Raw genomic sequence first — 72,089 nt, 5'->3', positions numbered from 1 at the left:
TTCCAATTTGGAGCTTACCTGATGGTTTGTGACAAACCTGAGCCACTCCTCAGTGGTATTGGGAGAGACTGGGTACCTTGTACTTATTAGCACCGTACCTCCACCTAGTGGGATCAGGGAATGCTACTACGGGTGGGCCCACTAACTGTTCTTCTTAAAAGAAGGAAAGGGCAACTAATACAAGCAGCCTAACTCCTAACACAGTGGCAATAAGGGGGCCTCACTAATTAACTTTGCTGATGCAAATTGTTTAAATAACTAAAATAAATAAATTCCATTAACTTAGTCCAGCACAATACAGTCTCTGTAATCTTTCAGCACTTCTTTAGTATGAATGATGACAATAATCACTTCCCAGTCTCTTAGGATACTTTACAGTAGCTCTTCAAGCAAGTCAAGCACTCATGGATACACCCTACGACTATCAGTCCATTTCGATACTCCGATGGGAATCCCCTGCAGGTGGTTGTTTCACCAGTCAAGACTCCTCTCACAATCTCTTTCTCTCTCTCCAGGCACAGTAGAAGTAGAACTGCTTCTGGTGGGGCCTTCCAGCTCTCTGGGCCTGCATGCAACTCCCTGATCTCTTTCCAACTTACGGCTTTCTCTGCCAGGCTTTCCAGCGTCCTATTACTTCTGGCCACTCCTAGGCTGCTTTGCAACATCCTGCAGCCCTGAGATCAATGTGCAGCTGTTTGTTAGGCAATGGCTTACAGCATACTGACACAGGCTCAGTGCCTGCTCCCCTACAGGGGACTGCTGCAGGAAGGTGATAAGTGCAGGGATTCTGCACTACCTCCCTACACCTCTAAAAGTCCAAATTGATTAGAAATGGTCCAACAGGATCAGCTCCTACTGACTTCTAAGTCTGACTTTTACATGGAAATTTTTTGTATTAGATGTTTTCATGGTTTTTACACTTAGGGGCAGATCTATCAAAGGTCGAGGTGAATTTTTGAATGAAAAAAAATCGAATTTCAAGCTATTTTTTGTGTACTTTGACTTAGGATATAGTCCAAATTTGATTAGAATTTGAAAAAAAATCAAAAATTCCAATATTGAAATTTATCATGCACTGTCTCTTTAAAAATTAGACGTTGACCATTCGCAATCTAAAACCTGCTGAATTGCCGAATAGTCTATGGGGGATCTCTTAGAACCTATTTGGAGTCAATTGGTGGACTTTGAAAAAAATCTAGTTTTTTGGGGGGAAAAACAACAAATAGAATTAGATTCGTACAATTCGAATTCGGCCGATTACAGACTTATTCGATCAAAAACAGACCTATTCAACCAAAAAAAAAACTTCAACTTAATTCTGGTTGGTCTTTTTGAATTTTGAAGTTCTTTCAATTCGAAATTCGACCCTTGATAAATATGCCCGTAACGCAGATATATCAAGGGTCAAAGTGAAAATTAAAATTAAGAAAAATTAGAATTTAAAGAAAAACACAAAGTTAATAAATAGGCCCCATAAGATTTGAGTTTAGTTTTGAAGAGAACAAATGAAAACAAAGTTCAAGGATTGATTCCAAAGGTGAGCAAGATAAAATGCCTTAAGAATGGAGTATTTATTTCTCACTTTCTGATATTCTCTTAAATCACAGTGTGAATTCTTTTGGGGACCTCTGGCAGTATTTCCGTGGATTTTGAAGTCCTTAATCACTATCCCTAAAGGCTTCTTCTCGTGTATACACCGAAAAACATAAGGAGCATAACACTATCTTACAAATCACCATTCTTGATTAGTGTGTTGTGTTTTAAATACTTTACAAAATTACCTTAAAATATTTTAGAATATGAATACATACAACTTATTATTATTAAACATTTTATTATGATATAGGTATGGGATCCGTTATCTGGAAACCCAGTCATTATCCATTAACCCATAGAAAGCTCTGAATTACGGAAAGGTCTTCTTCCATAAACTCCATTTTATCCAAATAATCCAATTTTGCTCTGTAATGATAAAACAGTCACTTGTACTTAATCCCAACTAAAATATAATTAATCCTTATTGGAAGCAAAACCAGCCTATTGAGTTTATTTAATATTTACATGATTTTCTAGTAGATCCAAGATCCAAATTATGGAACGATACCTTACCAAGTCCCGAGCATTCTGGATAACAGGTCCCATACCTGTACTATATACAAAGTATGAATTATAATCAGTTTTAGAGCAGTTTATACAACAGTCTATAAGGCAGATTTATCAAAGGTCAAAGTGAAAATTTGAATTAAAAAAATTCAATTTTCAAGCTAATTTTTGTGTACTTTGACTAAAGAATAGTCCAAATTCCAATATTGAAATTTATCATGCACTGTCTCTTTGAAAATTCAACTTAGCCTATGGGGGAGCTGCTAGAACCTATTTGGAGTCAATTGGAGGACTTTGAAAAATCTAAGTTTTTTTTAAAAAAAACTTAGAATCTAATTTGATCGAATACTTTGAATACGTTAGGACTTTTGCAGGTAATCCTGCTTCAAATGTGGAAAAGTCGCCAGCGTTTTTTGAACTTTTAATGCATTTTTGGCTCACAGGATATGATGTAAGTGGCACAAGATTGAGGAAGATCTATCTACTTCTCCTGGTCTGAGGTGGCAAAGTCAAATTTGGAAAAATCTGCACTTTACTGAATTTGTGGAGTAACGACCATTTGCCAAATCGAAAAGTCGCCTGGCGATAGATTGTGAATGAACACTAGCGACGGCCTATTTCCGTAGCCAATCAACGCCTAGACCTGTTAGTGTATTGATGTCGATGCGGATGTGATTTCTGATGAAAAGTCGCCAGCATTAGCCACTTCACCCTTTATTAAATCTGCCCTTAAGGGCTTCATTTTTGCAGCGCCACAAAAAATGTCACTCATCACTACTCAAGGTAACAGTGCCCTCCTAATAAAGTGCATGCAAGGATGTGCATTACTATGGGTGTGCATCGGTGATGAGTAGTGGGTGAATATGAGCATGCGTGTGGATTGACATGCACCATGGGGTGCACTATTCGGACGCCCATTGACTTTTACGCCGGCGTCAAAATTGACGCAAATTGACGCAGGCGTAAAAATTATTTTTTCGCCGTTTCGAAAATCTCACGGGAAATTCGCTAATTTTTCTGCAAAGTGAAACAGGAGAAATTCGCCCATCACTAAACAGCAATAATAAGAGAGAACGTGAGAGTGTCACTATATTATAACGTCTCTTGTACCAGCTGAGAAGAAACCATTTTTAATCATGTTATTCTGTTTAAAATAACTGCTACAGGAATGTTGACCTTTGTGCTGATCTGCTTAAATTCCAGAGACGGTTATTTTTACAGGGAACGTTTTGTCACGAGCCTTAGTCTCATCTCAAACATGTTTAGATAAGAGAGCGCAGATCATTTGATCCCTTTTATTCTTCCTCATCCTTTAAGACATCTGTCAGAAGCTAAATTGGGATTCCCCCCCCTCTTATGGAGGCTTCAGACAGAAATCATATTTAACAAGGGCTGAGGGAAAATCTACTGACACACTTTTTAATGATTCCCCATTGTGTTATTTGTTCTCTCTGATTATATTTTGGAGACTCTGAATCAGCCTAATGATACCAACACATTTTGTAAGTTGCCTGGAGATCCAAGTACATATTTTAGGGAAACATTTGATATAGCTCCAGAGCACGTAAACGAAAATAAATGGATTTTGGATTAAAAAATGAAATAATTTAAGAACGTGTCATTTGATTTCTTATCATTAATGAACATAAAATGGACATTTCCTTTAACCCAGCCCCCTGAAACAGTACAATTAGGGTAAAGGCATATGTGCTGGTGTGTGACTTTCCCCAGAGATAACCATGTTTGGGGAGATGCTTTATTTGTGGAAATCACTGCAAGGGCACTGGCAATTAATTTCTCTTGCACCTTTAGGCCTAAGATTATGGTCAATTCTAAGGGCAACATACAGGTATGGGATTCATTCTCCAGAAAGCTCCAAATTCTGGAAAGGCCATGGCCCATAGACTCAATTTTATACAAAAAAAACAAATTTTTAAAAAGTATTTCCTTTTTCGGTGTAATAATAAAACAGTAGTTTGTACTTGATCCCAAATAAGATATAATTAATCCTTATTGGAAGCAGACCCAACATATTAGGCTTATTTAATATTAACATGGTTTTTAGTAGACTAAGGGGCAGATTTACCAAGGGTCAAAGTGAATTCAAGGGAAAAAATTCGAAATTCAAAGTAATTTTTTGGATACTTCGACCATCGAATAGGATACTACGACTTCAAATTTATTTCGACTTCGATTCGAAGTAAAAATAGTTCGACTATTCGACCATTCGATAATAGAAGTGCTGTCTCTTTAAAAAAACTTCGACTTCAATACTTCACCAACTTAAACCTGCTGAATTGCTGTTTAGCCTTTGGGGGACCTCCTGTGTGTTTTGCTAAGTTTTTAAGTCACTACGATCGTACTACGATCGGAATACGATCGTACGATGTATAAAATCCTCCTACATAGAATTTGAATGTCGGAGGATTCTGAATTTCGAAGTTTTTTCTACTTCGAAATTCGACCCTTGATAAATCTGCCCCTTAATGTTGAAAGATCCACATTATGGAAAGATCCATTGTCCGGAAAAATCCAGGTCCCGAGCATTCTGGATAACAGGTCCCATACTTGTATGATGAAGAAGCTGGGCCAACCGGCACTCAAAAGAATCCACAGGACCAAAGAAAATTAGTTAAAAAATATATATTTTACAATATATAAAAAATGTTAAATAATGTATATATGCATCTCCATCCACCCTACGTGTTTCACACCCACTTGGAACACTTAGTCATGGGCTCATAGTGGGTGCAAAATGCGTAGGGTGGATGAAGATGCAAATATAAATTTTTTAACATTTTTAATATGTTGTAAAATATATATTTTTTAACTAATTTTCTTTGGTCCTGTGGATCAATTTGAGTGCCGGTTGGCTCCACTTCTTCTTCATACCTTTGCTGTACCAATCCCTAAAGCTGGGGGTTTGGGGCTGGTGCACCAGGACCACACTTACTATTTGGTGAGTCATTTACAATTTATTCTGGGGCACCTTGTTTCACAAAGTTCATCTAGTTTTAGTAAACCATAACAAGTACAGCTGGTAACCAAGGGATGCACTGTAGGGATATCACTTGCTAATAAGTATTACTAGGCTCCTGGGGAAACAGTGTCTCTTTCAATGAAGAAAGGGTACTGTCTTGGGTTAACCCTATGTCATATTACTGTAGCACTGCGGATATTATAACTCCTGCTGATCTCCAGGTGGAGCACTGGACTCTCACATGAATAGTGGAATTAATACATGGGCAGGTCTTCTAATAGAACTGTGATCAACAAAAAAAAAATGTTTTGACTTCAATCTTTCCATAGTGGAGATGCTCCTAGGAAGGCTTTGCTTAACAGGATATTTGTTTTCTTTGTTCTGATAATTCTGCTGTTGGGAGTTAATTTAATCGTTTATATTTTGTATGTTGAAATGGGCATCCCGTGTTTAAAAAATTTGCCTCAAAATAGAAGAATGTATCTTTTGTGGATCCTTCAAACATGTGTTATCTACTATGGAGGATAAGATAATTTTCCAAGGTAAAGGTACTTTAGAGAAGACTTATTCTCAGGTTATTAAGAAAACATAACATTAAATTGCCTTCATGGAGTAAAGGTGGCCAATGTATCTGCATGTATATGTTGGCCCACTGATCCCAACCAATATCCATTTAATCTGCACCATGTCAGCCAGTTCATGTTACACCAGAAGGTAATAAAGTGAAGAAGTTTTGCAGTTTCTCTGTAGTTTCTCCTCACTTCCTGCTGTTCTGATCATTATTCCATTTTGTATACAGTAAATGTGAGTGATGTGAGACCTCTTTTAGTTGGAGAGTGAAGGTCCACCACGGAGACCTGTGTGCCCCATATGCAGATTATGTCTTGTATTAGATGCCCATTTTATTTTCTCTTATACAAAGTTTATTGTTTTCATTATACCGTAGCATTTTCATTCCTAGTGGCGCCTGCTCAGGGGTATCCCATGGAACTGATAAGATGATGCCACTGTGCCTATATATATGTTTTACCATATTTCCCAGTATCTCCCCTATTTTTTCCCAATTTTGGTGCTCACCCCGGAAATTTTTAGGTATTCTTCCAATTTTTTTAAAGTTTCCCATTAAGTGCTGGGTGTGCATTAGCACTAAGCATTCAGTGATGTAATACTGAGAGAGTGTGCACATATGTAGGTGTGTTGGGAGTTTCCTTAAATGACAAGGATTTAGGGTAGATAACAAGTTGTCTAATTCTGGGCAGTGTCATTCTGTGGCTACTAAAGCAAATAAAGTTCTGTCTTGCATAAAAAAGGGCATTAACTCAAGGGATGAAAACATAATTCTGCCTCTTTATAGGTCCCTGGTGAGGCCTCATCTGGAGTATGGGGGCAGTTTTGGACTCCAGTCCTTAAGAGGGATATAAATGAGCTGGAGAGAGTGCAGAGACTAAGTGCAACTAAACTGGTTAGAGTTAGGGAAGAGTTAAATTAAGAGGGGAGACTGACAAGGTTGGGGTTGTTTTCTCTGGAAAAAAGGCGCTTGTGAGGGGACATGATTAGACTTTACAAGTACATTTGATCCTAGGAGAGCAATTGCGTGTGATGTCACTTCCAGGGATATGCGAGCATGTAATGTGACTTCCGGTTTGTAATAAAAATGTTGCTGGTGTGCTATGCATGTTGCATGGAACCTCTGAATGCCACTTCTCTTAGGTTGATGGTTCTGCAACTGATCTTTGTGTTCTGGAGCTTGAATTTCGCTTTTGGCATCATCAGGAAGGGATATACTGTATGTTATAGAGCAAAAGACTTTGGTGGACAGGCACATATTGTCCATCACTGACCACCACTGGATGGTAGTGGAGGACAAAAGCCCTACAAGACATTAACTTAAGAGGTGCAATATGGCTTCCCTACATAAATGGGCCAACTTTGTATGATCTTGTAATGAATAAATTGGATGTGTCCAAACTCCTCGCCTACTTTTTAGAAATCAGTGGAACAATATAAATTAACTTGTCCATATAACCGCTCACCCCATTACTGGTTGGGTCCAGGAGCAAATGCCCTGGACCTTTCGCTTAAACAATTGCTTACACAGGCATTCGTTCACTGGTTACTCACCGCCGGGGATCCCTGCGCCGGGTGCAACGCGCCAAACCTGCAGCTTAGGGAGACTCAACAGACAAAGTATTTCCAATGTTGCGTGAACTTCCGCAGACCAGTAGACAATGGTGGTTAAAAAAAAAGCTTTATTTCCCAACACTCCTCAACTCTGTATGATATATAGTGATGGGCGAATCTTTGCCGTTTCGCTTCACAGAAAAATTTGTAAAAATGCATTAGTCAATGGGCGTCCAACTAATTTTGATGTGCGACAGTTTTTATGGGAGTGGCAGTTTTTTTTGTCACAGTGAATTTTTTGTCTGTGAATTTTGCTGGAGTTTTGCAAAAAACATTGGCGGGCGGCAAAACGCGTTAACTCGCTGAGAATCCATGCCTGGCGAAAAAATTTGTCCCTTACTAATGATATCCATCTAATTGGTCCATGGGCTGATCAGGCAAAAACATTTCTTTTGTCCCTTTCATTCAGACCCAAAGTCCAAATCATCCCAACAGCAAGTAGTAGGACATTTTAAACCTGCCCAACTGGTGAACCAACTAGTGCATAGATCTATGTGCAACTTCATATTAAAATCTAAATAAATCCCGAGGCTGGTAAATGCTGCCACTGAATTATTTTTTTACCTTTTAGGTTGAGGAAGAAGGGTAAAAGCATTTTTTATCTAGTAAGGAAACTCGACATAATAAAAGCCTACGAATCAGATGGTCGTATATTTTCTCTTCTGACAGCCACACGAATACAAGCTGTTTATTTTATTTGTCTGTAGATAAAGGGATTGACATTAAAGGCTACAAAAAGCCTTTAACGTGATAATCTTTCACAAGTGATAAAACGGAGCAATAACTACCTTCATCGCTTCAAGGAAACAAACACAAATACAAGATAAACTGCTCCATGAGTTGTAGATAATATGAAATAATTCCCACAGACAGGTGACTCTATGGTGGTATCCTCCCCCGCCAGGAATGCCAATAAACGCACCTTCCTGGTCACATTTTAGAAGACAAAGTAGAAGACCGTCTTGGTCCAACTATTTGTGATTTGTTGCAACTTTCATTGTAAAGATGACAGTGTATTCAATTACCAGATGCCACATTCTGCCATGGACCATTAACAAGAGGGTGTTCTTAGAACAAATTCTCAGCAAATACCAGCTGCTTTATTTCAGCTCGCAGACATAATCACATGCAGATCATATCACTTGCACAACTGGCTGTCAGATGCATCATAAACTGAAGGCTTCAGATACTAATTACATCTGGTTTTGCTTCTAAGGAAATGCACCTCTGTGACACCCTGCCTTAAAGGAACGCTCCGTGCCTCCACCCTGCCAGCCAATTAATGCTGGAAAACTTACAGATAGGAAACTTTATAGTTGAAATTCTCAAAACCACTTTCTTAAATATTTTTTTTTTCTTTTGGAGCTGAGTTTGTACTGAAGGGGCAATGCTTGTTATTTGGTGCAACCCAGTTGCATCTATGGACACAACCTGCTAAGGGAATCTTGGGAATGTTAGTAGCCCCAGGCTGATATTAATTCCAGGGTTCCCTTGCATCAGTGAGTGTATATTCAGGCTAAATGGGTGCATTGCATTGGTGCTAGCTGCAAGTTACAATGGAGCATGCGTGGTACAAGTATTAGTGATGGGCAAATTTATTCGGCAGGCGTGAATTCGCGGTGAATTTGCGTGATTCGCGTTAGCGAATAAATTTCGCGAAACGCCCACGAAAATTCGCCGTAAAAAAATTAAAAAAAAATTTTCGCCAGCGTCGGAAAAAACGTCCGCCGGCGTCAAAAAACGGGCACTGGCATCAAAAACGGGCATCGGCATAAAAAATGAGACGCCGGTGCCGTTTTGCGAATTTTTCGCCGTTTTGCGAATTTCGCGCAAAATTCGCGTATTTTGCAGCGAAGCGAAAGGCGCAAATTCGCCCATCACTAGAAGTATCTTTCAGAAAAGAATCAGCGTGTGCGCAATCTTTTTGAAGCTTGAGAACGTTGCCTTTGTGTTTACTTACAAATCTTGCATATAAATAGTTGTTTTTGACATAACTGCCATTTCATTGCATGTACAGGCATGGGATCTGTTATCTGCTAACCCATTAACTGGAAAGCTCATAATTACAGAAAGGCTGTTTCCCATAGACTTCATTAGTTCCCTTTAAACCCCAATAACATATTTTAGCAGTCGTTGGATTGTATATTTGCATCTGGGTAACATAAACCACTCCTCATCCCGATTAAGCAAGTTCATTCCTTTAAAATACATTTTATTTACAGTATATACCATTTCCCATTACAGGCAAACCAATCCTGTGTCTGCATTCAAGTTAACATAACAAAGATATACTGCAGGCTTTATACCATAGATTATATTTCTGAAATGTTGGTTAAAAGATTAAGACAAACGTCATAGAAAAAATAAAGCCAGATATGGTCTGTGAAGAGCGTTCTCACGAGGTTCTATTGTTTGTTATTCATTTATGATATTGCGACGCAATGCGCACACTCAAGAGAGTATGAAAAACAGGTGTGGGGGGGTGGAATGATGAGGGAGCATTTATGCAACATTAGTCACTATGACAACATGTATATTTTCTGACAGTTTATTGCTTCAAAACATTTTTAAAAGGAAACAAAAAGGTTTTGCTGTTCTCTGGTTATTTATATCTCAAATACATTGTGTTTCACAGCAGTTTAACCGGAATAAGAAACGTTAGCAGCCCTATGTCAATGGAGATCAGGTGGAATAGAATAAAAGAACAAACTGCATTGGGAACCTTTCAAATGTCAATAGCTATAACAATATCGCTTTAGTTATTACTGTCATTGGTAATAAAAGTTGCAGTAAATGACTGATAGTGGTGAGCAAATCTGTCCTGTTTCCCTTTGGCCAAAAATTGGCGAAACTGCAAAAAAAATTAGCTTATTAACATAAAATACACTAAACACTTTTTTTATGTTGCAGCAAAAAATTTCGCTGCAGAATTTTGCCACAGTTTCATGCACACACGGTTAAATGTGGAATTTTGCGGCAAGTTGACTTTGCTCATCACTTATGACTGATAAAACACATGCAGGGCCGGCCTTAGGCCAATTGGACCAATTGGGCCCAATTGGGCCCCGCACCTCTGGGGGGCCCCGCACCACAGGGCAGCACAGATAATATTTCCCTCAGCACATGATGCTGCCTGGCCTGCCCCCAACTTTGAGAGTCCAGCCCATCCCCAAATCCATAGGTCTAGCCTGCCCCCAACTCTCATAGGCCCAGCTTTCCTCCAACCTTGATAGGCCCTGCCTGCCCCCAATCCAACCAAGCCTGCTCCCAAGCTGAATCGGCCCAGCCCCAAACTAATTGGCCCAGTCCACTCTCCTATTTCCTCCCTCTCTCTCTTACCCTGTGTGCCCCTATTATGTTACCTTGTCTGCCCCTTTCCTTTCTATTTTGTGCCTGTATGCCCTTATTTTCCTAAATACTTGGTGTGTCAGTAGCCAGCAACACTTTGTCTAGGGGCCCCGCCAACATGGTCCCAATTGGGCCCCACATTTGATAGGACCAGCCCTGAACACATGTGCCACAACAAGGCCCCTGATGTTTTGTTCTACACTGCCTATAGGTGTATAAAATCCTACATCGGTGGTCCCAAAGTCGTGGCTCATGATTCTCCAACCCTTTAGATGTCAAAGTAGGTGTTTATTTTTATCTGAGCTTGGAGGAAAATGTTGGTTGTACAGCCAAACAAAGCCTCTTGTAGGCTGCCACATAGGGGGCTACAAAATAGTCAATCACAGCCCATATTCGGCACCCCACAAACTTTTTCATGCTTGTGTTGCTCCCCAAATCTTTGGTTCTAACACATAATGGCATAAACCAGTGACTTCCAGCCTAAAATGGTCATGTTGTAAGTTTCTATCGTATAATATATCAATATTAATATAAATTAAGAATAATATTAATAATTTACCTCAACCCACTTACTAGGGTTTCTGGTTCTTTTGAGCAAGCAGACAATGAATCCACACCAATGAGCGTATGGTAAAGTGATGTATTGTAAAATAAATCAATTGATTATTCTACATTAATGATTACACTTAGACTAAACAATAATTACAATATTTACAGTTACACATTACACAAGTCTACATTGTTGTTACCAAAAACGTAGGGGAATATAGTTCAGCTTCATCTCTGTCTTCCCCTATGGTCTTCATTCCTCACATGTTGTCTTGTCCCAGGCTCCTCCAGCTTTCTAGCTGCCTCCTCTCAGCTGCCCCCCCCCCTCCCTCACATTTGTCCAGCGTTCTTTTATCCTGGGTTCTCACCTGCCCCCCCAGAAACCCTCCCAACTGCCAAGATGCTGTGATAAACCCCCAACTTGCCTACATCCTGTTGAGCAAGTTTTCTCGCATACAAAATCAGTTTTATGGTCCCCACAGCAGACATAGGCCTTAGTAGTCACAGGAAAACCTTTGTTATGATAATCAGGGCTTCATGTAAGTTCCCTGAACAACAGCTTTCATATGAAATAACAAAATCAATATGGCAATTTCTTACAATGTGAGATGAGCAGAAGTTGTGTGAAGATGGAAGAATGAGCCAACAGATGACCCAAAGGGAAGCCATGATGGGCCTGATGGAGAGAAAGAGTGAGAGGAAGACACTGACCACCATGTTGTTCTTTCTTTATATGGTCATTGGTAACTATATTTTGTAGACATAAAACATCAGTAACTGTAAATATTTTACATTTTGTTTTAGCGTCATCATTTATTCAATCACTTGATCTCTCATTTAATATTCACTTATTGGCATGGATTCTTTGCTTTCTCAAAAGAATTGTAACTATAGTTAGAGGGGTGACTATTATTGTAATAATATTATTAAATCTTACAAATAGTGATGGGCGAATTTGCGCCGTTTCGCTTCGCCGAAAAATTCGCGAAATGGCGCCGGCGTCTCGTTTTTGACGCCGGCGCCCATTTTTTCGACGCCGGCGCCCGTTTTCGACGAATTTTTTCGGCGAATTTTCGCGGGCGTTTTGCGAATTTATTCGCTGGACGCGAATCGCGCAAATTCGCCGCGAATTCGCGCCTGGCGAATAAATTCGCCCATCACTACTTACAAGTGTCCCCAGCATAATTAATGCAATGACCTCAACAAAGACGTTGTACATTAACCTGTGATTCTCAGCCTCAAATGGACTAGGAACTCTCTCCATATAAAACGAAACATTTCATAAAATTGTACATTGAACCCCAGTATAAAATGGTCCAGTGGCTCACAGTCTAAAATGGTCTATGGACTTGAGCCATAAAACAGTAGAATGCCCCCAGCATAATTAGTACGGGTATTGGACCTGTTATGTAGAATGCTTGGGACCTGGGGTTTTCCGGATAATGGATCTTTCCATAATATGGATCTTCATACCTTAAGTCTACTGGAAAATCATGTAAACATTGAATAAACCCAATAGGCTGTTTTTGCTTCTAATAAGAATTAATTATATCTTAGTTGGGATCAAGTACAGGCGACTGTTTTATTATTACACAGAAAAAGGAAATCATTTTAAAAAAATGGCATTATTTGATTATAATGGAGTCCATGGGAGCCTTACCGTAATTCAAAGCTTTCTGGATAACGGATCGCTTACCTGTACTTCAGTTTAACACAAAATGGCACTTACTCTGTCAGCATAAAATTGTACAGTGACCTCCCAACATGAAACAGTATATCAACCCCCTACATAAAATGTTACATTGACCCTCAGAGTAAAATAACAGTGACCCCAGCATAAAAATTGTACAGATTTATCAAGGGTCGAATTTCGAAGTTGAAAATACTTCTAAATTCGACCATCGAATTGAATTACTTCGACTTCGAATATCGAAGTTCTTTTTCATCGAGTTTGGCAATTTGCGGTTGAAGTAAAATCGTTCGATCGAACGATTAAATCCTTCAAACGAACGATTCGAAGGACTTCAGCGATTGATCGAATGATTTTTCTTCGACTTCCAAAAACTTACAACCGCTCTAGAAGGTCCTCATAGGCTAACATAGCACTTCGGCAGGTTTAATTTGGCGAAGTATAGAAGTCAAAGTTTTTTTTTTAAAGAGGCAGTACTTCGATTATCGAATGGTAGAATATTCGAAGTATTTTACTTCAAATTGAATTCGAAGTTGAAGTCATAGTAGCCTATTCAATGGTCGAAGTATCCAAATAATTACTTCGAAATTTAAATTTTTTTACTTCGAAAAATTCCCTCAAATTCACTTCAACCCTTGATAAATCTGCCCCTTAACAACAGAAAAGTTATTTTTTGATGGCCAATTGCCATGATTCAGACACTGCACATCTATTGCAATAACCTTAGTGACATTGACAGAAAGACATTTTTACTGGGTGACAGTGACCCACATGTGACAAATTTTGCTCCATGTGCCATATGCCTAAAGGGGAAGTGAATGGATGACAAAACACACTCTAGGAAAAAAGGGATCCACCAACAGAGAAGGAAGAGTAAATTACAAAAACAAGATAAAATATTAGCTAGTAGCTTCATAAAAACACTTTCCTCTAGTAACATGCTTCCATAATGCCATTATCTGTTGGGAAATAGTTTGATTCCATAGTGGGGGAGAATATAGAGAGCTAAGAAAAAGCAGATGCTGTGAAATCACTCCTACGCTACAATCAATGTACGCAAAGCCAATTTAGTTGATTGTAGATTGAAGTTGTACGTAGCGCAGTTACATTAAACATGAAATAGAGATGCACTTTTGTGAATTATAAGGCAAATAAACATCCTGATTTAGTAACCCAGCTTCCCTGATATAAACTTCCAACGTTAAATTGAAGTCAGTTCATAAAAATTATAAAATGTTTGTACAAATGAATGAGTAAATTGTACGAATATTTTATTCAGCCGTCAGATGGTGGAAGCAATAAAAACTGGGATGCACTCCAAGTAATCCAGCCTGTAACTTACAGCTGAAAAAATGTATAGAATAAAGAATTATTTTGTATAAAAGTAATAATAATAATATTATACTGGAGGGGAGGTACAGTCGGAGGAACAGTGAGTAAACAGACAGCTCAGTAGCAATGAGAGTGAAGATAAATCTGGATTCTTTCTTACTTTATGATCATTATCCCTCAAAGGCTTCAACTCGGAGGTCTTGATAGCGTGTTGTGCATCATTGTCAATTATAAAGGCAATATCTACAGAAGAAGAAATGTATTGTATTTATTTCCAATTTTAAACCAAATAAAGGATTTTAAGGGGACATAAATGACACCCATCAGGCACTATGGCCTTTTGATCACCACTTGAACTACCAGCAATCAGTGCTGTGTGTGTCATAATCCTTAAGGTCATGGAAGAGGTTGGTTTCAGTTCACATGAAAATGTTTTTTGGGTAAACCTGAGCATTACAGAAAGTGCAGAAACTAGTGATCTGCTGGTTAGGGAAAACTCAAACAGTAACCAACCCTAACCCATGAAATGTTGCCATTGTAGGACCCGCACCCAACCTGTACCAGCATGTTCTCACTTAGTATACAACTTCTCTGCACGCCCCTGCTTCCAAGACAAGAGCTGTGGAGGAGTGTACCTCCTTAGTCTGACCTGTATCTATCCCTAACTCACAATGGTTCTCCAAGTTTCAACCTAAAGCAGCCTAACTGGTGGTCAACCTGTGGATCACGTGGGTTTTTGGATCCACCATACACAGAATCAAGTCCTTAAATCCTTGAATTCCTGACCTGTCCTTGAAGACATGTCCATGGCATTTGTGAGACCATGCCATGTAAATTGAAACCCTTTTAGAATGTAGAGCTGTATAAAAAAAAGAATCTCTTTCTTCTTGTATCTCTTAACACCCAAGAGCATGTCATCTTGAATATAATTGGGGACTTTATGTTTATGTTCCACTACTGAATTACTGATTAGTTTATACACCTGGAAATATTTATACCAACATGTACAAAAATATAAAATGTACATACAAATATAAACAGAGGACAACTTCCAAGGTGTTTGTCTCCCAGTGTATTTTATAAAAAGGAAAAAATTCTACCCCACCCAAAATTATTTTAACTATAATTATTATAACTGGAAAGGAAAGAAAATTGATGCATTCTATACTGGCAGTCTTCATCATCTCCATCTCCTTCTTTGTCTTCTCCCTTTACTTCATCCTCTTTATATTCCTCATCTACCTCCCCTGTGAATTATTCATAATCATAATCATAATCTTACTCTACTTACTGTGCCTTAATTGTATAAGATGTTTTATGAGACATTTGCCTGTGCTTATTGATTTTTAGGGCCCTTTCTATGGAAAGTATAGTTTTGCTTCTTATTGATGTTTGTGACCTATTGATTTACATGGGCTGTAATGCAGAAGTCAAAATAAAGAATTTAAAAATAAACGAAATAACAATCAAGAGGGTGAAGAAGGCCACTATTTCACAGTTCAGGTATTGTTACAGATTAAGATACCAATGAATGGGTTCCATAGAACTACAAATAACATTTCTGGAAAACTTTGGAAGAGCTTTAACAGATTGGAACATAACCAAGGGAGGCAACTTCATGACCCCTTGCCTAAAGTGTTTCTCAAAGCTCTACTGATCTTTTTGTTCCTTACCCAAGAAATCTCCTATTGTACTGTCCTGACAACTCCAGTCTCAAAATTTGTATATTAGAATGGTAAGCCCAAAAGATTTTCTTATGCATGTCTAAATAGAAAACAGCTCATGTAACATTGTTTTATCTGGAGTCAAAGTGAAAAAGTGAAAAACCTAGTACAGAGCCCTGCGGTACTCCACTCCACAATGGTCCTATTAGAAAATGTTCCAATTACCAGCACACTTTTTAGTCTATCTTTTAGCCAGTTCTCTATCCAGGTACAAATACTATGTTTTAGGTCAGCATTCCTTAATTTAACCAGTAACCTTTTGTGTGGCACTGTATCAAATGCTTTAGCAAAGTCTAAGTAAATCACATCCACTGCCATCCCAGAATCGAGGTCCCTGCTTACCTTCCCATAAAAAGAAATTAAATTAATCTGGCAAGATCTATTACGCATAAAACCATGCTAGCAAAAACTCGTAGTATTATGATTTGCTATGAAGTCCAGTATCTTTTACTTTATTATCCTTCGAAAAGCTTTCCTACCACTGATGTCAGACTAACTGGCCTATAGTTTTGAGGCTGAGAACAGGATCCCTTTTTGAATAGCATCACCACATTAGCAATTCGCTAGACTCTCTGCACCATGCCAGATCTCAATGAATCCTGAAAAATGAAGTAAAGAGTTTTGGAAATCACAGATCTAAGCTTACTAACTACCCTGGGATGAATACCATATGTAGCCAGAATTTGATATGATAAAGGATTAAGAACTCAAGGTCAGTTATAAGTAACATACATATAATATTGGCAATTTTTTTACGTACAGAGAAAGCACACTATTTGCTAAGCTCAGATAATTGCTTATCATATTTGGAGACTTCCCAACCGCACTTACTTTTTTGACAGGAGTTTGTCTATTATTAGTTCATCTTTCTCACTTAAGAGCAAAAATCTGGCTTTCCAGACTCAAGCACCAATGCCTGTGATTTATAAGTAACCAGTTTAAGCATCCAAAGTTTTAAAGTGAAGTGTCAATCATCTAGTAAGAAACCTGGGAGAAAACGACAGGAATGAAAAATGCTATCAGCCTGAAGGACTTCAGATCTTTCACGTCACCATGCTTGCTAATATATACAGTATGAACAGCTACCGACCCAGTTTAATCAACAGAGTAACAAATGAGTCTAAGAATTGGTTAATGTTGGCTGTGGGTCTGATTTGTGTTTCCTTATCTATAATCAGTTATTGAATTGTCAGCACTAGCACATGGTACAGGCATTGTGATCACAGAAGGTACATTGCAGCATGTATAATCTGAACTATCATCTGCGGAGCTTGGAAATATAGCAAATCTTGGTAACACTGACTTTGTTTGTAATATAACAGTAAATCTGTTAAGCTTCTTTAGATATCAGTGTGCCACATTTGTGCTGTATCCTGGGTGCCGACATTTCTTCCTAGAGCTGATAGACACTGCCGAATGGTGATAGCTTTCCATAATGTCATTTCATTCTCTCCTACCTGCAGTTCCTTATTACACATCTCCCAGAAAGAAACAATCTGTGCTTAAATTAGATATCCAGCAGCCGAACAATCTTCAACTTCCCAAAGTCTTGTTTCTTATCATTCTAAAATAAACGATTGCAGGTACAAGAAAATATGTGGAACACACATGCTAGTTTACAAACTAAAATATAATATTTAGTATATGCTTATATTTTACATCCAATCCCAATACTCACTTTTACTATTCTCTATTTTTACCTCTATCTACCAAGAATTTATAACCATGGAACCTAAACCTAACTAAAAACATTTATGTGTTCATTTAGTGTAAAAACACATTTCTCATACATAAAAATTGCTCCAGAACTGGTAAGCACGAGTCAGCCTCCAAGGTTTGTCTCTAATCCCCAGTTCCCCAGTTTCATAATGTTCACCAGGCTTCGGGTTGAGTTCTCTAACTTATTTACAGTTTAGATATTGCTTTTCCTCTTCTCTTCCCAATTATTCTTTCTTGCAGCCTAAGGGGCAATGACACAGAAGAAGGAAATCTTACTGCATTGTGTAGGAGTGCATACAATGTTAGCTGGGATTTATGAAATCCTCTGTGCTTCTTATTTTGAAAAATAAAGCTTCCTTGATCATATTCAGAGGAATACAGAGATTCCTGAAATACTGGCATTAGGAGGATGATGTATCAGTTTCCATGTTCAGTATAAAATTTGTGACAACACTTGTGAGTTCTTTTTCCTTGATAGGCATATTTATGAAAGGGCTAAAATGGTATTTATACTCCATTCAATGCCACATTCCTCCACTTTTGCTTACTGTTGTCAGTCAACAAATTGTTTTAGCAATAAGGAAATGCCACCTAGACTTATAGGATAAGAAATCAGATTCGGCGTACGACTACAGTTGTACATAAGCATTCCCCTCCCTGTGTCCCTATTTATACCTTATGTTAGGATCAGCCCAGACTCAAACTCTTGTGTGTGCGGTTCTGGACACTTGCACGTACCTTGGGAGCCACTGGAGGCTCTTGGGGATAGCCCTGACCTCTTCACTGATGTTCCTGACTCTGCCTGTTCCCAGTATGTCTCCTCCCTGGTCTCGTCCTATCTTGTTACCCTCATGTTTTTACCATTTTCATTTATGTGCCCTTTATAAACCCAACCCTGACCCTTGCCCGTCACTTAGTTATTGCGCATTTCCCTGCAAGACTTGCTAACCTTGTTCCTGAGTTCCTTGTTCCTGAGTACCTTGTTTCAAGTTTCTGTATTCCAAGCTCCTGTTTTCCCAGGTTCTTGTTCCTGACTCTAGAGTTCCTATGTCCTGATCCCTACCTTTGTGGATTCCCCGGTTATGACCTTGGCTTGTTTCTGACTATGATTCCTGTTTTCCTTATCACTGTCTGTATTCTTGTGCACTATTCTGTGAGTTTAACCTTTATTAAACTGTATTTATCATGGCTTCAAGACTCTGTCCTGCAATCTATGGGTATACCCCAGGCTTCCCACCTTACCTATTATCTCCAGAATACCTCTCCGCAGTGTCAGAGCATTACACCTTGTGTCCAGTATTCTTGTTTACATGGAATCTTCCAGGTTGTCTGCTTTTAGATGATAATCTTGTCTGTAACATTTGGGGGGTTTCAGACTCTTCGGGAAGGGGGTGATAAGTGACTTAAGGTGGCCATAAATGCACAGATAATAATTCCGTACATTTTCGTTGCTATAACTCTCATCTAATATAATTAAGGGCACATTTTAATTTTTACTAAATGCATTTTTCAGCTTTGCAGAATGTTTTCTTGTCAATTGTCTATTTACCCAGTAGCTTTTAAGACTTTGTTATAACTCTCACTTAATTTCCTACTGAATAGCTCAACGATAAATGGAGTGTGTCATGAGCACTATTGAAAATGATGGGACCCTATATCAGCACAAGTCTCCTGCAAGGAGCCCAAGGTTATTAGTGCACTGCCTGCTTATCCTGACTGCCTGAACCCCACTCTGTCCCATTTGCCATCTGCAGTTTGACCAGCCCTTCTGCTGAGGTTGCCCACTGTAGAAAGGCCCATACTCAATTGTCCCTATTGATTTTGACCCTAGAAAGTGTCACCAAGTCCCTTCTCTATAGAAGTCCCCAATGATTATGTCTGCTTCCCCTTTAGGTATGAATACAAACAAGCACTGGTTTAAGCACTGAAATCAATTAAGGGAAATCCTGGAGTCAACATTAATCAACTATATTCAGACACTAGAACCTAAACGTTAACATCAGTCTTTATATTTCATATTCATAGAACCTTTCTAAATGATATTCTTCCCAATTTCCAATGGGAAGAATATAATTTAGAAATGTCACTTGAAAAAGGGCCTGTGATGCCTGAGACATATTGTCCCCCTCATCAATGTTACTTGTTGGAATTTCTACAGTTACTGAAGTTGCTTTAAGCAATGGGCTTTGCTTTAGTTAAGTCAAACACCAGGTCTGGGAAGATACAATAAGCTAGTTCTCCTCCTGCTCCCACCCTTTCTTAAAATCTTAAAATGCATCTATACATAGACACATAACTACTTTAAATTGGGTAAAATGTGTAATGCAGATATTGCCATCGTATACAGTATCAAGCATCAAAATCTACCTTGTTGTTCTTAGCTGAGTTTTCAGCTTGATTTCGCACACTTTTGTAACTTTTGAATGCACATAATTATAAGAGTAATAACGCTTTAGGTTTTTGTTGGGCAGCAAGTCAACAGCATTGCCTTTTCTTTCCCAAGTGGTTGAAGAGAGATATAAGAAGCAGCATAAACCAGGCAGGGGATATTGCCTTACTTTAAGTAGCACTCAGTATATATTGGATTTCTCCACTATGTGCTGTAAATAGTATCTCCTGCGGGTGTTTACTTAGACGAGAGAAAAGCTATATATTAATGCTACATGTTAGATGTGTCAAATTTGCTGAAATACAGTGCCCTTGTTATTTTATTAAGCTCCTTGGTCCAGTATTCTTGAACGGTTGGGTATTTCCAGACCCTTTGCAATCCCTATGGTTCTGAAACCATAGGGATGAATTCTATGTAGTCTTGACTCAATAAAATAAAGTTGTTTCATATTGTTTCTCTCTTCTTTTTTCAGCTCTCTATTAGTTTGTGCACACGTGCAGTATAGGAACCATCTCCTTTCTCTTTCAGTGCCACAAGATAAACAAAACTGTTTACTTTCTCTCTGCATGAAAACATCAGTCCATTGTTGCATTTTAACCCACATGCACACAACTCAAACGAACTATGAACCAAACGGTGAAGCACTAGCCGTATAATCGCATATATATGGAAAATTGTCTCATGAACCAATGACAGCGGGTATTTTGATCCCAGAGCAGACACAATTCTGGTCTTTGCTTTTACAAAAGAATGGAGCCCAAAACCAATTATTTCGTACACAGAATTATCCTGGCTCCATCAAACGAGCTTTAACGCAAAGCATCAGGGTGTTAATGCACATAAGCTTCACCTGACATGGTTTGCTTTAGATCTAATTAAATAGGAGAAATTGAGCTTAGAGACTCTTTTTGCTCTTAAATGTACAGGTGGTTAAAGTAGTGTTACAATGCCTCAGACTTTTTTAAATAGAGGAATTACAAGGAAGTGATGCTTTAGAAATCTTCACCTCTTGCCTGAAGGCAAATACAAATTCTTGGTGGATATGAAATTAGGTCTAAGGTGAAAACCTTCATGGTTATTCCAAATGACATTTGATTCTCCAATCTCCATTAAATGATTGCGATGATCTATGGCGAGACTGCTGTAACACTAAGGGGCACGTTTACCTAGGGTCGAATATCGAGGGTTAATTAACCCTCGATATTCGACCGTCGAAGTAAAATCCTTCGACTTCGAATATCGAAGTCGAAGGATTTTGCTCTATTCCTACGATCGAACGATTGAAGGAACAATCGTTCGTTTGAACGATTAAATCCTTTGAATCGTACGATTCGAAGGATTTTAATCCATCGATCGAAGGATATTCCTTCAATCAGGAAATTGTTAGGAAGCCCTGGGGACCTTCCCCATAGGCTAACATTGGCCTCGGTGGGTTTTAGGTGGCGAACTAGGAGGTCGAAGAAATTTTTAAAGAGACAGTACTTCGACTATCGAATGGTCGAACAGTCGAACGATTTTTAGTTTAGTTTGATTCGAAGTCAAAGGTCGTAGTCGAAGTAGCCCATTTGAGGGTCGAAGTAGCCATATTCGACCATTCGAAATTCGAACTATTTTTCCTCTATTCCTTCACTCAAACTAAGTAAATGGCTCCCTAAATGTGTGTATATATATATATATATATATATATATATATATATATATATATATATATATATTTGCATAACCTCCCTTTTTACTCCAAGCAGGATCTTAAAATCACTTTAAGAGTAGTTTGGAGTGAAAGCAAAGCACAAGATTCCAAATGGTGTTCAGTCACTGTAGTATATTCAGTAAAACACAACGGGTATACAGGATTTTTATGATAGTAATGTACAATACAAAGCATAGATTTATCAAGAAGAAACGTCTGAACATTATTTGTTTCCTATTTGTTTCGAGATAAGGCATCTTGTGCTAAATCCACAAAAAGTAAATAATTTTGTATAATAAATAATTCTGGTATAACATATATGCATTTTAACCTAGTACTGTATGTTTCCTGTACTGTAGGGCCGGGCCATGCTGGATGGGGGTCCAAGGCAAACCGGCCGGCAATCTTGCTCCACTCCCCCCTCCAGTGAGAGATCATGAGCACGCCACTACACATTCACACACACACACAGTGGGGGTTGAGAGCAGAGAGATACTAGAGCAGATGCATTGGGCAGTGTTCGGCAGGTCCTGGAGGAACACAGGGGCCTGGGAATTCAGGAAAAAGGTACATGCCCAGCACCCCACCTGCATTGCACCCTAGGCACTTTCCTCTTCTGCCTACCCCTACCCCAGGCCTGTACAATAGGGTCATAATAGAGAAAGCAGACCTTTAGCCTGGGGGGTGGGGGTATAAATGAACCATTGATGATCCTGATGTGTAACTTACATGGGTTTGCATGGGTGGTAGAGAGTTTAGTTATGGGGATTAGTAACTTCTAGTTAGACCACTGAGAGGGCAACCAGGTAACCTTCATGGACAATATAAAAGAAGTCCCAAGGTGCAACTTCCGGGTTTCATGTGCGCAATGTCGCCGGTGCCATGACGTCATCACGTTGTGGCGCGGAAATTAAAGGTATTTAAAGAGGGTTTGAATTCAAACTTATTGCCTGTTGTTAGGTCTAACTCGTTTCCTGGGTGCGATTTTGCCTGTCTGATTCCTGTTACTGATCCTGCCTGTCTGATTATCCTAAATTCTGTGTATCCTGACCATTGCCTGCCTGACTATTCTGATTCCGTTGTTATTGACCCTTGCCTGCCTGACTATTCTGATTCTTCTGGTTTAACCCTTGCCTGCCTGACTACCCTTCGCCTGCACCGACCCGGCCTGTCTGATCTAGCTTGAACTTTGCCCACACCGACCATGGCCTTTCTGACTATGCTTGTCTATAGTGATGGGCGAATTTGCGCCGGCGTCTCGTTTTTGATGCTTGGGGCCGTTTTTTTTTTTTACGCCGGTGAATTTTTGACGCGAATTTTCGCGGGCTTTTTGCGAATTTATTCGCTGGTGGTGAATCGCACAAATTAGAATAAATTCGCCCATCACTAATTGTCTTCTCCAAGAACTGTATCTTCTGTCTGTGCCCATTTGCTCATACAGAACCTTTGCTTGGCTCCTCTCTTATTAAGACCTGGCGGGATTCAATTAGTTAAGGGCTCCTCCCGAAGTGAAAGGTGGCTGTTAAAGACAGAAGCAAGAGCCGAGACCAGGGAGCTTAGCATTGGTTCTGGATTTAGGGTGCCGATCGTGACATAAATAAATAAATAAAAACAGGAACATAACCTGGAAAACTAATAGAAAGGTATTTCTAAGACCCACTTATACCAGGGCCCACCACGACAAGCCATTCCAACCCTGCTAAAACTTCATCTAGAAAAAATACATGTCCTTCCCTACCTTAGTATACTTACCTGTACAATGTAAATGTAAAAAAAATATATATAAATATTTATGGCACACAGAAAATACATATTTCAATGTATTTATAGAAATTAAAAAACGGAGGCACAATTAGTAGAAAGTTAAATTTGATTGATGTCTCCTTAAATTTAAATTTAAATGTGACCTGTACAAGTAGAGTAAGTCTCTCCCTGTAGAATATGGACAGGTGCGTTTTATGCGATGTCATACAAATAATGTAGTGTTAAATAAGTCTGCTTAAAGTTACTGTACCATACAAATCTCTGTCTTGGGATCTTGCTTCTAAATATTAAACCTGCGAGCGGAATTGCTTTTGGAGCATATTGTTTCTGAGTGTTTTTCTTCAGAACAGAAGTCATAAGTCACACAATGATGTTGGAGAAAATAACTATATTTCTTCGTTTTTGTCATTTATTTTCTCAGGAATATAAAAGCTTCAGTGGAATGTATTTTTGTTACTGATTATGCTGATTGACATGATTGAGGAGAAGAGCAAATAACATGAATAACAAAAGGTTAGGGTGACTTAACCTCCTTGAAAAAAATGCCAATTCTCATGAATCAGTATTACTTTAATGTCTCCATCATCCCATTAAGGATAATTCTTTTACTGAACTTTTCTTTCAGAATACATTTTTTTTGTGAAATTGCATAGCGTCTTGCTAAAAAGAAGAGTTGCTATCAGTGTCTTTCCCAGAATGACTTTATAAAGAGCAGACCACAAGGGCCACAGAGGGGTCCCCAGTCAGAGGAACCCATGACTTCTACCCCCTCAAAGACCTCTACCTCCAGTCCAGACCCTCATGGCATGAGAATCCCTGTTACAGCTCCACTGACTTTCAACCCGTTCCCTTCTTTAACATCAAGAGCTGGTTCAGTAAAGGTGGGACCCCCAGGTGAAGGTGACAGAGTTCCTGAGACCTATAGGTAAGGTTGGTTGGGAGACAGGGGGTCAAAGTTTTTCTGTGCCCACCAAATCATACATGAACTACTCCATATGCCTTTATTGTTTGCATCCTTTAATTATTTTTAGCGATGAGCAAATCTGTTGTGTTTGGCAAAACTTTTTTTTACAAACTTCAAAAAAATTAGCAAACTGGCGTCAAATTTGCAAAACACATTAAAACATTTTTTTTTACGTGTGACAAATTTTTACAATTTTTTCTCACTCCAAATGCATTAAAGTCAATGGCCATTTTTTCTTATGGCAACTTTTTTGCCCCTGCAACAATTTGGTCTTGGCAACTTTTTAGTCACGGCAAATGTTTTTACTGCAGATTTTTGGTGCAGATTCACCGAGAAATTTGCAGGTGGTGAAATGCAGAATTTTTGCCGCAAATCCATGCCTGCCAACAAAAATTGCTCATCGCTAATTATTTTTATCAAAATACTTTTTACATTTTTTTTGCTCTCTGAATCAGGTGTTTTGTCTCAGATACCAGATCCCATTTTTATTCAGAAGAAAAGACTGATATTCTGCTCGAACAATCAGCACAATATCTGTCACAATCGGAATAGTTTTAAATATTTCCTTAAAATGTACAACCTTGATTGCAAATATAAAACCTTCTCAGTTTGGAAAAAAAAGAACCTGGAAATACAATTATATATAAACATCATATTGGATAAAATGTGTAAATTGGATAGCTTGTGAAAATTAGAATTTGGGTCTATACCAGATGAATCAGATGTAATTTAGCAGCATTGTCAAACAGAAGAAATCTTGTAATGCTATTTGTAATTGAGGAATATGCCACTGTGATTATTCACTGATAGTAATTCACATCATTAATGTTCATTGCCTCTAGGTACACTGTGATATCAACATAAAAGAGTATTTGAAATTAGTTTTTTACCAATTGTGTAATTATAGTGGGAGCAGACCCTGCAACTCCAGAGCTAGGTTAGGGTTTGATGGGTTTAGTAAGAAATGAGCAGGGTTGTAGTGATGTGCGGGTCGGGATTTCCCTGACCCACCACCCAACCTCCCACCACCTGCGCCCGCCCGAGCTCGACTTTCGGGTTACTTTTATAGACCCACGAAGGTGTCACAAAATGGGCAGGGCTAGCAGGTGCAGCGTCTATAAAAGAAGAACCTGGAAGTCAGAAGCCGGCATTTGACGGCTTTGACCCACAGATAAGAGTGCGAGGTCGGGCCGAACTCGTCCGACCCGTGGGTAAACCAGTGAGTCCCGCGGGTACCGGCCTGGCCCGCACATCACTACAGGGTGGGGTAGATGATAGGTCACTTCCTATTTCTGATTTTCTCAGATTCACTTTCATCTGGTATGGTGCCTATGGATTGGAGAAAAGCTGGTGTTATTCCAATATTTAAAAAGGGATTACGATCTCAGCCTGGCAATTATAGGCTTGTAAATTTGACATCTGTGGTGGGCAAATTATTTGAAGGCTTGTTAAGGGATCACATTCAAAATTGTGTCCTAGTGAATGTCATTATGAGCAGCAATCAGCATGGCTTTATGAAGGATAGGTCATGTCAGACGAATTTGATTGCTTTTTATGATGTAGTAAGTAAGGTACAGAGGGTGGTTGTTAATGGGACATTCTCTACTTGGAGTAAGGTTCTTAGTGGGGTCCCCCAGGGCTCAGTATTGGGTCCACTTTTATTTAACTTGTTCATTAATGATTTAGGGGAGGGTGTTGTAAGTAATGTATCAGTGTTTGCAGGTGACACAAACTAACCAGCCCAATTAATTCCATCCAGGATGTGACACTTGCAACAGGAGATTTATTATACCCGAGGCTGCTAAAAGTCAAATCAAAAGGACTCCAACTCAAACCTGCCGAGGTCATGTAGAAGTCAATGGCAGATGTCCCATTTACAATTGGAAGATATCATGACCTGCGCTGGGTTTTTATACAATAATCCAAAAAATTTGTGGTTTTAAGGCAATAATTTAAAAAAAACCTGAATTTTCAGGCATCAAATCTGAAAAAAATGGCATCAATTTGGATTGTTTAATGATTTCTCAATAGTGATGGACGAATTTATTCGCCAGGCGCGAATTCACGGCGAATTTGCGCGTTTCGCCGCCAGCGAATAAATTCGCGAAACGCCTGCGAAAATTCGCAGGAAAAATTCGCCGGCGTCAAAAAAGTTTTTCCTGAAAAATCCTAAATCCTAATTTTCCTAAAACGGGCGCCATTTCGCGAATTTTTCGCCGTTTCGCAAATTTTTCGGCGAAGCGAAACGGCGCAAATTCGCCCATCACTATTTCTCAAGTCTTTTTATGCACTAGATTTTTATCGAGTAAATTTATTGCTGAATACGGTGAAAATGTGCATTGGGAGTTTGGTCAAAGTGGTTTTAAGAAAATAGTGAGACATTTTTCGGATTTTCGTAAATAACCCCTTTATGATAGTGTTTTAAGAACCACTGGCACCCAAGTTATTACAAAATATGGATGTGTGTGTGATACCAACATGGATAACCCTTCCTCCACCTATAAAGCAAAAGCCCAGCCATGAGAAATAAATTGTACATTAGTGATGACTGCATTTTTTTTGGCAAGTTTCGCCACAAAAATGAGGGCCACAGATTCTAATGAGTGAAAAATTTCTCGCTCAATTTATAGCATGTCAAAAAATAGACTGCCCATAGACTTCAATGCATTTTGGTGAATTTTTGCTGTTTTGTGAATTTTTGTCAAAGCCAACGGGTGAGATTTGCCCATCACTTTTGTTCCCTATGGCCCCTAATACAGAAACTGGACTTAGCAGCCGCTAGTTGAATGCAACATCCACAATATTATAAAATATTCATTGGCCTTAACCTGTTGTTTTATTATGACAAACTAGTAGCTGTAATGGATTTCACTTGATTAATATATTCATAACAACCCCTTTTACTTAATCCATCAGCCTTCCTTTAATTAATATATTCATAACAACTCCTTCTGCTACTCCCAGCAGCTTTTCTTTGCCTACAATGTGCATATGAATGTTTATTACTATTCAGTGAGTTTCATTGTTGTAATGATTTTATCCTATAAGAGAAACAGAGAACTTATTTATATTTCATGAATATTATTCCCAGTAGCCTCCATTTCATTGATAAGTGCATATAGATATTTTCACCTACTCTGTTTTGCACATTAATATGACTAAAGATTGCACATATATATATATATAAAATCATTCTTTACTGCACCTGTTTAAGTTTTTCACTTTCATTCATATTGATTTGTAAAGAGGAGCCTTAATTCGTATACTGAATTACATTAATGGAAATGATTTGTGCTTTGTTTCATGAATTGTTATTTATTAAAACCCATATTTTCTGGTCAGGGTTGTAAAGGGGAATACAAAAAAATAGAATTTTTCGAGATTTATTATAGCCGAGGCCGGTAAAAGTACAAATCCGAAAATACTCCATATCGAACTGCTGAGGTCATGTAAAAGTCAATGACAGATTTCCCTTTTACAATTGGAAGAAACACCTTGAAGTCAATGGGCGTCAAAATAATTTTGGTTTCACCGCAAATCCATGGCTAGCGAATTTATTCGACTCAGTGTTGGACTGAGATGCCAGGGGCCCACCAGAAGACCTTAGACCGTGGGCCCACTTTTCATACTAATATTCCTCCTCTCCTCAGTCAACCTCTTTATTCTCATAGTCTTTTATATCTACTTACTATACTTTATTCTTCCATTATAAAGCCTCTTTTTTACCATAAAGAAATAGGAAATGACCATGAAATAGTCATAGGTTAGAAGCAAGAGGCCACTGACACCTGGGCCCACCTGGAGTTTTCCTGGTTACCGGTGAGCCAGTCCGACACTGTATTCGCCCATCACTGATAATTCATTTTTATTGGAAGTAGGGATGCACCGAATCCAGGATACAGTTTGGGATTTGGCCTTTTTCAGCAGGATTTGGATTCAGCTGAATTCTTCTGCCTGGCCGAACTGAATCGAAATCCTAATTTACATATGCAAATTAGGGATGGGAAGAGAAATCACGTGACTTTTTGTCACAAAATAAGAAATTAAAAAATGTTTTCCCCTTTCCACCCCTAATTTGCATATGCGGTTCGGAATTCGGTTGAATCTTTTGCAAAGGATTCGGGGGTTCAGCCGAATCCAAAATTGGAAGCAAAACCAGCCTATTGTGTTTATTTAATGTTTGCATGATTTTTTTAGCAGACTTATGAAGATCCCAATTACAGAAATCTGTTATCAGGAAAACACCAGGTCCTGACCATTCTGGATATCAGGTCCCATACCTGTATCATGAGCTGCCCTGGTGTCAAAGGCAAAACAATCCTACGATTGAAATTTTTCAATGATTTTATGGAATCTTTCCTGCACCAAATTTCTTTAGTTATTTAATTCATTAATAATTGGTATAATATATTTTATATATATATTTATTTTATTTTAGTAAGTGGTCTTTTCTGACTTCCATTTGGGGGCCTGGAAATTCTGTAAAAAAATCCAGATGCATCCCCTTCAGCGATGAGCGAATTTTTTTTGCCAAGTTTCACTGAGAAAATGACGCCCATGAAAAAATTTGACGCACGTCAAAAATAAATTGTCGCCAATATACCAATGCATTTCGGTGAATTTTTTTCCATTTCGCAAATAACAGGTCAAAATTCCCCATCACTATTCCCCTTTAGTGGAAAAGCTGGGAAGCATAAGTGGATTGTGAACACCAGAGAATAAGTGATATTAGATGACAGGTAGGACTGATGTTTTGGTAGACATAGCAAGTTCAAGAATCCAGAAACATAATGACTTGGAACAGGAACGCACCCATTTAAAAAAAAGACAAAAAAAACCCATGCCTAATAAAGCTTTGCCAGCAGTTGACATAAAGCACAGACAAGAAAAATGGGGCAGTTTATCAATTTTTTGACTTTAGGCTTTTCCAAAGTGTGAAAAAACTTGATCAGGCATGTTAAAGAATCAATTGTAATCTAAAATTGCCTTGTTCAATATTGTTTTCAATGTCTGTAAAAATGTGTTTGAAACTAAGATCTCAAAAAATTAAATGTATTTCGTTTTCAAGATCTATTTGATTCCTTGATCTGTGATTTGAATAATTGATATACACAACCAGTCTGATTCATACCTGTTCTGACTTTGTACAGGTATGGGATCTATTATCCAGAATACTCTGGACCTGGGGTTTTCTGTGTAATGGGTCTTTCTGTAATTTGGATCTTCATACCTCAAGTCTACTAGAAAATCATGTAAACATTAAATAAACCCAATAGGCTGGTTTTGCCTCCAACAAGGATTAATTATATTTTAGTTTGGATCAAGTACAAGTACAGGGTCTTGAGTAATGGTCTTTCTGTAATTCTGAGTTTTCTGGTTAATGGGTTTCCAGATAATGGATCCCACATGTGTAGTTACATCTGTATTATACACATTCTTTTATGTCATCTCATGAGGGCTATTATACACCAGATTTTCTGGCTAATATACTATTATACCTCCACTATTTTTTTAAACACATAAGTGATGTCACAATTGCAATACCTTTATTAAATCTCCTATTTATCTCTCACTTCGTAGAATGAAACAAAGGAAATTGCATTGGTTGCATTGCTCCAAACTTTCAGATTTTACGTGAAATAAATGTGGCATTCTAAGATCTACCTGTCCATGTCTGTAAACTATTTATGGGAGTCCAATTTGCATTTTTGTGGATTTTAGTAAAATTCTTTGCAGAATTTCAAGAAATTAAGATTTCAAGACCGTGTTTCCCCAACAACCCAAGTCTTTAGGAACTGAAAAGCTTTTCACAGTTAAAAAGCCCCATCACTTGTTATGTACAAATATGTAGCTAACAAATTATTCACTGGCTTATTACAACTTGCGGATATCCACAGACTGCGCACAATTACTATTCTGCTGTCAATTACAAATTAAAGATCTTTTTGACCAGGGTGACACGGTGAAGTAATGGAACAGCCTTTAATCTCCCTCAGTGGAAAATATAATGTGCCAAAGCTTAAAAGTAAAATTTCTATTGTGGCGAGACAGCATTGTAACAAATATATATATATACACATTTGTGTTCAGACAGAGCCGCCATTATTTACAAATAATCACAGACTGAAATACACATTTCAAGCACTTACAACTCTTCTCTGAAGTCTGAATGGTTAAAACTCGAAACATTCGAGTTTTTATACTATAAAATCAGAATTTTTAGTGGGAAAATCAAAAAAAAATCAGATTTCTCACAATCCAATCCAAAAAATTGTAGTTTTCATGTGATAGTATGAAAAAGTTGTAGTCTTATTTTTTCGTAGGTTTTTTTTTTAATGATAAATAAGGGTAAATCATGGATTCTAGTTAAGTCAGACAATGTGGATTTTGATAAATAACCCCCTTATTGCAAATGCATTTATTTTAATAAACTGAATGATCAAAGTGAAATGAACATTTTTATGCCAGTTTTATCAGAGAAGGGAATGACATTTGATGGAATTGATTTTATGACATCATGGGAGTCACATGATAAAATGCATGACCTTTTACCCAGGTCACACCTTAGGCCTGATTTCTGAGCACACGCACAACATTGTGTATATTTTTGTTTTTAACGGCTATTTACAAAAATACTTGCAACCCCGTTCATGTTCCTCTATACATGCTCCTTCTCTCAAAATGTCATTATTTATGAATCCAGTTTACTGACTAGTGATGGGCGAATTTAATCGCCAGGCGGGAATTCACAGTGAATTTATTGATCCATTAAAATCGGCACATCATGATAGGAACAGTTAGAGAACCATAGGATTAACACGTTTCGTGGCCACTTTCTCAAAAGCACATAAGTTCCATCTACACACCGGTTTAAATCACAAACAAACCCCACCCCTAAAAACATTTAACCCACAAGGAACCAACATACAATGATTTAAATGAACCCCCAATTTGCTGAAAAGCAATGGCTGCATTATAATACATTGCATCAGGGGGGTGAAATAAATAGAAAATTTAGTAGTAAGAGGCCCCACATCATAGCACCAGGGAAAATGTATCAAATGGGGGGGGAGAAATAAGAGAAAGAAAAGGAAAAAGAATAACTGGGGATAAAGCATACAAAATATTATAACATAACATAAAGTGAAATAAAACTCAAAAATAAAATGATAATTCCCATTCCCGATTCATGCCCCTAAAATCCTCTATGGTTTTCAAATGATAAATCCAGTAAACCTCCCTAGCTAAAAGTCGCTTATTAACATCTCCCTTCCTGATATCAACACGTGGTTTATCAATCACTTGAAATTGGAAATGTACCATATCTGTATGTGTCGATTTGGCATGTTTGGCAAGGGGGGATTTCTCATCCCCTCTTTCTAAAGCTGAAAGGTGTTCCAAAATCCTAACACCAGCAGGACGTGTGGTCTGGCCAACATATTGGGCCCCACACCTACATGTTCATTTTAACTTCCTCTGGGTTTAATAAATTCCAAAAAATTTGAGTTTTCCAATCTTTCGAGTTTTCGGCATTCAGACTGTAATAATCTATTTTTCACTGCCCAATGTAGGTCTTTTTTGAGATTCTTGAGTCTTGAGTTCATGGGTATTATTTTTGTCTGATTTACCGTTTCTTGACCAGTCTCTGTCCTTGATCTTTGCTGTTTCGATGACCATTGTCTGTTACTGACAATCTGGATCCTGATTCTGTGCTGAGCTGACTGATTATTATATGACTGGCTATTGCATGTTTCTTTACTACGCTTCACTCTTTCCCTGTCCTGCCATACGTTCCAGTTCCCTTGTTTGCCCAGAACCCTTGCCTTGTTTCTCTCTCTCAAGACCTAGCAGGATCCGAGTAGCAAAGAGCTTCTCCCAATGTGAAATAGCGGCTGTTAAAGGCAGAAGCATGAGCTGTGACTAGAACCTTGCCGTCTGTTCTCTGTTCTAGGGTTTGGGATTAGTGATGGCTGAATAAAATCGCCTGGCGAGAATTTGCAGTGAACGCCCATTGACGTTAACGCTGGCATCCCAACTAATACATTAATATATTAGTTGGGATCAAGTACAAGGTACTCTTTTATTATTACAGAGAGAAAAGTAATACTTTTTTAAAAATGTAATTAAATGAAGACTATGGGAGCTGACCTACCTGTAATTTGGAGCTTTCTGTATAATGGGTTTCTGGATAAAAAAAAAAGAACAATCTAAATTAATTAAAAAATATTTACATTTTTTTTAATTCAGGTGAATAGTATTGACCTCCAAACTCGAATCGAATTTTAATCAAATTCGATTGGGGTTTTTTCACCAAAAAAACAATATTTTTCATAAGTCCACCAAACGACTCCAAATTGATTTTAGGAGGTCCCCCATAGCCTCAAACACCAATTCAGCTGGTTTTAGAGGGTGAATAGTCGATTTTAAATTCTCAAAGGGACAGATAAATTTAAAAATTCGAATCTCGAATTTTTTTAAAATTCAAATCGAATTTGGACTATTCCCTAGTCAAATTACACTAAAATAAACTTGAATTTTCAATTTGACCCATGATAAATCTGCCCCTAAGACCAGAACATATTTTTTTTTAAATACTTGCCCAGTTCATTATGGGTCTCTAACACTATTTTTGGCTCTATTACACCAAGGAGAGTAATGTCCAGGTAGCAATAGAGCATGAGTTACATTGGACTCTAACACGACAGGCGTGGCCTTTGCTAAGTGGAAGTTATGAAGGAATGGTGTAGTTATACTACAACTCACATAGGCTTCTGTGCAAAAAAGAAAAGAGAGGATGCCAGGAGGTTCTTGTAAACAACAGAACAAGTTTATGTCCCTATCCAGCTGTGGTCCCTTCATTATAGGCAGACTCAGAGTCTAGGGAAGAGCTAATCCCTACTACAATCCTTGTAGAAGCACAAGCTGCTCATGCTGTTTAGCTTCTCTATCTTACTCTCCTACAGAGTGCTATGAAAGAGTTAACCTGTCTCTAGCTGGCCTCATTCATGGGGTCCCTGCTCTCTAGAGGGAACTTTAACTTAGAGATAAAGTTCCCTCTAGGGCAGAACAGATTTTCTGGGACTTGTTGTACCCAGGCTCCCTGGAACAGATCCAGCTGGGTCAGCAACCTAAAGCCAAAGAAGAAGATCCATCCCTAAACAGGCACTATGTCATAAGTGGTCATAAAGCTTGTAGGTCAATGATTGAAACATGTAAATTAGATACATGGGCATCTGCCCAGCAACTAAGAAGTGTAGGAATTTAAATCCATAGGGACATATTAACTTATGGGTCCCTACAGGTCATTAATTCTTGAGAACAATATATGTGACTAATGAAATTGTTCAAATGTTTGTTGTTTGCCAAATTGGTTTGTTGGTTACCAAATTCTTTCCGACAAGTCTAGATGTCTCAGCTAGGGTTTGAGCAGCACTCGTGGGTCAATCAGCATCACCTCTTGGTGTGTATCCCAGTATTAATTTACTTGTGCCCTTGTGGAAAACTTGAATTGTTGGTAGGACATGCTTTCTTATTAGATGGGCGATACAAGGTAGTCAACGTATTACTTTAGGAAAACTTTCTGGGTGAAAGCTCCACATTAGTCACTGATGGGCCAGTACCATATGGAAATGGGCCAGTACCATATAGAAATGTAAAAATGGACAGCAGTCAGTACATATTTCCATAGGATTAAAAATCCTTTATTCATGGGCAAGAACACAAATACAGGCCACCATCATCTCAAACCACTAGACCTTCAATTTCAGTAACGTATATAAATGATGTATTTTATAGCTCATCCCCCTACTTATTAAATCAGACCTTGTACCTGTTGGCACTCATCTATCCAATGGGAATAGTGAATCTAAATGCAGTAATATCTTAATCACTGAGTAGTATATCAAGTAAATCTCCTTGTGATATCATGTATTTTATTTTCAGGTTTATTTCCTGCAGGTCAGTTATTCCTGTACACAATAAAGAATGGGTACGTGGATGGATATAGGGGTCTGAGTTAAGAAACTGGCAGTTACTGGGGGCATGAGCTTGATTTCCTACTAATGGAGATCACCCCACTGAGAAAGATTTACATTTATGCACATGAATGCAACTTCAGAATCAATTACATTCAGCTGATACATCCATAATAAAAAAGCGATGGTAATGTTATTACTCTCCAGATAATTTGTCAGTCTGACAAGTAAAAATGTTGACCCATCAAAGTTGGGATAATTTATTTATATAATTTCAAAGGGTTCTGTAATGTAGTTATTCATAGATACTGTTGTCCAAGCCTATGCAGGGAGCCTTCTTGAGAGATCAAAAAATTAAGAGTAATGGGCCCTCCAGCAGAAAGATATATCAAAGTGCTTAAATATCAAAAAACATAACTCAATACATTTCACCCCAGCAAGAGGGTCTTCGTATAGGGCACATGCATAAAAATATATTTTTTTACATTTTTAATATATATTTTTATGCATGCATTCATATTATTTGTTATTTATTGTGTAGTTATCCCTGAAGAGACCAAAAGGGAATTGGGCCATCCAATCCAATTGGAAGGACCTTTTATATATTGCACAAGCAATGCTGGTGTCTGAAAGGAGGGTTAGATGATGGAAAGTAGGGAGTGGATCTGGGCCGGTTCGGCCCAAAAGAGCCAGGGCCCACTGGGTTTTTTTCAGGTGCCTCGCCATCTGTCCCTGTGACGACCCCTTTGCTGGGGTTGAAACATGTTAGATAATGTCTTTATTGATGTTTAATAAAGTATTTTGATATATCTTTTTGCTGGAGTGCCCCATTCCTCTTAATTTTTTGGTATTATGTGTCGGGTTGAGCCACAGGAGAATGGCTGGCAGGTAGGAGCCTATGTACTGTGTAACGTGGGTAATATAGAACCAGAACTTGAAAGACAGCTGACATATTGTAATAATGTGGATATTTATTTAAGGCAACAATACAGCAGTAATTAATGCAGACTCAAGGAAATTCATAAGTCCTTTTCCAGGCCAATGGTTGAAGGCAGGCGACTGACAAGGAAAGTCTAATAACTCACAGATGGTCTGGGTAAGGGGCTGACAAGGAGGGTCCAATAACTCGCAGAGTGTCTGAGCAGGCAGCTGACAAGGAGAGTCCAATCGGCAGGCCGAGGTCAATACTAGGAGATCCAAAAAGCAATGAGAATGGGAGTGGAAGAACAAAGGCACAGCTCAGGAACAGGGAGCCAGATGGGAACTCAGGAACTATGGCAGGAATCAGGAACAGTGGCAGGAGTCAGGAACAAGAAACACAGGAACAGTCTAACGCTAGATCTGGCTCTGAGGTGTCAATAATCAATCAACCAGAAATTGCTTCCAATGGGCTTATAAAGCACCTGAACTGAATAATTGGAAACACTTAATGTAATTGAGTTGGGCTGAGGAAAAGACCAGCAGGAAGAGAGTGAGCCATGACCATCAGAATACCTGACTCGCTTGTGTTCTAAAAAACCCCAGTGCCTGGAAAGTTTAATGCAGACATAGTTCATCAAAGAAGACCAGGGTTAGAGAACAGGCAAGTCCTGACAGTATGATTTTGGGGACTTGCAGCGAACACCCAGCACCCTATATTTTGATGGTGTGCCAACCCTACATATGTATTCTTCTTAAGAGATCATGCATCTTCTTTAATGTTTATCTACTATTTATTAGCAATGGGCGAATCTGTGGCATTTCACTTTGCCAATAAAAACCCACAAATTTACCGCAAAATTTGTGAAACGAATAGAAGTCAATGGGCATCAAAATAATTTATTTGTGCAACAATTTTGATGCAAGTGAAATTTTTATACAGGCGACTATTTTGTCCAATTGCATTAAAGTCAAAGGGCCTCTGAATAATTTTATACGCGTGACAATTTTATACTCAAGACAGTTTTGACTCTCAACTATTTTTTTTTTGTTCTGGTGGATTTTTCTCTGCCAATTTATTCGCTGGTGGAGAAACGCAGAAATTTGCTGCGAATCCATGACTGGTGAATTTATTCACCCATCACTATTTATCTAAACCAGTGATCCCCAACCAGTAGCTTGCGAGCAACATGTTGCTCTCCAACGCCTTGGATGTTGCTCCCAGTGGCCTCAAAGCAGGTGCCTAGTTTGGAATTCCAGGCTTGATGCAAGTTTTGGTTGTATAAAAACTAGGTGTACTGCTATATAGAGCCTCCTGTAGGCTGCCAGTCTACATAAGGGACACCAAATATCCAACCACAGCACTTATTTGGCACTCAAGGAACTTTTTGCATGCATGTGTTGCTCCTCAACTCTTTTTATTTTTGAATGTGGCTCATGGGTAAAAAAGGTTGGGGACCCCTGATCTAAACAAATAGATACAGTATATCCTTAAATTGCATTCATATATAGTGATGAGTGAATGTTTTCCATAGGCATAGATTTGCAGCAAAATTCTGCACTTCCCATCTGCGATTTGTCTTGTGTTTTTCTACTCTTTGTACTCTTAATGGAGTTATATATTGGCAGGAGGTTTTTCTATCATCTGGGTTGTTGATTGTACAGGTATGGGACCTGTTATCCAGAATGATGGGGACCTATTATCCAGAATGCTCGGAACCTGTTATCCAGAATTTTTTGGGACCTGGGGCTTTCTGGATAATGTATATTTTCATAATTTGGATCTTCATTAGTGATGAGTGAATCTGTCCAGTTTTGCTTGGCCGAAAGGTTAGCAAAAATTTGTGAAACACATTAGAGTCGATAGGCGTCACATTTTTTTTTACACGCAACAATTCGCTCATCATTCATATACAGGTATAGGATCCCTTATCCGGAAACCTGATATCCAGAAAGCTCCGAATTACGGAATGGCTGTCTCCCATAGACTCCATTTTATTCATATAATCCAAATTTTTTTTCCTTTTTCTGTGTAATAATAAAACAGTAACTTGTACTTGATCCCAACTAAGATATAAATTATCCTTATTGGAAGCAAAACCAGCCTATTGGGTTTGATTCATGTTTACATGAATTTCTAGTGGAGTTAAGGCATGAAGACCCAAATTACGGAAAGATCCGCTATCCGGAAAACCCCAGGTCCCCATCATTCTGGATAACAGGTCCCATACCTGTACCAAAATACTTAAGAGCCTCAGGCCAAGGCACTGAAGGTGTTTTGAGCTTTTGGACTCACCTTCACCAAAGCTAGGGTGAGCCCTGCCGCCATCCAGTGTCGGACTGGTCCATCGTGATACCAGGAAAACTCCCGGTGGCCCAGGTGTCAGTGGGCCCTCGTGCTGCTAAACATTCGGCCTATTTCATGGCCATTCCCTATTTCTATGAGAACAAAGAGGCTTAATAGATGGAATAATAGATTATAGTATGTAAGAAAAGAGACTAGGAGAAGAGGTGAGGAGAGGAAGAAAAATAGTACTAAGATTGGGCCCCTGGTCTAAGATTAATTGGTGGGCCCCTGGTCAAAAATTTTTGGGTGGGCCCCTGGTGTCCCAGTCCGACACTGCCGCCATCCCAACCCCCCAGCACAAAAGGCACAGGAAGGGGGCAAGAGTCTTAAGACTCTCCTTCACCTCACGGCTAAGGGAGAGTCCCTTTACTCTGGGTTTTGCGGAAGCTTCCCCCGAGGGCACCAAATCCATGGCCTGAGGCAGAGCCCAAAAGGACTCTATGTGCCACCAGAACTAATGAAAATCATCCATGTAAAGACACATAAAAACATTAAAAAAGTTTTTTTACAATAAATAACTGCAATAAAAAGTGCATTAATAAGTGCATAAATAAGTGCTAAAATGTGCCATATGGCTCCGGCCGATGGCCAAATATAAAAATTATCTCGCTGGCTAAAAGGCTCGAGCAGAGAATAAAAGTGACATAAAGGCAAAGTGCATTGTGCAGATGTGCTCAACCCAGTCATGAGTCAGGCACCCTCATAGGGGGCACAATAGTCCAGGCTTTCAAGAAGCTAAAGTCCCTGGCCAGAGGATCAAGCGCTTCTCTGAAGATACAGCTGATCTTAGCCAAAAGAGTTTCTATCTTGTTAGATCTCATCAATAAATGATATTGGAACATGGCTTCTAAATAGGTAGTACTTGGAGTAGCGAAGCAGAGAAATTGACCTGGTTTGTGTGAGGCAAGCTAAAAATGAGCCAAAAAGTCCTTCACAATACAAGACATACAGTGTAAAGCCTTCAGAGAAAACAGGTATTTACATGCCACACATAATACTGCCTTCATATACCAAAAATAAGAGTTCACCCATAAGGAATTATGGGTGGAGACATGCAAATCACTCCTTTATGTCCCTGTGGTCAACTATGTATTCAGAACCGCTGGTTGGCAAAGATACAGCCTATATATCTCAAAAAAATCTTATATTTATTAATTGCATTGTGAATGTCAAGACCGCCTGACGGCGCGTCCTTCCTCTTTGGCTCCACATCCAAGATGGTACCGCCAATAGCCAACAATTGGGTAGCAGTGTCGGTGCAACGACACTGGCACAAAATTTGAAGATAATTTCCAGATCACGGGTTCAATGCCCTATTATAGGAATTGCTACCTTCGTTCCTGGGTGTTCCTGTACTTTGAGCCTTGCCTAAACTTGTTCCATGATCCTTGCTGCCTGTCTTTGTACCTTTTGCCTGAATTTGACTACCTTACGCCTGACCCCTTTTTGGATACTGCAAACTCTGACTTTAACCCTAAGCTTCCTCCTTGGTCCTGACTACTCCCGCTGGGAGCCGATAGGCCCCCTGACAGAGAAGACCTTTACGGCTCCTTTTAGCCAGTCTCATCCTGACCAGGTCAGTTTCTCTGCTTAGCTGAAGTAATCAATCACTAGTGTACTTTTCAGTCCTTCAAACTTTGCTTGACTTCTGAACTCCCTTCTAGGTCCAGAATATTCTCCTTTCATATTCTGGACCTAGAAGGGAAGGTTTTCCATACACACACACACCACCATAATGAAAACAATAGGCTTAATTGCCTTCTTCTCCTTCGACAGTTGTTTTAAAGTAGAGTTCTATATCAGGTCAGGTACCCATGGGTACCCACAAAATACCCTCAAAGTGGTCAATTTTGGGCAGAAAGTCTCTGACTCCCTGGCCGTGCAGTGCAGTCTATGGGTAACCCAGGTGGGTATCCGACCAAGGTATAGGCTTGATTCCTCCTACCCTCCCTTGTGGTTATGCCAGTTCTTTTTTGTGAAGATTCTGTGCTGGAGTGACGTCACTTTCGGTCCAATGTGACGTCACTCCCGGTTTTGCGTGTCCCCCTGAATTGGAAGGTTAGTTGGCCTGTTGTGGGTCTGGGAGCGGATCAGCGGGGGGGGAATTGTGGTTTGCTGGTCTGGGTTGAGGGTCACGGGTAGCGGGTATAGGTTGGGTACAGGTATCAGAAAATAGACCCGTGAAGGACTCTACTTTGAAGAACCACAGGAATTTGGAATGTGAAAGAGGTTCTGGTTTGCCTGAAAGCAGAAAGAGCATTATATAAATTAAAATAATAGATTTTATGAAATTATGTTCAGTGCAATTCCTATTTAACTACTGTAACTTGCGTTTAGTGGGGTATACTGCCCCTTTAAGTGTGTAGTGCCCAAAAATCTTAAACCAAAATTCTATTAGACACCAATGTTATGTAACAGGAGATATAACTACTTGTGGGTGAATTCATCAAAGCATTTGTTTCAGCAGTTGTTTGAATTTACATTTTGTCAAAATATCATCGAAAACTATTTGGAGACACCTGTTTCTCATTTGCTTCACACATGGAGACTTAGCTAAAAAAAAACATTACAATGGGAAAGTAGATGGATTCATATGTTGGAAATATTTGCACCTAAGGGTCTTAAAGGGGTGGTTCACCTTCAAGATAACTTTTCATATGTTATAGAATAGCCAATCCTAAGCAACTTTTCAATTGATCTTGATTATTTATTTTCTATATATTTTTTTTTATTTATTTCCCTTCTTCTTCTGACTCTTTCCAGCTTTCAGATGGGGTCACTGACCCCATCTAAAAACACATGCCTCTCCTATTCCAGTCTCTTATGCAAATCAATCCATGGTGGCTAGTATATTTTGGACCCTAGCAACCAGATAGCTGAAATTGCAAACTGGAGAGTTGCCGAATAAAAAGCTAAATAACTCAAAAACCACAAATAATAAAAAATGAAAACCAATTACAAATTATCTCAGAATATCACTCTCTCCAACATACTTGGGGGTACATTTACTAAATTCGAGTGAAGGATTAGAATAAAAAAACTTCAAATTTTGAAGGTTTTTTTTAGCTACTTCGACCATTGAATTGGCTACTTCAACCTTCGACTACGACTTCGAATCGAACGTTTCAAACTAAAAATCGTTCAACTATCCGATAGTCGAAGTACTGTCTCTTTAAAAAAAACTTTGACCACCTACTTTGCCACCTAAAACCTACCGAGCACCAATGTTAGCCTATGAGGAAGGTCCCCATAGGCTTTCTAGCAAATTTCTGATCAAAGGAAAATCATTCGATCGATGGATTAAAATCCTTTGAATCGATCGAACGAATAACGCTAAATCCTTCAACTTCGGTATTCGAAGTCGAAGGATTTAACTTCGAGGGTCGAATATCGAGGGTTAATTAACCCTCGATATTCGACCGTTAGTAAATGTGCCCCTAAAAGTTAACTCCAAGGTGAACAACCCCTTTAATGTAGATACAAATCTAAGAGCTTGTCTATAGACTTAATTTTTCCCCACTAATCTGACTTGATTATTAAAATGTTTCAATGTATTGTACACATTGATTATACCCCTATGTACCTATTTTATGTAATCTGATATGATTCATACAACTTTTTAGGCTGATTTACTTACCCTTGAAAAGCATAAAAGGTTCATATGCATTTTTAAAATTTGATATTATATAAGAGGTACATTGCCAAAGACATTAATCTATAGAGATGTGTTTTTAAGCTGTTTTTAAGCGGATGTTATATGCCATGTTAAAGGGGAACTCCACAAAAACATAGCTTAAGTTTTTTTTGAAAAGTAAACATAATTTTAAGCAACTTTGAAATGTACATCAATTAAAAAATATGCAGACTTTTCATGATTTTTAATGGTTTCTGATAGTTCCCTAAGCCTAGCCCCCTGCTCTCCTGCTGATCTGTCTGACTACTTTGCTGAGCCGTCTGACTACTGTTACTTTGTATCAACAGCCACCTGTCCTCAGCCTGCATCCTCCAAACCCCACAATTCCCTGCACACGTAATTTCAATAGGCAAAGGAACATCCCAGTACAATGCATTGTGGGTTATTTGTTTCTGCATACTGTCTGTAAGCGGTGGAGAAGTTGTTGTAATTTGTAACATCAGTGTTTAGTCCCTCCTTCCCTGTCATGATTTCAAATGATGCAGAAAGAGAAGAACTGTTAAACAGCTGGATTTCAGCATAGAAAATGCCATTTATTCATACTTTTTGAAACACAGATAACTGTCATTTGTATATTAGGGGTTTCTGCATTATGTGGGCCCCTTTATTAGTGATGCACTGAATCCAGGATTCAGTTCGGGATTCGACCAGGATTCAGCCTTTTTGAGTAGGATTTGGATTCGGCCGAATACTTCTGCCTGGCCGAACTGAATCCAAATGCATATGCAAATTAGGGGCAGGGAGGGAAATTACTTTTTGTCACAAAACAAGGAAGTAAAAAATGGTTTCCCCTTCCCACCCTTAGTTTGCATATGCAAATTAGGATGCAGATTCGGTTCGGTATTTGGCCGAATATATTGCGAAGGATTCGGTGGATCAGCTGAATCCAAAATAGTGGATTCGGTGCATCCCTACTCTTTATCAAATTTCAGTTTCGAAGCCTGAGTTCCCCTTTAAACAAATGGGTTGCCATGGAGACATGTGTACCCTTAAAGCAGGAAGTATAGAACACATGCTTCCATGACTACCACCCGATGGAAAAGGCTGACTTGCGCAGTAAGGATCCTGAAGCCTTGAGGAACTCTTGTCACGTCGGTTGTGATATCATCCGGGTGAGCTCAGCATCACGATCCACGGTGCAAGTTCCCCCAAAATCAACATTACCCTTCTACATGTGCACCCACCTGTACATGTTTTACCTTTTCCTCTCCAATATCAGGAGTGGGAGGGCGCCCACAGGGAACAGGCCTGGGTTTGCAGGGCCCCACCAACCCTAGATAATGCCCACAATGCACTTGGGCCAATAGAGAACTTCTCTCTCACAGGGCATAGGTTACCTCCATAGGACTTCCAGGAATTACCCAATTTTCTGTTGATACATGATGGTCTGGTCATTTAAGTCTTACCAAAGCAAGGCCTCCATTTGTATGTGTTGTCTACTTCATGTCAATGCAGAAATAAAACTGAGGTCATCATTACTGATAAAGAACGAGAGTTATCCTGTATCTCAGCAACATCTACAGTGTTAACAATTGATAATTGCATACCAGAGGCCTCCCCTTCAGACTAGAAGAAAAGAAGTTTCATTTAAAGGAACAGAGTAGGGGGTTCATCACAGTGAGGACAGTGAGGTTGTGGAATGCACTGCCGGGTGATGTTGTGATGCTGATTCAGTTAATGACTATAAGAGGGACTTGGATGATTTCTTGGACAGACATAATACAAAGGCTATTGTGATACTAAACTCTATAGTTAGTATAGATATGGGTATATAGAATTTATGTGACAGTAGGGAGGGGTGTGTGTATGGGGCTGGGTTTTCATTTGGAGGGGTTGAACTTGATGGACTTTGTCTTTTTTCAACCCAATTTAACTATGCAACTATGTAACTATGTAACTATGTATCCTTGCTCGAGTCACTTATAATGAAAAAAAAAAACGAATAATAAAAACATGGTTCTGTTAACATGAAATAGCTGTCAGTTTCAATTACGCGGCTGATCTCAGGGTGATTATGTGATACCAATAAAAAGATCTGAAAAATAGATTCTAGTTTATTTTCTTTTATGGTGTTTGCTGTATCCATTCTTTACAACAAACCTATTAATATTTAATAAAAAAAAAAAATTAACCTTCGCCGAATGCAAGCATTACTTACATTTACATAAAAATAAAACAATTTGAGCTTGGAATATATTTCCACTCCGCTTGTCCTCTCTCTCTCTCTCTGCTGATGTGGGTTTCATTTGTTTTACAAAAGATAAATAAAGTCTACTTGCTGATAGAACCATGTAGAAATGAGACAAGCGCGGCGACAGCGCAATGTGTATTCATTGTTTATCGATCGTCTGCAAAACAGAAATGATAAAAGTATCAGCTGCTTTCCCCCCCCCGTCTTATTAGAATAATCGCTTGTATGATTGGAATGCCAAGTGCATCAGGGGTGAGGGAAAGATGACCGAGAAAATCATTGAAAGGGACGTTGGAGAGAACAAGAAGTTCCTACATTAGTAAAGATATTGAAGAAGTGACCAAGTCCAGGGAAGTATGAAATAAAACAATAATAAGAAACATAATTAAGGATATGCAGACTCTGCAGTTCACTTCACAGACTGGTTCACAGAAACAATTGTACTAAGGCTTTTTTTTTTCTGCTTTGGGGAAATCAGCACATTATATGCGCAAGTAGAAACGATTGCTTAATGGAGCATCAGTATGAAGTACAAACTATAAAACTCGAGGCCCCTGGGCCTTGTGATAAACTTGTCAAGAGCCCAAACTTCTCATCTCATAATTTTGATTCTACTGTCCATATTGTTATATTGCTCTTTCTTATGTGGCATTGTGAAGACACAATAGGAGAGCACTCACCCAAACATGCGAGTCAGGAGCCGACCAAAACAGGCTCCGGATAAAGCGTAGCAATTAGTATCTATAAAAGTCTTTGATCCACGGAGCACTAGACCAGGTCGGAAGTTAAAATGTTTCAATTTATTGGAGATTAAATCGCATAAATGAACATACACCAACAGTGCATCAAACAAAGCCCATGCTTTACGCGTTTCGTGGCTTTAACGCAGAAGCAGATTCTGAGGAAGTGGCGTTGAAGCCACGAAACGCGTAAAGCATGGGCTTTGTTTGATGCACTGTTGGTGTATGTTCATTTATGCTATTTATTATATCTCCTATTCTAACACACCCATGGGATATGGTGTATAGTCTTGTATGTAGTAAATATACTTCAGTGAGTATAGGTTCTCAAACTGACCCTCAACAACATTCATTCATTTGAGCAACAATATTAACCAATGAAATTAAGTCTAATTACTTGCTATGATGTGACACATGATAAAAGACATTGTAAGGGACTCAATGGCAATCTCCATGCTACCAAATGCTTTTGTATTTTGTAATTGACCATATAAAGAGTCCTTCTCTGATAAAATACTTTTTGTGGTTGAAGTACAGACCCAACACCAGAAGGCATACAGAGTAAGCGTGTTGAAACCTCTAGGCAGGTGCATTTTTTGTTGATACCATGGTCAGAAAGCACTTGTATATTGCACATTCTATTGTCCTGTCCAAAAGGATATTTCAGGGAAATCTAAGGGGCCGATTCACTAACTTCGAGTGAAGGATTCGAAGTAAAAAAACTTCGAATTTCGAGTAGTTTTTTGTGCTCCTCGACTATCGAATTGGCGTAAATTCGCCTGAGTAGAATGATTCGAATAGATCGAGCGCAAAAACGCTGCGACTATTCGCCATTCGATAGTCGAAGTACTGGATCGAGCGCAAAAACACTGCGACTATTCGCCCATTCGATTGTCGAAGTACTGTCTCTTTTAAAAATACTTCGACTGCCTACTTCGCCACCTAAAACCTACCGAATTGCTTTAAAAGCCTATGGGAAAGTCCCATAGGCTTGTTTTCCAAGTTTTTGATCGAATAAAAAGGCATTCGATCGAATGAAAATCCTTCGAGCGAATATTCGATCGAGCGCCTATTCGCCTGGCGAATATTCGCCAATTCGACTATTCGCCAGTGCGTAAATTCACCCGAATTGCCTATTCGATTCTATTCGATTCTATTCCCCAGTCGAATTTCGAGGGATTTAACCCCTCGAAATTCGACCCTTGATGAATTTGCCCCTAAGTGTGGCCTGATGGGTAAAATGTATCTGGAAGGTTCAAAACTCAGTTCACATTTCACTTCATCTTCGATATCAACTGATTTAATTATTCTACTTCCTACCTAATTTTTGGTCAGTGATGCCGGGAGATCATACTTGCTGGACAGTTGTCTTTTTTTAAAAGTAATTATATAGTATTTAACATTCAGTTGACTCATTTAATGAGTGATCAATTTCTATTAATGCAGGCTTAAACTAAATTATGCCAATTCGGTTTTCCAGAATATATATAATGCTGAAGAATTCAAAAAATGAACCATTTGTGACAAATCTTCAGTATTTGCCGTGAATCATGATTTGTACGTCACAAGCTTCAGGGTTTTACCAGCAATTTGCTGGCTGGGCATGAGCTGATTTGCAATGCACCAAATTTATGACTGAATCCAGCATTTTTGTATTTTTAACTGTTTTTAATATAAAAGAATTAGTATAACAACAATGAAATATCCAAGTATTTTCCAAATTTTCTGTTCACAATGCCTAGGCATGTGATAGTAAATAGTATGGATATTAATGCCATGGCATCTTAATTTAATTGTAATTAATAAATGGCTAACAATAAGTAAAATGAAAGCTGATATTTTCAACAGCCCAAACCAATTGACATAGCATAATCCCTTTAATTTAAGGCCTTATTTGCATGATGAGATGAGTCTGAAGCATTGGTCTTCTCTTTGTCCAGACTTGTTATAGGTAAAAACAAGTTACCTCTCCAAAAACTCCCAAAATGTGAATGTATGAATAATGGCTGATATGGAATGTGTAGGAGGACTGCATATATATATATATATATATATCCTTATGTGTTTATAGTTAATATATATTTATATTTAAGTATAGCCCACATATTAAACAAATCCAAGTACGTTTGGAAGAGGAAACTTGCTTCTAAACATGACCAGTTGCTGAGGCAGAAGACCAAAAAGCGATAAAGCAGGAGCACTTACCAGACCTCGCCTCACACTGTACTGAAATGTAGTGCCCAATTCCTGGAAGGCATTTCCGACATCTAAGCAAATATTGTTTAATGTCAAAGCTCTTCCTTGTATATGTACTGGTAAAGGATTTAGACACTTTGATCACTGTACATGCTTTGCACCTACCCCTACCCCAATGGTAGGTGCCCTTGTATCTTAGCCATGCTGATTTGTTGAATTCTTGGTAGGTCTGTTAAATTCATACAAACTTCTCGATACCCATGATGCCAAATTTCTCCCTCTCCGAAAAACAAAGGAAGTTGTTGGATCCAGAACCTTAGATACACTGGGTCCAGTAATAACACATCTCAATGTTTTATAACACTGTATAAAAAGAACAGAGGCGCCAAAAGTATAAAAGGATATAAACGAGTTTAAAAACCAAAACTTGGTAATCAGAGGAGGCAGTAGTGGACTTACCTCCTCCAAGCAGACACAAAACGACTGTTATTAAGCAGTCAAAATTTATTAACGAACTCCAATCAGTGCAACGCGTTTCACGGGCTCAGACCCGCTTCTTCAGGCAATAAACATAGGAGTTACAGCTGTGAATTTTATACAATACTAAGTCCACCCTGGGTGGAGGGTTGATACCCTTTCTCTATCTACAGAGAGCGACTTCTTAATCCTGAGTGGGGTCAGGACAATCTCCCCACCTGCCTTTACAGTGGTTGCCTATTGGTAACCTTGGTTTGTGAGTATATGTTATCTACTCTTATTTCATTATCCCTTACCAATACATATTACACTATTGGGGCTCTTGGTGTTCCTTTTGTTTTATAACACTGTGTCTGATAAAATAAGCACCCCATTGGTGCTCCGTACAAAGGAGACTATTGAGGCAGAAGAAGTTGCATGTTTGGCTGTTCAATCTGTTTTCCATGATAAGTTTATGGTATTTACCTCGCTGCTGGAATATTTTGAAGGGTTTGGGAAGCATATGTACAGCCTGGAGGTCTGTTTTATCTTGTTTTATTTTTAGTTGCTTTTTAAAATGTCAAGACATTTAATTAACAAGACCTTGAATAGCCGGGATTGCTTGAACTCTCCAGGAAAGGATGACTGGATTAGCCAGGCCTGCTGAAAAACAAGGATTGCCTACCCAAAGAAGAAAAAGAAACATATGGGGTTGGTTTCAACCTCCTTTTCTGTGCATACTGGTTGGTATATGGTTGGTATAGGTGTAATAAAAATGGGAATTTCAGATAAAGTACATATTGGGGGCATGTTGTAGGTATCCTAATGACAGACCTAGTCTCACCTCAGGTATTGTTTACTGAAAATGTTTGTAATATATGCAGTCTACACGAATTAAGATGTTATAAATTCCTGAGGTGGGGGTTAGAAATCTGGACTTCCAAATATGTTATGTAATACCTTGAGACAATCTTAAAATCTTTTGTTTTAAGCAATTCCATTGCTTTCCAAGCAAAATTATGTTTTAAAAAAATATGCAAAATGTTCTTCAGGGAGACTACACATATGGGTTAATTATGCAACCAAATAGCCCTGGTACAAACAGTCAGGTATTGGGTGATGGTTTCCATCCACATGGACTGATAAAATTGATGTGCTTTTTTGACTCCATTAAACAGATCAGAATAGAAATTGCTGGTTGGGCTTCTTTCAGCCTCTAGATTCTACATAACGGCAAATGGGGGTAAACCAAATAAGATTTCAAGATGGTCTATCCCATCTCCATTTTTACTGATTAATTTTTTTAATTGATTTGTTTGTGATATCTGAATATATGAAACATGTGCAGTTTAAAAAGTATGAAATATTTTCAATAATTTTCCTTGAAATATTACAATATATAGTGGTATACATACTGTAGTTTTATTTTGTGTACACTAGTGATGGGCGAATTTGCGAAACGGCGCCGGCGTCTCGTTTTTGACGCCGGCACCCGTTTTTTACGAATTTTTTCCGCGAATTTTCGCGGGAGTTTCGCGAATTTATTCGCTGGCGGCGAATCGCGCAAATTCGCCGCAAATTCGCGCCTGGCGAATAAATTCGCCCATCACTAGTGTACACATTTCCCGTCTGGATAACCTGGAGACTGGCATGTCTTCTTATCTCTTATACTGGTCTTTGCTTGTTTTGGAAGAAAGGAAGGATTACCCTCGCACACCCTGGCCGTCCTGTCCTAAACGAATTCCCGGTGCTCAGTGAAGGAGGCGTTGGCAACCTCGAGTTCAGTGTGAAACGGAAAAGAATCACCGGCACAACGTGGGTATTTCTAGCAGGGAGAACCCTTGCTCGTTTATTGCGGATGCATACGCAATAAATGAGCAAGGGTTCTCCCTGCTAAAAATACCCACGTTGTGCCGGTGATTCTTTTCCCTTTGCTTGTTTTGCTTGTTTTGCCCATGTACTCCCCTGTACCTGCATGCCAATGTGTGTGCTTTAGCATCATGTGCCATTTGTCTTGTTGTTGGTCATCCTCCCATGCTTAGACACTGCTGCCTTTTGTCTTCTTTGCTTTCTTACCCTCTTGATTCTTGTCTTGACAAAGATTAATGCCACCTTCTTGACATTTGTTTCTAAGATACCCTCAGGTGAGGAAAACATTTTGGGTCTCAAATACCAATTTGCAAATAAATTTAGAACAGCCCAAAATTTAGGGTCACATGTTTAATCCCTGTGATCATTTATTCCTTACTGTTTCCAGTTGAGAAGAGTTTAATTGTTTTTTAATGAAAACACGGTTATTGAATAATTAGAGAAATTGGGGCTCATTTATTAACGCAGCGCAGCGCTAAAAAGAGCGCAGTGGCCAGACATTTGCCCAGCGCATGCGAGTATTTAATAATGTAGCGCACGATACCTTAACAGTGCGATTTGTGCGCTAATGTAGACACAAGACAGGTGCGACGTGTGAAACTGCGTATCAGCTGTCGCAGTGCTTATAATAAATTGTGCGCACAGGAAGATACCGCAAAGGTAAGGATTAGTTGTGCTCATGTATGAATGCGCTGCTTTAATTAGTTGCGTCACATATTGCGCATATTGCGTTCACTTAGACGCATCTGCATTTGTTTCTGTGCTAATATTTGTTTGGTTGCAAAGGTGTTTAGCCTACCTGATACCCTTAAAGGAACCTTGGTCAATATAAACATGTTGGGTGGAAGGCGTGGTTAATATGCACTTTACAAGGGTTGTTCATCTTGAATATACTAGCGCAGCTGGGCAGGAATGCGCATTTTGAAGAGCGTTACTATTACGCCACGAAGAGGCAGGCGTAAAAATTGTGGTGCTGTTGCCCGGGTGCAGTTTTGCACATATACAGACGCAAATCTGCGACGGCCGCAGTGCAAGCGCATTGTAGCCACGCCCACCGCCACGCCCCTAACAACCACGGCATCGTTTGCGACATAAATGCCCAATCTTTTGCGCAATGCGCATAAACAAAACCATCGCAAAAGCTCTGTGTTATGCGCAATATCACGCAAATATATTAGCGATCACGCTTGTGATGGCGCAGACAACCTTTTGCGTCCACTTATGCGCTGCGCTGCTTTAATAAATGAGCCCCATTGTTTTTATTCATTGAACACTACGGGGCCCATTTACTTAGCTTGAGTGAAGGAATAGAATAAAAAAACTTTGAATTTCAAATGTTTTTTTTGGCTACTTCGAACATCGAATGGGCTACTTCGACATTTGACTTCGAATCAAACGATTCAAACTAAAAATCGACTATTCGACCATTCGATAGTGAAGTACTGTCTCTTTAAAAAAAACTTCGACCCCCTAGTTCGCCACCTAAAACCTACCGAAGTCAATGTTAGCCTATGGGGAAGGTCCCCATAGGCTTAGCAATCTTTTTTAGGTCAAAGAAAAGTCATTCAATCGATGGATTAAAATCTTTTGAATCTAACGATTCGAAGGAACGAATTGCGGTAAAACTTTCGACTTCGATATTCGAAGTCAAAGGATTTCCATTCGACAGTCGAATATCGAGGGTTAATTAACCCTCGATATTCAACCATAAGTAAATTTGTCCCTACTTTTTGTTTTTTTCTGATGCTCAGATTTTATCACATATTCTTAATTTAAGAAATATTAAGAAATTCATTAATTTGTCTATTCAAGTACTATGACTGTGATTAATTCTAAACAAATTGACCAGAGCCTGTTAAGGACTCTTTAAATAACGCCATACTCCTCACTGCATTATCCCTAATGATTAAGTACTTTGCTTTCTGTATTATCGACTCCAAATGAAAAAGAGAAATAAATTGGATCTTATGAATTTGGCAAGTGATTAAATAAAAAGAAAGGGTTTCATGCAATTAAACCCTTTTATGCACTCTAGCCGTAAGATCCAGGATACTTCATTTAAGAATGTTATAGGTCAGCAACCATTCCCTATTCATTACTGTCACCATTTGTCATGACTTTTCTGAAGAAATATTTGAGGCATTGTCATTTTATAGAAACTTACTAGATATAAATCGATAATTTAATTTACTCTTGACCCTGAAATACTTCAGATGTAAGGGTTATAATTTGAAAATTAATGACCTGTCGTAGTTTGGAACACCGAGCGCTGTTCAGCAGAAATATGGGAATGTTTGGTGATTTTCTGCAATGTTTTATGCTCTGGAGCTGTTTTGAGTACAACATATTTGCTAGTCTTAATCTTATTGGTGTCATGTTGATGTTAAATATATATTAGAAGGAATTTCGTCAGAAATGGTGACAGATTTGACTTCTCATTAGACTTTCAAAAAAATTATTCTTAAAGGGAAGAAAATGCTAATTGAACAAAAGCTGTTTTTTAATCATTTTTGAGCAAAAAAATCAAAAATCAAATGATTTTAGTTTTTTTTTAACTAATCCTCTTGGTATCCTGATACAGGTATAAGACCTGTTATTGAGAATTCTTGGTAGCTGGAGCTTTCCGGATATGGATATTTCTGTAATTTGGATCTTCATACTTTAAGGGGCCAATTCACTAACTTCGAGTGAAGGAATAGAAGAAAAAAAACTTTGAATTTCGAAGTGTTTTTTGGGCTACTTCGACCATCGAATGGGCTACTTTGACCTTCGACTACGACTTCGAATCGAAGGATTCAAACAAAAAATCGTTCGACTGTTCGACCATTCGATAGTCGAAGTACTGTCTCTTTAAGAAAAAACTTCGACCCCCCCTAGTTCGCCACCTAAAAGCTACCGAACCCAATGTTAGCCTATGGGGAAGGTCCCCATAGGCTTGGCTAAGTTTTTTTGGTCGAAGGATAATCCTTCGATCGTTGTTTTAAAATCCTTCGAATTGTTCAATTCAAAGGATTTAATCGTTCGATCAAACGATTATTCCTTCGATCGTACGATCGCAGTATTTGCGCAAAATCCTTCGACTTCGATATTCAAAGTCGAAGGATTTTCATTCCCAGTCGAATATCGAGGGTTAATTAACCCTCGATATTCGACCCTTGATGAATTTGCCCCTAAGTCTACTAGAAAATCATGTAAACATTAAATAAATCCAATAGGCTGGTGTTGCTTCCCAGAAGGATTAATTATATCTTAGTTGGGATCAAGGTAATCATTTTTATAAATTTGAATTATTTTATTAAAATGGAGTCTATGGGAGATGGCCTTTTCTGTAATTCGTTGATTTCTGGATAATGGTTTTCGGGTAACAGATCCCATACCTGTACCATATATTCTATGTCTTTAATTTTGTAAACTGTTATGGCAAAGCAGACATATTTCTTTTTCACATTTTATTTTTCTCTTTTCTTCTTTCTCCTCTTTTTCTCTCTCGCATTCTTTTTTTATGGTTTATTTAATATTGCCATCCATGCAGTTTACAATTAAAAAACAATACAAAATAAAACAAAAATTTTAAATTACTAATCAATACTTAATAATAAATGCTGATCTTTAACCTTTTTCAAAGTCAGTTCTGGGGGACAGATACGGCTCTATCTTTTGGTATTTTTTAATTGAAAAAAAAAAACATTACAATAGGAAAAGACAATATTAAGTGCTACAGTAATTAAACAAAAGCATTCTATTTTTAATTTCTGAGGAATACATATGAAATGACCCAAATCTTTTTTAAATGCTTGAATGTTTAAATCTCCTTTTCCTCATTTAATTTACAAACTTTGCTAATTAATACTTAAAAAAATCATTATCATAAAAAAAGATGTGCAAGAGTGGATGCATTTGGTTTTTTGGACACAAAGAAGACGAAAAAGATTATTGAAGTCATTCCAGTTCGCCTCAGTTGAGTTTAAAAAATATCCCTCCGACTCAAGTTGGCAATCATGCTGTACCCTGGAAGAACATTCCAGTAGAAAATAATTATAATTATCCTGCTCTGTGTATTCTGCCTCACAAAAAACATATCCAAATTATCTTTAAAACTATCTCCTTAGTAAGATGTTACAATTTTAAGGAAATTGCAGAAGCCAGGCATGTAAAAAAAAGGTTTGCTAAGTACTGTGTTTAAAATATTTTATCAAATTTGTTTCAGAGATGTAATATTTGTCAGTGTTCTGCATAAAGGTATGGAACAAGAAAACACATAGGGGGTTATTTATCAAAGGTCAAATTTTGAAGTTATGTGAATTTTTTTAACTCTAATAAATTTGAATGCACTCACAACTCAAATGGGAGGTTATTTATAAAAAAACTTGAACGTTTATCATTCGATCGAATATTAACGACCCAGAAATATAAATTGAATTCTAATTGAGTTTTCCTCGAAATGTCAGGAAGGCAGTTAACATCTTCAAATGGTTCAACACACATCTGCCATTGACTTCTACATGAACTCGGCAGGTTTTGGATGGCAAAGAATCGAATTAGAACATGGTCGAGGTATTATAAATCTCACATTTGAATTCCAATTCTAGTTGGTGATTTTAAATTAGAATTTGTGAGTTTTCAGAAAAAAAATGAAAATTGAAATTCGAATTTGAATTTATTAATCAAACCATTGTAAATCTGCCCCTAAGAAAACTTTTTACCTCTTAGTCATTATGATTAAGCCAGTGGTGTAAATAGAGTGCACCAGGCCCCCCTGCAAAAAAAAATCTTTAGAAGGGCCTGCTCATTTCCTATCCCACATCTGCCCCGCAAACTCCCCACCCTGATTCCATCCACTCCCGACTTGCATCTCCCTTCCTCACAGCAGGTAAGAGAGTGACTTGGGAGGAGGGGGTTTCTATTAGCTATAGAGCAAGCATATCCCAAAGTTAGGTCCCCCTGTTCCTTGGAACCCCTTATGACATTGGGGTCTGCTTCCACCACTGGCGTAAGCAAAGTACTGTATCTGGGCAAACTTACTTTAAACAAACTTTAATTTCTCAAGTACCCTCAGTGTCCAGATATCCTTGTTTCAACTGCCAGATATCAAGTTCCTCTTTTGAGTCTTATCTGATCTGATTAATTTTAGCGTGAGCACATAGCATTAATATAGAATATAATTTATATTGACATGCCTATAGCTATAAGTATATCATATTCCAATAAGCAATAAGGCAAGGAGAAATTTGGTCATAATACTGGTAACCAGGGGAGTTTTTCCATTCTGTGAGCAAATTATATGTTGCTTCACACACTGGGGAGAAGTATTATTATCAAACATTGATGTAATACAAAGAGGCCTGTGGAGATTGTGGCCATAAAAAAATCTTGGAGGCCACATCTAGCCTCTGGACCTCCAGTTGGATAATGTTTACCTAAATCAAGAAGCTCACTGTGTCATGTAAAAATAATAGAATCCCAACAAGGAATTCAACTAGAGTTGAACTAGAGTCAACTAGAGTTACACTGTTAGAGAATTTAGGTTTCAGGACCTTTGACATTGCTGCCATATCTTTGGTTGGTCATGTTCGAGAATCAGTGATTGTGTAATTTCTATTTTGAACTTCAAGGCGAAATATCTGTGATAAACACCAATGTTATGTTACCATTTTCCCTTTTAATTAGTCAACATGTAGCTTCACTTTATTTTAGCTTTGTGGCATACAAAAATATCCATATCAATATTTCATCGCATATTTGAGAAAAAGGGTGTTGAGGAGTAGGGTGTGTTTGAGCGTTAACTGCTATTGATTTAAGAAGTGACTACTGGGTGATCTGTAGGCATGCCTTTATACTTGATGGATTAAGTCCTGATATTAACTGTGTCATAGTTGCTTTGCTGTTATCCAGCATTAGCAGGTATTAAAATATAGATATACTTTTACATTTGGTGCATTCAGTTATATGCTCTGATAAAAAAACTGCTCCAATGCTGTTATGCAGCTTTAATAGGTAATATAATGTAGATTAGTATAATGTTTTCCATATTTTATACAAATGATTAGGACTTGCACAGTTAACTGTTATGTCTTCAGTAATAAAGAACATTTTGTAAAAATAATATGTAGAATTTGCATTTTATATAGATGTTTTCTTCACCTCAGATGAATTACCAGAAATATACATGAAATGTGTCAGGTGATCAATCACATCGTTACCGTGTTCCCTTAAGGTGTCTGAACTAGTGATGAGCAAATTACGTCAGACATGTATTTGCGACGAAATCCTGCACTTTACCACGTGCAATCTTTTCTCAAAACTGTGGCAAAAAGTCGTAATGGAAATTTTCACTCAACCAGTTTAATGCATTTGGACAAAAAAGTCGCCAAGACTAAATTGTCTCTGAGACAAAAAAGTTGTGTAAAAAAAATTGTTGCCTATTGACTTCAAAACATTTTCAAGAAATGGAACAAATTTGATTATCAATACTAGATAGGTACCTAATATATAGGAACAGAGACAAGAGAAAAGTGTTGGAAAGGTTACTGTCTGCTCTCTCTCATTTCCCTACAGAAATAGGGATTGGTAGCACTAGATAGGTACCTAATATATAGAGACAAGAGGAAAGTGTTGGAAGGGTTACTGCCTGCTCTCTCTCATTTCCCTACAGAAATAGGGATTGGTAGCACTAGATAGGTACCTAATATATAGAGACAAGAGGAAAGTGTTGGAAGGGTTACTGTCTGCTCTCTCTCATTTCCCTACAGAAATAGGGATTGGTAGCACTAGATAGGTACCTAATATATAGAGACAAGAGGAAAGTGTTGGAAGGGTTACTGTCTGCTCTCTCTCATTTCCCTACAGAAATAGGGATTGGTAGCACTAGATAGGTACCTAATATATAGAGACAAGAGGAAAGTGTTGGAAGGGTTACTGTCTGCTCTCTCTCATTTCCCTACAGAAATAGGAATTGGTAACACTAGATAGGTACCTAATATATAGAGACAAGAGGAAAGTGTTGGAAGGGTTACTGTCTGCTCTCTCTCATTTCCCTACAGAAATAGGGATTGGTAACACTAGATAGGTACCTAATATATAGAGACAAGAGGAAAGTGTTGGAAGGGTTACTGTCTGCTCTCTCTCATTTCCCTACAGAAATAGGGATTGGTAGCACTAGATAGGTACCTAATATATAGAGACAAGAGGAAAGTGTTGGAAGGGTTACTGTCTGCTCTGCTCTTGTTTACCTACAGAAATGGGAATTAGTAGCACTAGATAGGTACCTAATATATAGAGTTTTTATGTTTTTTTATTGAAAACTTTACAACAAAAAATGAACATTATTTACACTTACATTACACTATATTACAGTCATACAGAACCAAAATCCCCAACAGCAAACAAAATAAGGGTGGCAAATGTGTACTCTGGAATCATGGCACCGGAATAGGAAGCTTGGTCAACTCACTTACTATTGCCCTTACTACACAGTCTATGGGAGTGTTTGGATGGCCCATAGTTTGCTTGCAGCAGAACTGCCAAAGAAAATACTTGACACTGACACAATGATATAATGATACAATGATGTAGGTATGGTCAGCACTGTAGACAGAGTTGTCCAGGACTCCATATCCAGCCACCTTCAGAGAAGAAAAGTGCAACTCTGTAGCTAAGGAACACCTGATGGCTTTAGACACTGGACAATGAACTAAAAAATGGCTTTGAGTCTCCCCAGGGGCACACCCTGTCCTGTGTAGGAAGTTGATGGTAATTCCCTCTCACCTTGAGCTTCCCATGCAGAGAGAGCCACTGAACATCATACAGTTTGGCAGGTAAAGCTTTGCTGTTCAATTGGCGAATAGACTTCTTTGCAGTGTCACCTATACAGTCACTGAGCACAGGGGCAGCAACAAATTAATCTTGTATAATGTCAGTGTACAGGGCCTTTCTGGGGACTGTATCGAGCTGCTGCTTGGCCACTGCCCATTTCCTTAGCCATACCAGAGCAGTGGCCACATAGTCAGGGATATTGAGACCAGTCCGCTCGACTAGGATTAACTTTTCCCCCCTGTGCCACTTGGTCAAGTTTGGAGCAGACCAATATGATATGCCCATTTTCCACAATGCAGGAGAGTCTGCATCCAAATTAGAGAAATGAAACTTTAAGAAAATGGAAGCAAAAAAAGGCTATAGGGCAGACCATGTCAAGACCACCATTATTCTTTGGCAGGTAAGTAATGCCCCTCTTAAACAGTGATCTTGTAACCCCAGAGCATTACAAAAGTCTGTAAAGCTGCACACAGATTAGCAGGTATTGGGTAAATGTATGACAGGTACAGAAATATGAGGACCAAGTAAGCCTTGACCATGGCAATTCTTTCCCTGCAGGTCAGTCGCCATTTGTACCAGCGCTGAACCTTTGCTTTTCCGTCGTCCAATTTCTCCTCCCAATTGGATTTCCGGGACACATCCATCCCAAACTTAATCCCCAGGGCCTTAATTTCAGTGGAGGTTGTCGGAAAACTCTGTCTGTGAGTCCGACACCCAGAGTGCCTCTGACTTGTCAACATTGACAGCCAACCCTGAAGCAACAGAATAGGTGTCAAGAGCGTCTATCATGGCATCCACCTCTGCAGAGTTAGACCCCCAAACTGAAACATCATCGGCGTAAGCCACCAAGCTGACCAAAGGAGACCGAGGGATGCAGATGCCAACCAGTCTGCCCTCTCGCAGATGCCTCAGAAAAGGATCCAGGGCGAAAACATACAGAAGCAGACTGAGCGGGCAGCCCTGCCTCACCCCAGCACCTAATGGAAACCTAGTGCCCTGCCAACCAGTGAACAAAGGGAAGAACTCTCCCTCCAGGTATAAAGTTTTCAACCAATTGACTAATTGAGTCGGGACGCCATTCTCAGACAAAGTAGCCCACAAGTACGGATGTTGCACCCGGTCAAGGCTTTTGCTTGGTCAAGCCCCAAAAGGTATTTTTCACAGTTTGTTGCTTTTGCATATTCAATTGTTTTCCTTATTGTAGCTGCTGCTGAAGGACCCCTCTTCTCGCCTTATCTTTGAACATTTCCTCATAAAATTCAGCAACTACTGTCAAGATACCTGTTTTTGACTTTTGTAGCTGGCCTTTCAAGTCAAAGAAACCAGTTACCAATTTGGCATTCTCTTTCTTGCTACACTGCAAGTAGAGGTCAGGTGTTAAGAATTTGCCAGAGTACTGGAGCTCTCTGAGCCTCATCTTAAGGAGTTTAATGTCCTGCGAGGACAATTTGTTTGATATGGCATATTCTAGCAAACTTCTGACAGCCAGATAGGCCCGATATCATCTAGCAGACTTAGCAGATGCTGAAGACTTAAAGTGTTTCTTAAAGGAATGTTTGGCTTGCTCCCACCACTTACTGTAGGAGTCATAGAAAGAGGCTCTTTGCAATTGTATATCTAATAAATCTTAAAACCCTTGTAGAGTGACAGGGTCTGTAAGGGCATTTGGCCCTAGCCATCACAAACCTTTACCCCTTGTGAGCACAGAGGATACACCAAGAGTGACTGAGATAGCCAGATGGTCTGAGAACTCAACCCCACTCATCTTACAGTCAGTGAAAGCTGTAGTTGGGCTAGCGAACACAAAATCATTGCGAGATGAGCGAGTGCCACAGGTGTAGGTATTTGCTGGGCTCCTACCATTAGCAGCAAAATGGTTGACCAGGCCTGCACCAATATCCTCAGGGACCCAGATCCCTCAATAACAGCAGAGTATATGGAACAATTAAATACTGAGATATCTCGGACCATAGATTTGAGGCCCGTAGGTATTGATGACCCTTATCCTGGTATTATCCAAGGTAAAGTCTAACAAGAGACAACGGCCTACTGAAATTTCAATTAACCTATGCACCTTCGGTTGCTGAGGACCGCACCAGCTGCAGGCTCCTCCGCTATAGACCAGAAGGAGGCTCCAAACCTCCTATCCCTTCTGGCTTTAGCAATCTGTAGCTTGTGGCTAAGTCGGGTCTCTTGTAGGCAAATTATTTCTGCATCTGACTGCAAGGTTGTCATAGGTTAAGAACAGGGCTTTATCAGATTTAATGCTACATGTATTTAGTGATAGCAATCTGTAGTGTTCGATGGCCATATTTATGTTAAATGTATTTGGTCACTCTATCTCCTTAAGCTCCTTCTCCTCTTTTTTATTAACAACCAAAGAACTGCCAGAGGATTCAATATTGGATTCCTCCAAGGGCTGACAAGCCTGAGGAGTCTCACTGACATGTGACAAGTCCTGACTGTCAACTTTACCTGGGTCTACTGAGTCCCCCCTCCATTACCTATGGGTTCATCTGGAGGTTCATCTGGCTCCTGTGGCTCAGATGACTTGTTTCCAAGGTTGACTAGGACCTGGTACCTATTGAAGGTAGACAAAAGAGGTTTTCCTGGATGGGATCTCTTTATACCTTTTGGAGCCTGCATCTCCCAGACAGGGTCTGATGAGGGCTGGCTAATAAGATTTTCTAAGTTTGGCGTAGCGCTAAGATGAGTCTCCGCATCAGCACTTTGCAACCCCTGTGTGTGATCAAGTTCTTGAGAAAGCTGTGGTAAAGCCCCCTGGGCTTGTCCCAAGAGGATTGGTAAAGAAGGGGAAATATAGGAAGTAGAGGAGGTCTCAGAAACCTCATTTGATGGTTGGGAAAGAGCGGTCTGAGAAGACCGCTGACTCTGTACAGAGCCCAGACTATGGTTTGACTGTGGAGCATCATGATTCTGAACAACTTTATTCTGCACTTCTCTCACTGTACAGAATTTAAAGCAATCTTAGGAGCAACAAGAGACTGACATATAGAGGGTGGCAGTTGAGGGACAGCTTCTACAGGAGCACAACTGACCGTGGCCAAGAATGTAGAGCCATGAGAAGCAATACGTACTGAAGCAAGCTCTGGACTAGATGATGTAGCAGGTGCAATTGCTGGTTAAATGACACTCACAGCGTTAGTTTCGAGCAGTCTAGTTTGAGTCGGCCACTAGTTTGTTTGGGCCTGGTGTTATTACCAGTAAGCAGGGCGGTTTCCATTTCAATGAGGTCACTAGTGACATTATGCCAAGCCATGGGACAGTCATTGTGTACATGATCTGCCTCTCCACATAAATTACACATCACTTTGTCACATGATTTTGCCTCGTGGCCCACCTCTCCACATTTAGAACAACGCTTAACTGCACATTGAGCAGCAAAGTGTCCGAGGTTCCCACACCTAAAGCACCTTCTTGGCTGCCCTACGTAAAAGAGAACCCACCTGTCTTTCCCAATGAAGAATGAGTTTGGGAGGTGTACTTGAGCGCGGTTACGCATCAAGAGCTTCCCCCATTTGTACTGGAAAGTTCTGTTTTTCTCTGTACTGAACCACCAGAAAAAGAAACAGTGTTTCTAACTTAATTGGCTTTTGGCAGAGATCCTAGAACAGCCACAACAGAAGATAAGATATATTTGTAACAATTCAAATAAGCAATTAAGTAATTAAGTAATTGTAACAATATAAGATAACAGGTCCCTTGGGAGAAGTTAGACTCACAGCTTAAAAGGCAATTCACCTTCATTAGCAAAACTGTAATAACTGAAAGAAAATCACAGAAATATGTTCAAACTTTCATAACCTGCCAAATTTTGTAAAATTAACATGGTAATTAGGGGGTGTGGCCACAAAAATGTGCATGGTCAAAAAAATTTCGTCAAATTTTTTGTCCCTTTTTTTGATTTACACAATGTTGGGAGGTATGGTTTGCCCACTGTTTTGTACCGTTGTAGCAGCCATCTTGGTTGTGGCAGAATCAAGAACATATTTGGCAGTATTAAACTTGATTAAACTTGTGTGGGGTGTTGTTCAGGGTCCCCCCTCCAAGGACCAGCAAACACATTTATAGACAAAGACTGTGAAGTGGCTGAAAGTTGTAAAGACTTTTCACTATGGGAAACTGCATTGGCAGCCATCTTAGACTTGCTCCTTGTCTGCACTGGACAAACAAACAAGGGATCCAGTTGCTGAGGATTTACAGGAGACAGGACAGGAGCCAGTGAGTCTTGTGTGTGGGACCCAGGGGTTTGCTGTGGGGGGGTTGGCAGGCTGGGCCAATGCACTTCAGAGGTTAAATCAGGGATAACAGTTCCATTTTGTGAATACATAGAACTTTGGTTAGAGCAATAAAAAAATGTTGCGAACAATGTTTCGTAAAAAAGGTAAGAACAATGAGAATATTTTTCTATATTATTAATAAACCTGCTAAATTCATGCATCTTATGCATACCAAATTTATCAGCAACCGAGGGGCAGCTAGTTAATTATTGGCAAATAGAATGGGATGTAAAGATGCAAAGAAGTTAATCAAAAATACATCTATGATTTCTAAAAAAAAACACACTGGCTTTTGACTGTTATGCTCTAGTGAAATATATAGGCATTCCATAGAAATTAAATAAAGATCAGATCAGTTTAAAATCGATTCATGCTTAGAGATGTCGCGAACTGTTCGCCGGCAAACTTGTTCGCGCGAACATCGGGTGTTCGCGCTCGCCGGAAGTTCGCGAACGTCGCGCGACGTTCGCCATTTTGGGTTCGCCATTGTTGGCGCTTTTTTTTGCCCTCTCACCCCAGACCAGCAGGTACATGGCAGCCAATCAGGAAGCTCTCCCCTGGACCACTCCCCTTCCCTATAAAAACCGAAGCCCTGCAGCGTTTTTTCACTCTGCCTGTGTGTGCTGAAGAGATAGTGTAGGGAGAGAGCTGCTGCCTGTTAGTGATTTCAGGGACAGTTGAAAGTTTGCTGGCTAGTAATCGTTTTGATACTGCTCTGTTATTGGAGGGACAGAAGTCTGCAGGGGTTTGAGGGACATTTTAGCTTAGGTAGCTTTGCTGGCTAGTAATCTACCTTCTACTGCAGTGCTCTGTATGTAGCTGCAGTGGGCAGCTGTCCTGCTTCTGATCTCATCTGCTGACTGCTGCAATAACAGTAGTCCTTGTAAGGACTGCTTTTATTTATTTTTTTGTTGTTTTACTACTACTACTACTACTACTACTATAAGAGCCCAGTGCTATTAGTCTAGCAGTGTTGGGGAGTGGGACTGGTGTGCTAATCTGCTGCTCCTAGTAGTTCAGCAGCACCAACTTTAATTTTTTTTTTTAATATTCATTTTTTTTTATTTTACTTTTTTTTATTTTACTACCGCTGTAGTAGTGTATAAGTTGACCTTTTAGGCATTATTTGCCCTGTAGGCATTATTTGCACACTGTTTTCTTCAACCCGCCATCGAGCTGTGTGACCTTGTTCACATTCTGTCTAAATATCCATAATATTACCGTCTCCAGAAAAAACACCGGAGTCACTTTTTTCAAGCAGCCATAATATATTTTACGTAATCCGTATCCACCGCTGTAGTAGTGTATACGTTGGCCTTGTAGGCATTATTTGCACACTGTTTTCTTCAACCCGCCATCGAGCTGTGTGACCTTGTTCCCATTCTGTCTAAATATCCATAATATTACCGTCTCCAGAAAAAACACCGGAGTCACTTTTTTCAAGCAGCATTCATATATTTTACGTAATCCGTATCCACCGCTGTAGTAGTGTATACGTTGACTTTGTAGGCATTATTTGCACAGTGTTTTCTTCAACCCGCCATCTAGCTGTGTGTATTATCGTTTCCAGAAAAACCAACTGAGTTTTTGTTGTTGTTGTTGTTTTTTTAAAAATAATGCCAGGCAAAGGCAGGCCGCCACGCAGAGGCCGTGCTAGGGGCCGTGCTGCTATGCAATCCTGTGGCCCTAGCAAATTGCCCAGTTTTAAAAAGCCAATGACCCTGAACTCCCAAAATGCTGAAGAGGTAGTTGACTGGCTTACACAGCACACCCCATCCTCTACCGTTTCTAACTTTACCACAACATCCTCCTCATCCTCCACTGCTATGGCCACCCCACGTAACACTTCCTCCACCACCGGTGCCCCTTCTTCACTGGGGTCAGAGGAGTTATTTTCCAATGAGTTTCTTGAACTGAGTAATGCGCAACCATTATTGCCAGAAGAAGATGAAGGAGATGAGGACCTTACACCAGATTTAATTCTGGCAGAGAACACGATAGAGATGGACATAATGAGTGATGAGGAGGAGGTCCCCGCTGCTGCTTCCTTCTGTGATGTGTCAGAAGAAATTGATGCATCTGAGGAGAATGATGATGAGGAGATTGATGTTTTGTGGGTGCCTAGTAGAAGAGAGCAAGAGGAGGGTAGTTCAGATGGAGAGACGGAGAGTCAGAGAGGCAGTAGGAGAATAAGACTTAGAAGAAGCAGGGAGGACAGCCCGCAGGGATCAGTAGGGCAACAACATGTATCGGCACCTGTGTTCAGCCGGCCAACGCACCCGCCATTGCCGCCAATACCGCCAACTCCGCCAACTTCTACTGTTACCGCCAGATCGCACACTTCCAAAAAGTCAGCAGTGTGAGATTTTTTTAATGTGTGTGCCTCTGACAAAAGCATTGTAATTTGCAATGAGTGCAGTCAGAAACTGAGCCTTGGTAAGCCCAACAGCCACATAGGTACAACTTCTATGCGAAGGCACATGAGCGGCAAGCACAAAGCACTTTGGGAGCAACACCTCAAAGGCAACAGGCAAACTAAAAGCCACACTCCTTCTGGTCCAGCATCTTACTGCTCTACCTCTGCTCTCCTTGACCCGTCTGAACCACCCTCCACTCCGCCTTCCACCTTGACCACCTGTTCCCATTCCCAGTCATCTGCCACCAGCCAAGTTTCTGTGAAGGCCATGTTTGAGCGTAAGAAGCCAATGTCTGACTGTCACCCCCTTGCCCGGCGTCTGACAGCTGGCTTGTCTGCACTCTTAGCCCGCCAGCTTTTACCATACCAGCTGGTGGACTCTGAGGCCTTCCGCAAATTTGTAGCAATTGGGACACCGCAGTGGAAGGTACCCAGCCGCAATTTTTTTTCTAAAAAGGGAATACCACACCTGTACCAACATGTGCAGAGCCAAGTTACCGCATCTCTGTCACTTAGTGTTGGGCCAAAGGTCCATATGACTACTGACGCATGGTCCTCCAAGCATGGTCAGGGCAGGTATGTCACCTACACTGCCCACTGGGTGAACTTGGTAATGGCTGGGAAGCAGGGAATGGGTAGCTCAACAACAACAGTGGAGTTGGTGTCACCGCCACGGATTGCACGCGGTTCTGCCACCACCTCTACTCCTCCATCGCTCTCTACCTCGTCTTCTTCTTCTTCTTACTCTGCTGCTGGGTCCTCCTTCTCCTCCTCCACACCTGTGCACCCCCAGCTCCCCCTAGGCTATTCGACATGCCAGGTACGCCGTTGTCACGCTGTCTTGGGGATGACGTGCCTGGAAAGCAAAAACCATACCGGATCTGTACTCCTGTCATCTCTGCAGTCACAGGCCGATCGGTGGCTGACCCCACACCAACTGCAGATCGGAAAAGTGGTGTGTGACAATGGAAGCAATCTGTTGGCAGCGTTGAGACTAGGCAATTTAACACATGTGCCCTGCATGGCACATGTGTTAAATTTAATAGTCCAACGTTTTGTCTCCAAGTACCCAGGATTCCAGGACGTTCTCACCCAGTCCAGAAAGGTGTCGGCCCATTTCAGACGTTCCTACACAGCCATGGCACGCCTTGCTGACATTCAGCAGCGCTACAACATGCCAGTCAGGCGTTTGATTTCTGACAGCCAGACTCGCTGGAATTCAACGCTCCTTATGTTGGAACGTCTGCTGCAACAACAAAGGGCCGTCAACGAGTACCTTTTTGAACTGGGTGGTAGGACTGGATCTGCACAGCTGGGGATTTTTTTCCCCCGTTACTGGGTGCTTATGCGCGATGCCTGCAGGCTCATGCGACCTTTTGAAGAGGTGACAAATATGGTCAGTCGCACCGAAGGCACCATCAGCGACCTAATACCCTTCGCTTTATTCCTGGAGCGTGCCGTGCGACGAGTGACAGATGAGGCTGTAGACCAGCGTGACGAGGAGCTGGAAGCGCACGATTTCTGGTCGGAATCACCAGAACGAACCCAGGCACCTGCTGCAACGCAGGGAGAGGTGCCAGAAGTGGAGTCAGAGGAGGAAGGTGGCTTTGTGGAGGAGGAGGAGGAGGACCAACAGGAGCAGGCTTCCCAGGGGGCTAGTGGTGACCTTTTGGGGACCCCTGGTCTTGTACGTGGCTGGGGGGAGGAGACCGTGGATGATGCAGTCCTTGATAATGAGGAAGCGGAGATGGATAGCTCTGCATCCAACCTTGTGAGAATGGGGTCTTTCATGCTGTCATGCCTGTTGAAGGACCCCCGTATCAAGAGGCTTAAGGAGAAGGACCTGTACTGGGTCGCAACGCTACTAGACCCTCGGTACAAGCATAAAGTGTCAGAAATGTTACCAACATACCACAAGTCCGAAAAGATGCGGCATTTACAAACCAGCCTGCAAAACATGTTGTACAATGCTTTTAAGGGTGATGTCACTTCAGGAACTCATCAACATTCCAGGGGCAGAGGTGCCAGTAATCCTGCCACGAGCACACCTGCAAGGACAAAGCCCTTTGGCCAGTCTGTAACGTCAGACATGCAAATGTTTTTCTGTCCAAGGCAGCGCCACAACCCTTCTGGATCCACCCTCAAAGAACGCCTCGACCGGCAGGTAGCGGACTACCTGGCATTAACTGCAGATATCGACACTCTGAGGAGCGATGAACCCCTGGACTACTGGGTGCGCAGGCTTGATCTGTGGCCAGAGCTGTCACAATTTGCCATGAACCTCTTGTCTTGCCCAGCCTCAAGTGTGCTCTCAGAAAGGACCTTCAGTGCAGCAGGAGGGATTGTAACTGAGAAGAGAACTCGCCTAGGTCACAAAAGTGTCGATTACCTGACCTTTATTAAAATGAATGAGGGGTGGATCTCGGAGGGTTACTGCACGCCGGAAGACTTGTTCTGACTTCTATGCAGCTGTCCTTCTCTTCAAGCCTCATGACTCCACACACAGCTGTCCTTTAGCGTCCTCCTCCTCCCTCCGCCACCGTTACAAACTAGGGTGCAAACCCTACTGGTTTAATTTTTTCTGGCCTCTGTGCTTCAGTGGCTGCGACCAAAAAAATGCCTATTTTCTGCATTTATATGGCATATTTTTTCTGGCCTCTGTGCTTCAGTGGCTGCAACCAAAAAATTTATATTTTCAGCATTTATATGGCATAATTTTTCTGTCAACTGTGCTTCAGTGGCTGCGACCAAACAAATGCATATTTTCAGCATTTATATGGCATAATTTTTCTGGCCTCTGTGCTTCAGTGGCTGCAACCAAAAAAATTACTATTTTCAGCATTTATATGGCATAATTTTTCTGGCAACTGTGCTTCAGTGGCTGCGACCAAAAAAATGCATATTTTCTGCATTTATATGGCATAATTTTTCTGGCCTCTGTGCTTCAGTGGCTGCAACCAAAAAAATTTATATTTTCAGCATTTATATGGCATAATTTTTCTGTCAACTGTGCTTCAGTGGCTGCGACCAAAAAAATGCATATTTTCTGCATTTATATGGCATAATTTTTCTGGCCTCTGTGCTTCAGTGGCTGCAACCAAAAAAATTTATATTTTCAGCATTTATATGGCATAATTTTTCTGGCAACTGTGCTTCAGTGGCTGCGACCAAAAAAATGACTATTTTCAGCATTTATATGGCATATTTTTTCTGGCCTCTGTGCTTCAGTGGCTGTGGCCAAAAAAACTGGGCAAACAATGCCTACAAGGTCAACGACGTTGACCTTGTAGGCATTGTTTGCCCAGTTTTTTTGGCCACAGCCACTGAAGCACAGAGGCCAGAAAAAATATGCCATATAAATGCTGAAAATAGTCATTTTTTGCCATACGTTGACTCAACGTATATGGCAAAAAATGACTATTTTCAGCATTTATGTGGCATATTTTTTCTGGCAACTGTGCTTCAGTGGCTGCAACCAAAAAAACTGGGCAAACAATGTCTACAAGGTCAACGTATGGCGAAAAATTACTATTTTCAGCATTTATATGGCATATTTTTTCTGGCAACTGTGCTTCAGTGGCTGCGTCCAAAAAAACTGGGCAAACAATGTCTACAAGGTCAACGTATGGCGAAAAATGACTATTTTCAGCATTTATATGGCATATTTTTTCTGGCAACTGTGCTTCAGTGGCTGCGTCCAAAAAAACTGGGCAAACAATGCCTACAAGGTCAACGTATGGCAGTTGTTTAAAGAGAACAGTAGATTACTAGCCAACAAAGCTACCTAAGCTAAAATGTCCCTCAAATCCCTGCAGACTTCTGTCCCTCCAATACAGAGCAGTATCAAGCAGATTACTAGCCAGCAAACTTACTATCATCTGTCCCTGAAATCACTAACAGCTCTCCCCCTACACTATCTCTTCCAAGCACACACAGGCAGATTTTTCAGATACATTTTTGCCCTTGATCCCCCTCTGGCATGCCACTGTCCAGGTCGTTGCACCCTTTAAACAACTTTAAAATCATTTTTCTGGCCAGAAATGTCTTTTCTAGATGTTAAAGTTCGCCTTCCCATTGAAGTCTATGGGGTTCGCGAACCGTTCGCGAACCGCTCGCATTTTTGCGCAAGTTCGCGAATATGTTCGCGAACTTTTTTTCCGACGTTCGCTACATCCCTATTCATGCTCATGCCTCTCTAATACATACAGTACCACCCATGTAAACACAGAACAGAACAAAGAAAGTTCAATTTTCTGACATGTAACATTATAGGAACTCGGATACAGACTCATACTAAGGGGCAGCTTTATAAAGGGCGAATTACGAAGTAATGGGAACTTCAAAATTCAAATCTTTATTAAAAAAGTAGATTTTTTTTCTGCGGGTGAATGGTCTGTATTCATTCCAATTCGAATTGTAAGAATCAAAGTAATTGCACATTCGATCAAATTCAAATTTATGTTTTTTTTTTTTAAAGAAAAAACTTACATTTTCCACCAATTGACTTCATATAGGTTCTAGGAGGACCCCCATAGGCTAAAACAGATATTTGGCAGGTTTTAGATGGCAAACGGTGGAAGTTGAATTTTTAAAGAGACAGTACACGATAAATTTTGATATTTGAATTTTGAATTTGAACTTGGACTATTCCCTATTTGAAGTACACAAAAAATAGCTCAAATTTCAAATCTTTTTAATTCAAATTTTCACATTGACCCTCGATAAATCTGGCCTTAATCTTTGGTCTGCTTTAAGGGGCTCACAGAATATTCACCCAATTCTGTTTTCATAATGAAAGAAAAAGAATTCTAAACAACGTTTCTGTGTTTCTTAAGTAAATATGTTCAGTGCTTTGACTGTTGCTTTTAAATGTAATTTCTACTGAAATCTGTCTGGTTACTGATATTATACAGTCAGAACTAGAGTACAGACAGGGACAAATTCTGCTTTCAAATGAAATTACATCTACAAATAACGTTATTTTGATAATATTGTAATTAATGTCTATTAAAAGGACATTTGACTTTAGGTTCAACTAAAACAGCTTTAAAAATGTTCTTGGTCAAGTGTATCAAAATTTTCAGCCACATTTGTAATGCTATGATTAACGTTTTTCCTTCAGAAGCCTGCAAAGTGTAGACTTCTAGAAGTGATTGAGGAACAACCTAAAACAACTGTGACACAGCAGAATAAAAACAACTTTGTGAAAACCAAAGAAAATCCTTCAGGTGCAGCATATAAGGAACCACTTTTTCCCATTTTTCCTTTTTGCCATACCGTGAATCAGTAAAATGCCTATGTATTCTTAAATATCTTAAAAGTTCATTAACACCATAAAGTTTAAACATTTTATATTGAGCCTGACTGTAGTAGTGATGTTTTCTGTCCACATGGGGGTGAAGGATGGGGGGTGAAGGATTAGAATAAAAAATACTTCGAATTTCAAAGTATTTTTTTGGCTACTTCGCTAATCGAATTGGCTACTTCGACCTTAGACTTCGACTTCGAATTGAACGATTCGAACTAAAAATCATTTGACTATTCGACCATTCGATAGTCGAAGTACTGTCTCTTTAAAAAAAACTTCGACCACCTACTTCGCCACCTAAAACCTACTGAGCATCAATGTTAGCCTATGGGGAAGGTGATTTTTCCTTCGATCGTACGATCGTAGGAAATGTGGTAAATTTTTGAAGCTGTTGAGGTACAGTTCAGCGCTCATAGCTACTGTTCAGAGCTAAACCAATTATTCCAATAGGTCCAAACTCCTATAAAATCAAACGTAATCTTACATTATTGAGCAAAACCTGTAATTGTATTTTTAAATGAAGTTACATTTTAAGGGGCAGATTAATCAAGGGTCGAATTTCGAAGTCAAATTTTTAGTAAAAAAATAGAATTTCGAGCTAATTTTTGTGTACTTTGACTAGTGAATAGTCCAAATTCGATTTGAATTTGAAATTTTTTTCTCTTTAAAAATTCGACTTTGATCATTTGCCATCTAAAACCTGCCAAATTGCTGTTTTAGCCTACGGGGGACCTCCTAGAACCTATTTGGAGTCAAAAAACACAATGCGGAAAATTCACTAACCTGCGGAGTTGCGCTAGAGCAGGCTTTACCGCACTTCTACGCACTTCACCAGGCGAAGTTTCGCTAGGGCGCCGATAATTTCTCCTACAAAAATTGGGATTGTAAGCACTAGATAAATCCTTCATTTATATCTAATTCAATTTAATTTTGGAATTAATTTAAAATTCTACAACAATGTCTGTTGAGCACAACAAGAATTACAGTCCTATTTGTGGTTTTATTTGTGATGCAACAAAAAACATGCATTGTGGTTCAGTTGTGAAATGATAGGAAAATGAAGATTTTAGAAAGTTTTGGTAGAAATGTAATCCACACATCTTCCAAAGCTGAAGTGAAGTTTCAGTAGAGCAAAATAGTCAGATGGGAGATTTCTTTCCCATAGCAACATTCCAAAAACATACATGATTGATTTGCATTTTAATGACAAATGAAACAATAATTATTCTATGTTGAAAAAGAACATCAACATTCAGAATGTTGGATATTTGACTATTGCAGACATAGATGCAGAGCCCTAAACACATTTGTGAAAATAGTTTTAAAATGAAAGCACATTAAAGATGTTCTTCTCTAGGGCCACAGGAATGTTTAGCATTTTGCACATCACACGCTGGATAACAGGGAGTGTTATCATTTATTTACAGGAACTATCTTCAAACATCTGTTCTTTCTCCTTCCTGGGAATAGAAATGATGTTTGTCATATTTGATTTGAAAGCTTGAGAATCTTTCCATTTCATATTGCTAAATAATCTAACACAACATAAATTTTCAAAAAAATATTTTTGAGCCTCAAATCACAGTGTATTACATGTAAAAAAAATAAGACAGTGCTTTATTGTAACACATGCACAACACAAAAAATGCAGGAACAATATAGACCGGGAGATCATCTCAGGTCATTGTGTCTGATCCTGTGCTGATCCTGATCCAGCAAGAACATCACAATGGAACTGTTTTCAGACAACCTATTGTTTCTACTACTCAACGTAGCTGGAGGAATCACAGTGGGATTTGGACTTTTCTATTGATTGTTATTTTCATATGTATCTGGAAGTTGTAGTCTTATGTCAGGGAGCTGTTATCTGGTTATATTCACATTGTTCTGTAGATAGGGGAGGGGAAGGGGGGGTGATATTACTCATCTTGCAGGGCAGCAGTACAGGCCTCAGCTGATTTTTAGCAGCTTTTTCTGATTTTTTCTGATTTTTAGCAGCCTTTTCTGATTTTTAGCAGCTTTTGAGCATTATAAATCTCAAAAAATGTTTTTTTTTTACCTCTAAGCATTCAGATTCTTTTCCCTTGTAAAACCTGATCGGAAAAGGCTTGATAAATAGGCCCCTAATAGCCTAACCCTAATAGCCTAACAGTTATATAATGGGTGTTCCAAATAGGTTGGTAAACACAGAAACAAAAAAACCTGAAAAGAGAAAAATTATATTTTAGAATAAAAAAAATTGTCTTAATTTTTCTTTAATTACATGTGTAAGTACATGTTTTTCTTCACTGTAAATATTATAGTGGTGTGCCCCATTGAATGTTTCTCTGCATATCTGATCTTATTTAGGTGGGAAAATAGATACATCCCCAAATCATCTCAATATGGAGCCTCAGTCATCTGACTTTGCTTTCTTGGAAAATACATTTTTAAAACAATAGAGAACATCTATTGGGAAACCAGCAGAATGGATATCTTTTGCAACTGGCTAAAAATTGTGGGATTTAGATTAGAAGACATCTATGGCGATTGTTTGTACTAAAGGGCAGGAATTAAAGTAATTTAAGTGTAAAATCCATAAAATCCACAAATACAAAAGTACACCAATTAAAAGCTATCAAGGTCACGTAGAAGTCAATGGAAGCTGGATTTTCTTTGCTGCAAAGATCTGTCTTTTGGTTTTAGAGGTTTTTGGGAATTCAAACATTCCTATAATTTTTTTTTTTTCGGATCGCTCAATGGTTATTTTTGTTTGTGTTTCTTATAATCAGACCTTTTAATGACTTGAATGTAATTCGTGGTTTTAGAAAGAAATGAGTTGGTTCTAAAAATCTCTAATATCACTAATGGGTAGTGATGGGCAAATCTGGCATGTTTTGCTTTTCCCGAAAATTCACTGAAATGGATTGAAGTCTATGGGAGACAACATTTTTTGATGTGAAAGAAATTGCACAGCAAATTTTATCACCCAGGTGTCATTTTCACTGAAAAACTTGCTGAAAAATTTTGCTCATCATTACTAATGGGTAATTTATCAAAAATCTAATATGTGAGGTTTTACATTTTTCTTACTTCAAATAATCTCACAATTTATAAAAAAAAAACTTGAATTCTATCTTATTTATTAAAAAATCCCAATAGAAAAAACTCTCAGAAAAAAATGTGTGTGCATTAGCTCAAAAAACTTGAAAATCTTGAATTAAAATAAACGGCTTGAATTGTGGCTAGGACAAGTCCCAGTGACTTCTACATGAACTTGCAAGCTTTTAGATACCAAAGTTTTATATTCAAGTTTTTGTGCTTGATAAATACCTAACATTTGAGTTTTTGAAAATATAACTCGAATTTATGTAAAAAATTTAATTGTGGCAAAAATTTGTATTTGAACCTTGATAAATCACCCCCTAAAATTCAACCTTTAATAAACAGGTCTC

The sequence above is a fragment of the Xenopus laevis genome, chromosome 4S (genome assembly GCF_017654675.1).
Source record: "Xenopus laevis strain J_2021 chromosome 4S, Xenopus_laevis_v10.1, whole genome shotgun sequence".
Lineage (NCBI taxonomy): Eukaryota > Metazoa > Chordata > Amphibia > Anura > Pipidae > Xenopus > Xenopus laevis.
The sequence above is the reverse complement of the archived record's forward strand: the minus strand, read 5'-3'. Positions refer to the sequence as shown.